This window comes from Cyanistes caeruleus, chromosome 2, assembly GCF_971803275.1.
Source record: "Cyanistes caeruleus chromosome 2, bCyaCae1.hap1.1, whole genome shotgun sequence".
Lineage (NCBI taxonomy): Eukaryota > Metazoa > Chordata > Aves > Passeriformes > Paridae > Cyanistes > Cyanistes caeruleus.
Window position 1 is genome coordinate 98,929,833 of NC_141702.1, and position 65,563 is coordinate 98,995,395.

Consider the following 65,563-nt stretch of genomic DNA (forward strand, 5'->3'; position numbering starts at 1 on the left):
TGGTAACCACCTATAATAAAGTAATAATAGCAATAATAATAGAGCTTTGCACTTTTACAGCATCTTCCACTGAAAGTTATCTGTGTGCTTCATAAATATTACTCTTGCATCCATTCCTTCAATTCCTTCACTTTCTCCTCATCTTTATCTGTAAAATCTACAGTAATATGATAACGTGGATGGCCTTAAAATAAACTAAGGCAAGCTGTTCCTTCAATAACATACAAAAAGAGCAAGGTAAAGTTATGTGAAAAATATGAGGGAAATTCAGCAGCCTAGAGATGGTATATATTCATTTTGCTAACATATGATGTGCTCAGTTAAGGATAAAAAAAATCCATACATTCTGCTAGGTTCACTGCTATTCTTGCATTAAAGGAACATAAATCAATGTGCAACACTCATCATGTCGTGTTTCTGAGACATAAAATGAAGACGAAGAAAAATATCACTGAAGAAAGTTTGGAGAGATGTGGGTTTTGTTTCTTTAGAACAGATAATATTTTCTAAAATCTCAGTCTTATGAACACATATTTCACATGTGAGTAAGTCACAGCATTGAAAGGTGGCAGGAGTTGTAGGCATGGGGTTGCAATTTGAAACTCCCTAAAATAGCAGGGTTCCCTTTGTCAAGGGTTATAGGGCAACTAGCTCACTAAGCACAGTTATGAGACAAATAAGAAATTCTAACAAATACTGACACAGTTATTGTATTCAGTGTCTTGAACTGACTTCAGAACAAGGAAAGAAGATGCTATTTTCTCCTGGAAATTCATCCCTGGAATCTTAGCCTGTCTCTGGTGGAAAACTTCTAGAGTGAAATTGCCTCCAAGTGGATAGCAGCACAAAGCCCATATAGCACTAAGCTTGTGGTAATGGCTTATTCTATTTCAGTGCTTTAATGTAAAGTGAAAGGTAAACGAAATTTAAAAGATGAGGACAGCACCTGAGAATGCATAAAATTATGCAAGCAGGCAGATTTGGGAGAAAAATGCACAGTGAAGAGGAGTTTTGTATATTTAAAGGGCTTCTAAGCAGGAAAATCCCAATGTTCCACCAGTTTCAGAGGCCTTTCTCCTCTTGCACTGTGTTAGGTTTGAAGATTCTCTCCACAAAGAAATTGGTCCATCCACTAAGTGGCCTTTTCCTTGGCTGGGCAAATCCAGGTTTTAATCAAGCACGATGAAATACTGGGAGAGGCATGGACAGCAGAGGGAAAGGGAACAGGCAGTGTGCTATTATTACTATGCCCCCTGCCTCTCTGCTACCACTGTCCACCCCGCAGCAGCCAGGGAGACAGGGGAGGTAGATTAGCTTGCCAGAGGAGACCCTAAAAATGAGGCTCTTTCCCTTTGCTGAGATGGCAGTCACAGCTTTATTTCTTGGGATCTTTTGGGGTAAAGTTGCAGGAGGGAAAGAGGAAGAGGTATTGATAAGCACTCCTTTTTCAGGACAGGGGAAAGGGGTGTGGGGGATTTACACAACCAATAAGGGGAACTGGAGAGAACGAGATAAGGGAAAGAACTTACAAGTCTGCATTTTCGGGGCTACATTCTTTGGGTCGTACCATTTTTCCTAACTGCATTACAACAGCAGTGGACTCCAAATGAAGGACCTGGACAAATAAGAGAACTGTGGTCTGTACCTCAAGTTCTCTATCCATAAAATACCAGCAGTAGGAAGCATGTGCCTGTGCTAAGTGTATTGAGATGGGCTCTGTGTGTAAACATCAAAACTACTTCCAGCTATTACCACCTCAGTAATTTCATTCTGCCCTCCTCCTTTTCTCAGCATGACAGTGACTGTAACACTAGCTCAATAATTGGATATTTTCATGCCTCAAATTCACTGGTATTTAATTTTTATATCATTCTCAGAACCTATCACATATTTGTTTTGATTTATTCAATATTGATCCTTTCTCTGACTTTCGAGCAGCTATCACCTTCCCCGCCCGTTCCCAGGGAATCTGCCAAGCCAGCAGTTTGTGATTTTGTCATAATACATGTGTTTCATTTGCCGAGTGGCTGTCACAAGCATCTCACAAATGTTACATCCCCTCTTTTTATTCACACATTCTGTATATTCAGTATTCCCAGAGATGGGCTTTTCTTGTGTGGAGAAGCAAGACTTTTTGTATCAGTTTGCAGGATACAAATCCAAACCTGTTTTAGCAGAGAAAGAGGAGCTTTATTTTTGCTGGATTTGAATAAATGCTCTTGTCTGGCTTTCCACAATACATGATGCACATGAGAGCAGAAAAAAGACAGCTGACTGAGGCGAACCTGGGGCCCCATTTTCTGAAGTGTCGAGGTGGCTTCAGCAGGTTTCACTTTGTTAGCAGTCACTTACATTTTTGCTTGCTCATGGTACACAAGCAAGTCCCCATTTCTGAAAATTAGTGTAAAATATTCTAAACTGCTTTCCCCAAATCTGTTCTTTGTTCTGTGTCTCACTGCTGGGAGTCTTCTACAGCATGGCCATGAGAAGAAAGCCAAGTATCACCAGTTTAAACATTTTACTTCTAGGACTTACTCTCTTCCAAGGAAACATCAAGCAAAGCCCATACCAAGCTATGTTTAGAGCACAGCCAGCAGACCAAGGGAAGTTTTCATTCCTTTCTATTTAGGCCCATCTGGAGTATCACCTCTCTCAGCTCTGGAAGTCAAAGAGGATATTGAGAAACTGGTAAGGTCCCAGTAGAAGGAGACCAGGATCATCAGCACATGAGTGTTGAAGAAAGATTGAAGCAACTGGTTTTATCTAAGAAGATCTGGGAAGAGAGGTGTCTAGTCAATACTTTAAGGGTAGTCACAAGGACAACTAAGCTGCTCTTCTTGGGAGTGACAGACAGTAAAACAAAGAGCAATAACTGATGCCTAAAATTTTCTTGCTTTTTATATATATATATATATATATATATATATATATATATATATATATATATATAATATTTGTAGCTTTGTATATATATATATATATATATATATAATATTTGTAGCTTTGTAGATTTTTAACATATAGATGCATAGTTTCTAGCATTTATTTACACTTTAGAATAGTAGATTACCCTTTCTAACACATTATGTCACATTCTTGAAATTCTATTTAGTCTTATTTCCAAGAAAAGAATTTCTAGCAAGGACATGTTGTTTTACACCAGCACTTGGAAGACATAACAAAATATAGGGCGAAGAACCCCTTGGAGTCTCTCCAATAGGGCAGGTCCTGGGGTGGGTTCCCAGGACAACTGGTCTCCTATTAGATGTACTTGATAGATATATTAATTAATTAAAATTATAAAATGGTGCTAATCTGATGCCACGAGTGCTAATAGCTATATTTTGTGCACCTGAAAAATTCATTAAAGAACTGCTCCTTTCATCAACCACTTTAATGTTGTTTGGAAAGCTTTTCTTTCAATTCTAGGCAATATAACCACAAGCTGTGGCTCAGAAGATTCAGAATAGACAATAAGGAACACTTACACACTAGAGGAGTAAGTTCCTAGTGCAGGAACAAGTTACCCAAGAGCTGGTATCTCAGTCCATGGAGGCTTTCAAGACTCATCAAGAAAAAAACCCCAAAAAAACAGATGTGACATTATCTGGCCAGTTAGTGATAGCTGTGCACTGAGCCGGAGGCTGAACAAGATGACCTTCAGGAGGTCCCTCACATTTCATATGTCTGTGGTCAAAAAGTGTTATAAGAGTTCAAAAGAACTTTTCAAGAAGCCCTCTGAGAGAATACACGTATACACACTAACAGAGGAAGAAATCAAACAGGGCTTCCAATACAAACAGCTTCTCAAGATACTCTGCCATCAAAGTTAAGCTCCTGTGATCTCCACAGGCATTTGAAACATGGTAAAAAGGGTGGAATATAGAAGTCTGAGAAAAATAGTCCCAGTGTTTTTTACACTCAAGTTTTTAGTCTTATCTCCCTATATAATTCTTGTGCCACTTGGGAAACCCCCAGCTTTCTGCAGAAGCAACTGCCAGCTTCCTCCTAGTTCTTCCCTATACCATTTCTTTTCTTTAAACTGTTTTCCCTCCTTGTGAGCTTGCATTCTTTCTAATTCCACATCCTGACGTTATTTGGGTTTTGTCTCTATTCTCTCAGGAGCATGCCATCTTGTGTAAACCCGAGATCTGGCTCCTTATCTCCAGTAATTTCCACTCTCAGCAGCCTCAGAAATAACTGGTTATTTAGAGGCATATGCTTGGGGGCTCTGTCCATTTCCACAGTTTATGCTGTATCACTCAGGGGGAGCAATGGTGGAAAAAATCTACCCTTTTCTATGAAGAAATACCTTTTTTTTGTTGTACCACCCCAGGCAGCTTAGAGAGTAAAAGACGGTTTTGCACAGGGAAATTCAGGGATGGGGCAGACTTTTGCATGGATTCTTTTCAGTAAGCATTTCGCTGCATTACCATTTCTGCTATCGCGTCCAGTGTCACCAGGGAACGGTTCAGCATAAACACCTCCTGAGGAACTGTTCCAGAGCCTAATGCCAACCTGAGACAGCTGCTGATGCTGAACAACATCATCAAGGGCCCACTGTCCCTTCCTGCCACTCCTCCTCCTTCACTACCAGTGAAAGAACTATGAAAAGACCAAGAGCTGGTGTACAGCCAACAAGAACTAAAGATCTTGCAGCTGGTTGTACCACCTGTGCCTTGTGAAATTCCAGCCAAAACAACGTCCCCTCCCTCCCCTCAGATAACCCCATTATTAGAGAGAAGGGCATCCCATTTGATAACTTTATAAGCGGGAGGGGCACATGCAAAGCAGCAGGTATGGAAAGCAGTCGCTCCTGCTGAGGCCAGTGGCTGTGGGCGACTGCTTGCCTGTCTTTTGTGGGTGTGCTGGGCCTCTCGGGGTGAGCTGCCGCGTACGTTCAAATCCACACGCAGTGTGCAAGCCGCATTGTGCCAGATATATATAGCTGTTCAATGCCACCCTGCTGAGCCAGTGCCAGGACAGATCACGTGGTGCCGGCTTTATTTGGGCTGGTTTGAGGGAGATGTACAGAATCCATGAGTGAAAGCGCTGATACATGCGACTCTGACACAAAAGGAAGAATCCTTCACTTAGGGCCATAGAGCAAATCCAGTGTTCTGGATTCCCCCATTAATATCAAAGGGCATTGTACGTGTGTAGCCAGAGTACATTGTCTCAGGGTGTGTTCTGCCACACAGCTCTGAGGGGAAAATTTCGCTTGAAGAATGCTAGAAATGGGTCTGTAGCCATTCTTTGATAACATTCTTCAAGCACCAAAAGTATTAGACTTATTTGGTCTTATATTTAATTAGTAACTAATGTTTTGATTAATAATGTTTATTAATCTAATGACTAGAAATGGCAGAGGAATGGCTAAGATGGAAATTATGCATTTTCAGTCCATCTCAGTCAGACATCTATTTCAATTTGTGTGTTTCCACATGTGGCATGGGCTTGCACTCTTGTCCTGCTAGTGTCCATGTCCTTGTTCAGGTTCAATACTGGTGGCTGCTAGAGAGAAAAAGACCCTAAATAAACATGTCTGGATACAACCAGAGGATTAGTTGCTGTGATTACAGTGCACACCCTGGTGACTAACAAGAGGTGAGACTTTGTGTGAGTGCTTGGTCTAAAGGGAGGCTCCTATGCCCTGCCTTCAAGCACATAACTGACCAGCTTTGACTCCATTCAGTGAAGGGCAGCAGCATTCATATACAGTGGCTCATGAGAAAATATCAGCATTTCAGCTTTTCTATCCAATTAAAAACATCTGGCACTAGGGTGATCCAGCTGGCAGCCCATGGCTCCGTACCTAAGTTGTGGAATGGCTGCACCCGTGGTTGCCTCAGCAGAGACCAAGAGCAGCTGCTGGAGCATTGCTGAAGGCTGAGCACCTCTGCTGCATCCCTCCATCCCTGCCCAGCTGAGGGTTTCTAAACATCCCCTGGAGATGGGACTGCTGCTCTGGGCACAGCTGGAGGCTTAGAGGGTGGGCATCTCTTCCTCTTGACCTACAGCAGGGAAATGTGGGCTAGGGGCAGAAGCACCAGCTCCTCTACTCAGAAGTTAGGCATTTGTCCTGTATGGATTAGCTGGAAATCTGTCTATTTGATGCTGATCTCCTGTTGAAGGTCACCTAACATTGTACTGGAAGCACTGGGAACATTTTATAACAATCTTTCAAGACAGAATCTGCTTGGCAGGAGGACTTCATTTTGTACACTTAGTTCTCTCTAGCAATTTCTTGCCACAGAATTTGTACTCTTCCCTATTGACTCCTCAGGGTGGTATTGAGAGGAAATACACCATGACCTTCATCAAAATAAGAAGTGCAATTAATACAAGTCCTATTCTTTCTCTGCTTTCCTCACAGAGTTAAGCGAGGCACAGGAATCATCAAATTAAATGGCTGGGTCAGCTTAATGTAATAAATCTATTAGTTCATATCATCATATATTTGATTTATACTACCCCAGACAATTACTAGCATGTCATTTCTTTGTTTAGGGATTTTTAATTTGAAAGTGTTCTAATCCTTAGTGTCAGCTGTTCCTGGTGGGTGATGACATATCTACTGTGAGTGAAACATTCTGATGACATATAGAGTGTAGGAATCAAATGTCATAAGCATAAATATTTAAGCAATAAGACATGACAGGTAGACCATTTCTTGGCGATTATCACACACCTCGGGTGGTGTTATGACGAGGCATTTGTCCAAAGGCCAACTGACTTTAACACTCTAAAAGTAGCATGATTGCCTGGAAACGCACTACTTGAAGTGTCTTATTGACATTTTTCCCTTCTCTTGATGATTTCTTCATTTCCCAGTGGGAGCCCCAAGGAATTACCATTTCCTTCCTTCAAGACAGGGAAAGATTACACCTTCAAAAGATCTGAGCACCCGAAGCAACCTGGAAAGGGAGCCTGAGAGAAGATGGACCTAAACCTTAGTAGATGACATTCACTGCCCACATTCACAGTCTGAATGTGGCTTTGAAACAGCAAGTCTGTCATTTCCAACCATAATAAGTGCTTTCTGAACCAAGAAGACACAGTCAGCATGGCAATGAGGAGCCAAGTAATTTCTTAAGCAACATTCAAGCTACAGACAACTTTTGAGGAGAAAATGCCACACCACCTTCACTTAGAAGATGCTTTCTGTAGTTCTGTGCTCTGGTTTAATAGCATTACCTTTTCTATTAGGGATATAAGGCTATGCTGTGAAAAACAGAGGGGTTAGTCTTGACTGAAAATGTATCAAATATATATTTAATACTCAAAGTTATAGCTTCAGTTCAATCATCCAATACTGCCAAAAGCCACACTGAGATAAACCAGCCTTGCGTCACTGCAAGCAACTAGACCATTCACACCTCTGGAGCTCAAGTCTCAGGACTTGTTTCATTTCTCTCTGATCTGGATTATGTTAAATAGAGCACTATACACAAAAATAAATGCTGTGAACATTCAATGCCTCTAGTAATTTTTTACCTATTTGCTTGCTGTGAAAGACAGGAAACATACAGAAGAATTTGTCAATTTGGCAAGATCTGCACCATCCATGGTGATTTCTGCTGTGATCACAATACCTCTCCTTTTTGCATAAATACTTGGCTAGGCTTAATACAAATAGGTGGAAGAATATATGTACACATCTAGTGCACCTTACTGAGGAAAACAATGGGCCACATTCATAGTATGAAATTAAGAGTTGCAATGCAAATTTTAGGCATAACTGATTCCCTCAGCAACTCAGTTCCCTGGAAATGTGTGAGCAGAGCCTGGTTTTAATTTCACAGACATCTAAATCATACTTAACTTCTTATTTTGGATTGGAAGGAAAATTCCACATCTTTTTATTTTACCTCTACCAACCACAGAGCTCACTGAAATAATAAAAAGTAATGGCAGCCATGACAGTATTTTCTTGCTCCAGATGAGACACTGAGGTTTCTGTGGATGACTTTCTGCCTAGTGCTAAGGCGCTAAGGTGAACCCCTGTTTTTGTGAAGAAAGAACCATTCTCCCTGATCTGGCTACAAATCTCCCACTCTTCCTTCCTCGGCTGTATATCCACAGCAGCTTCAGCACCAAGGTTCAGGTTTGTTCCTCAGCCTACAAAACCCAGAAGTAGCACTCAGCCTTACTAGTTTGTAACATTCAAATCACAGGAAAGCAAACCGGACCATCTCATGCAATAAAGTAACAGAAAAATTCAGAGATGGAAAAAACACCAGCAAAGTTTTCTTTGTGATCATTGTTTAACACTGTAAGTAATGAAATATTAATGAAAGTATGCTACTTTCATTTTGTGAGCAATTTAATTCAATTAAAAATAAATGTATCTCCTTGGCTCAGTGGATATACTGATATTCAGCACTGCCCTTAACTTAGTTTCAACAGCATTTAAACCCAGCACAGCACAAAGTACAGCGACTGAAACGTAGCCCCCAGCTAACATTGTTAACTCTTGAAGTCCCAGTGGCACGATTCTGTCACCCTGCTGAACCAACACAGCCTCTCCCAGGGAGTATTGGCTGTGCAGTTTAACTTGCAGGAGCAGTCATTTATACCCAGTGTGTTAGCAAAGATATCTTGCACTGGGGCACTGTTTTCTTGAAAGGAAGTAATTTCAGAAAGACTTAGCAGGCCTGCATGGGCCTGAATCTACTAGCATGCCGTGATCTGGTTAAGTAATATATCTGGGAACTTCATGTCACATAATGTAGAACCATTCTTTTATTGCTCTGAAAGAGCTGTTTTAGATTCCCTCTGAGCCCATAGGCCATGTCTTTCTGATAATAAGAGTGTTATCAATGCTTTAATATTGAACTCAAATCTCTGCGTGAGAGAGCATCTAAGAGCTATTACTCAGTGCTGAAAGCAAAACCCAACTGTTCTGAATGGGGAGGAAAATGCCAATCTGTTGACAAAAAGTTAAACAGAGGTGAAATCTCAACTCTGGCCAACATTTTACAGCCTTAGTGCATTGTTAACTTTTCAACTTATCTGTCAGGAATAGGAAACTAATGTTTAAAAACAATGTATTGCTTCTATGAGCAAGGTCAGCATTTGTTAGATTTCAGGGTTATGCTGAGCACAATCAGCCAGGGATACACAGAAAGAACTGCTTCAGCACCCATGGCCTGAGGTTTTCTAAAAGTTAAAATGTACAAACCGATTTAATTCCCCTTTTTTCAACGCAACCAACTCTGCTCTGACATTTTTGTTTAGCCTCTGTTTTCACGTGTGGTAGCACAAGCTACAAGAGGTTAACATCTTTCAGAAGGGGCTGAGGAACAAACCCTAGGTCAGAGAAATGGCTGCTGAATTTTGCTTTTGGGGGAGCTCGGGTTCAGGGTCACTCTGCTCTCTTCCAGGGGCGAGGTCCAGATTTGTGCGTCTGCCCCTCGGACAATGCCTGGCTTTGTTCGAGCAGCAAAGCATCCTTGCTCAGCCATGCAGTTCCCAAGGAGCTGTGTAGGTAAGATAATACAGGGGAAGTGGAACAGAGAGTCATTCTCTGTGAGAGAGAGACAGAGATCTTGTTCAGAAAACGTGGCTCAAGAGTGTTTTCCCTATATGCTTTTATATTAAATAATCCCACCCTGTACACCTAGAGAGGATTTGATCCATGAAGCAACTGTATGGACTAGCAGATCATGGTGTCATCACACACAATCTGTGTGCAACATCCACTGCACAGTAAACTGGCCAAGGAGAGAGAAAAAAATTAGCTTAATGCAAAACAAAGAGCTTCTAAAACATGTGCAGTGTGTGCTGCCACGTTCATGGATTTGCTTTCCTGACAGATACATCCCCTCTCTTTCCTCAGCAGTAAACAGGTGGGCAAGACTTACCCTTTCTTGCAAGCAGTAAAAAACACCATGAATGCCAATTTAGGTGAATTTGGATGAAAATCTCAGTAACAGAGGGGTATTTTTTATCATTCACATGGAAATTAAATTTATTTTTCATAGAATTAAGGGTATTTGTGGGTTATATGCAAATAGGCATAAATTGCTTCAGTGAAAAAACCCTACAACAGAGTATGATTTAGCTGAGCAATCCCATAAAAGAGCTGAGAAATTGCAAATACTCAAAAATTACCAGCTTTTGAACAGGTTGTAGACTCAGGTTTGCTTACAAAACGTAGTAGTTAAATACAAGTATAAAAGCCACACAAAAACAAAAAGGCACAACAGGTCTCATAGATAATCTGGGATGAATTATTTGACTGGTTCCAGTTAAAGTGTATTTTGTACCTTCTGCCCCATGTGCTTGGAGACTTCCCAGCTTGTTCTAATCTATCTAAGCAAATGAGAGTCCTCAAGGCTCGTTAGGGTTATTTACACAGTTCTTAATAGGAAAAAAAATAGATCTGAAAAAATGAATAAATAAGTAAATAAACTTTTGCGGGGTATGAATGGGAAGTTATGTTTAAAATCGGTTTCCAAGTCTGCTACCAGCATGGATTTCCCTGGGTCTACTTCAAAAAAATAGCCATGGGGAGAAAAATAGAGAAATGGTGAAAAGGAAAAGAAAAAGAAAAAAACCTGGGAAAAACTATGAGAGTTAGGGCTAGCACTCATGATAAATCAGAGATAGCAGAGTCTGTAAAAAAGCATAACTACAACTCAGAGAAGAAGGGAATCTCAAGGCCTGTGATTTAGTCTTGACTCTCCATGGGCAGCCATTTTTCTGATCATCTCACTATTTGTAAAATAAATGTAATGGCACCTTCTTTTTGCCCCAGGTTATTGGTTCTATTTCTCTAGGTATGGGATATCTCTTCCTGTGCATGTGCACTTCTGTGGTTATTAAGGGAGAGAGACAGGGACTCTTGTTACATGGGACTAGAGGAGCATTTACAATCATATTGATCTCCCAGACATGCAGGTGCAACTACTCATGGCCAGCCAGTTCCTGCCATCCATATACACATGTTCCTTTGAATGGCAGATTGTACCTACCCACCCACCCCAAAATAACATCTCTCTGATTAGCATAGCACCTGGGCTATCCACATTTTCCAGTGCTGAGCCGCTTCTTGGAAAGCAGGGCCTTGCTTCTAGAAAGGGGAGGGAAAAAAACTGGATATTGCAATAGAGGTTATAAATTGCCAAGTGGCCAATTCAAGTGATGCATGTGAAAGGAGAGGATCTTCTCATCACATTTCTTCCCAGACCCTGCAATTTTGTCAGCAGAAAATGGGGTCCTTCTCAGCCCAAAGTAGGTTTCAATCTGCCCTGTTGTACACTTCCTTATTAGCACGTTGCTCCAAAAAAAGAGAGCCCTGAACTGATCCCTTTCCATCTTGGAAGGCTGAACTGAAGGCTGGGCAGGAAGCATTTTGTGGTCAGTGACACCACAGCTGAGGTTCTCAGCTCTGGTGGTCTCAGATGCATGATCACCTTCAGCTAAATCAAGAGGAATTCTGCATGCAAACCTAAATGAAAAGTCAGCCTTGCATCCAAGGTGTGCACTCCGCACTGCAGCCAAGACACAAATTTCTGGGGCAAGACAAAAGTTAGAACAGACTTTGAAACTATAATCTCAACAAGTAGAGCTGACTAACTGAACAACATTTGCTTGGGGCATTCAAGATTATACACAAATACTCTTCAGAGCTGCAAAATGTAGGCTAAGCATCAGAAGCTCTATCTTGAGGTTACATCCAGTCTTCAACAGTGTATTTTTAAAAAATTCACAAATTTCCAATAACATGTGAATAACAGGATACAAATATAACATTGTTCAGCATTAACTATTAAACATGGCCTGCAGCTGTACCACCTGAGGCTCTGATCTTGACAGCTCTCACAAGTTACAGAAGACTTAACTCCGGCCAGAACTTGGACAAAAATCTGCCAAGGAAAATACAAATGCTACAGATTTTTGCAATTCAGTAGGAGTTTGTAGTGTTTGCAGTGTGTTGTACCTGATGGCTTTTAAAGGTTCTTTCACTTCTTGGGGCCAGGGTGTTACCTGCCACGTTCCTCCTCAGTTATGAAATGGCTTCCCACTTCTCTGAATTCCCCTCTATGATTTCCACAGGACACTTGAAATTTCCAAGGCCAAATTATCAGGTACTGTGGCTGTCTGGTCTCAAACAGTTGCTGCTTTTCACTCCAAAGGTAACTGCATTACCACAGAGGGTAAATCACTTCCCATGGATGTAAAGTCTCTAATAAATTGCTTGGGATCCTTTGAGATGACATATGCATGAAACACTGCTTTTAATATAGTACTAGAACTCAAATAACAATTATGTGAATCAAAGATGGCAATAAGAAAAATGTCTGCTTTTTGCTGTCTATTTCTCTGTCTTACCCCTTCCCACAGAAAAACACAATTTGAACTCATCTGCAGAGTTAGATACAAGGCTTCACCTTCATATTATCTGGCAGCTGAAAGTGGTTTTCCCTCCAAATAGCCCCTTCAAAAGCTTTTGGGCTTCACGTCTGTTTCCTCAAATAGTCTTCAGCGGGAGAAGCAACACTCAAACCCTTTCCTTCATTGCCCTGCTTCTCTTCCCTTGCCTGGCCTTGTGGTGAAAACTCCCTGGGACTGCTTGAAGGAAAAATTCCGATATGTGCTGACATTTACCAGGTGACAACAAGGTCGGGTCAGGTGTTTGATACCAAGGTCTTTGCATGTAATTCTCAGGTAGTATTACAGGTAGCTGAGGCTCAGCACATTTTGAAGGGTTATGACGAAGCAGCTCCTTTACTTGTCTAAGCTTTTTCTCAGTAAGATTTTTAAAGAGGCAGGTGGAATTTTATTCCTAATTCTATGCCGCTCATGGTCAAACTTGGAGGTTATTTTTTGAGCAGCTGGAAATTGTGAATAAGCAATGAGTGGGTTTGTCAGCCCAGAAAGGTGATAGTCAATAATATCTGTCAGTGGTAAAGTATTCTATGAAGTTTTGATATTTGCCACCAGATTTCTTCTCTGATGTCAGCAGATCAATCCCCGTTCTCTAAATCTTCTTAAAACCTCAAACGAGTGCTGCTTTCAACTCTTGAAAGAAAAAGCTATCCACTTTCTAGTTTTTTCTTCTATGTCCAGAAAACAGTCCAACAGAAGCTTCTTAAATCAACGAGAAGCTTCACTTGGGATTAGAGTATCAGCCGGTGGATCTGACCAGACCGGAGTTAAATTACATTTCAAAACAACATTTTAAATACTACAATCGTCATTTCTGAGTCTGTTTGCACGTATTTCGGTCTGTTTGGCTGTCTTTTAAGCTCAAAACCTTGTCGCGGCTGCAAAGTTGCCGTCTTAAGTGTAAATCTAATCTCAGTATTTCCCAACAGAGGGAGAAGAAGAAGAAGAAGAAGGGAAAGCGGAGGGGGAGAAATAACTTTCCGAGTGCGAGCGGCGGCTTTGGAAGCGGTCCCGCGGGCAGGATGCTAAACCAGAGGCTCACTGACACCCAGCGGCTGCGGCGGAGAGCGCAGCGCCCGCCGGCCCCGGCGCTGCGGGCGGGCGAGCGGCACGGCCCGGCTGCCTGCAGCCGTGCCCCGAGCCTTGAGGAAAGGCTTTGACTTCATCGCAGGCATCTGTACCCTGCGCTTATTGATTCTTTGCCACTGCAGGGTGAGCGGTTCTTGAAAGGCGCTGTCTCTAGCGGTGTGTCTAGCGCCCGTCTCTCCCTGCCCCAGAGGCTCTGGTTCCTCTCAGGTGCTTTCAGAGTCAGGAGTCCAAAAACTGGCCCTCCTTTCATGCCCAACAAGGAGAATGATATACATGCCTCACGGCAGTATTTTTCTTCCTAAAGTCTTTATTTTAAAAAGGTTTGATGCTCCAGAGAGCAGTTACCTTCTAATTCACATAAATACCAGTTACACACAGGCCAGAAAAATGGACCCTATAGCTGTAAAGCCGTAAAGCCCTGATGCTTCTGATCACCTGGGGGGTGGGCCCGTGGTTAGGAGGGCTAAGACATTTCAGGGAAACAGCTACTGGTCATCTGAGAAAAATGCAAGAGTAGGAATTGGCAATAGAGGTACAAAAACCAGAGAAGGTAGAGGCCAAGAGAAGAAAAAAATACTTAAATATTTGACCTCCATTTCTTTGAATACTATAGAAATGGAGCAACATAATTGCACGTAGAACAGTGGAAGCAGTAGCAGAAGACAAGTATCCAGAGCCTTAAAAGTAGCCCATATAAACTGACCTTAGCCTTTAGTGTACAACACCTGAGCTGCTCCACTGAACATCCTCTAACCCTGAGGATATTCCTGGCTGAAGGATTGTGTCTGTCTCAACCCCAGTTGTTTTAAAATAAATAAATGAATAAAAGGCTGCAGACTCCTGGAGCTGCAGGACTGGATGCCCAACCAAGCATTTGTTGGTACATCTCCAGCAAAGACAAAAGACATCTCCAGTGTGAAGATGGGTGTAACTGTGCTTATGTCCAAGATTAACAACCTCTCTTTACACAGTGCATGTAGTCCATAGCAGCAACAAAGCAAGACCTTTGCTTCTTTTGATATCAGGATTCTTGTCATGCTCAGCACCACAGTTTCTGGATGCTTGATGAACATTAAAGGGAAAGTGAAAAATCAGTCTTACCACACAGACTCTTAGTTCTCACCTCCAAATTTTGCAATCTGTATTCTTTTACTGGAGCAGTATGAAGAGGAATTTCCTACCTTATTTGAGGTTTGGGAGTGTTGTGTAGAAAAGATGCAGTTCTCATTTCCCCTGCAGTTTGTGTGTACAAGCCAAAACATTAGAAGTGCGAATATCTGTTTTAAAAACCAGTTGTATAATCCTGACCAGCAACAGGTTTGTGGCCATTTACATCTCTTCAGCTGCCCGTGTCCTGAGCACCCAGCAGCTGCTGGGCACTTCATGGCACACACTGGAGTATCCTTAGAATAAATGGAGATCCTCCATTAGCAGCTGGAGGTGGAAAGTGTCTTAGAACCTGGCTGGGCTGGCCCAAGGCAGCCCAAAAGACTGCAGAAATATGCACTGGTCACAGTGTGCATTTTATTTCCTTGCATGGGTTTTCTGGCTTCTCTTCAGATGCTATGTCAACTTTTGCAATCATCCAGGGAGGAGGTTTACTCCTCCCACAAGATCTGGAGTGACAGTCCCATGTGTGACACTAATCTTTTGACAGAAAATTCCTTCAGTCCCTCTTCAATAAGTGTCCCAGCAGGACAAGAGGATCTGGAGACAGTGCAATCTGGAAATTTTGACAGAAAAATAATCTGAAAAATGTGGGATGCAGCCCTAAATTTAAAAGAAGGAATTATTTTGTTGGGGTTTTGTTTGTTTTTGTAGAGAAAATAATTCCCTTGTTTTCTTCTTTAGCAATTTACATTTGAATAGGTGGATCTGTTCTTTACATTACTTTTGAGAGCCTGCATTTTCCAAATTCCTATCACACCACTGGGCTTTCAAGGACAGGAGGGAAGCCAAAACATTTCCATCTAATGCAAACATGGATTACTGGAAGGATGTTCTCATTTTATAAAAATGTACTAGGAGCAAGAGCCAGGTTTGCTAGCACCTTCCCTGCAAGCCATCGCTCCCTTGGCTTGCCGCATGTCGAGAAAGAAAACCTCACCAAAAGGAAAGGGCAGAAGTTCCTGGAACGCCACAGCATGCAAAGAGAGATGAGAAAAGTGCTACTGGGCAGGCAAGCACACCCACAGCAGCTGCAGGGAGACCAAGCACACTGATGGCTGCAGCCTTTTCCCATCAATCTCCACTGAGTCAGCATCCTATTTTATCTGGGGAAGACCACCTCCAAGGTAAAAGACACAGCGCAAGAAGAGAAGATATTTAATACCTCATATGGTAGCAGAGTTGAGATTTCAGCTGCGACTACCCCCCAAGCAAATCCAAGTTTCCAAATGTCCCAGGTGTGGTTCCAGGAGGCGTCTTCAGTTCCAGGAAGCAGACCTCTGTGTTAACAAAACCAGTGTCCAAGGCACATCTTGCTTAGAGTCTAGATGGAAACTTCATGTCAATTTGAACTATTCTTGCAGCCAATGGATACAACAAAGTCCTGAGAAATGATGGTGAGCTGAAAGTTGTCACTCTGTGTGTGTATATTTATTTATTTTAATGCATATATATATATGTATGTAAAGGTATTGCCTCCACTTGACTCTTCCTTTGCCCCCAAAAGTTTGGGGTATCTGGGGATCTAGTCAAGCACAAAGTGAGAAATCTCAGAGTGTGCTGCTGATACTCCATCCCTGCAGAACTCATTACATGCCAGTTGCTCTACTTAGGGTGGATTGGGAGGGGGATCTATTAGAGAGAAAAAGTACAGAGTAGACTTAAGAAGCATTTTTTTTCCTTCTAACTGCTGTCCTTTCATCTGCTCTCCTTCTCATGTTTCTGGGCTTTTTTTCCCCTTCTTCCTTCTCCTTCATCCTATGGAAGTGGCACTGAATGCTGATGAGATAATAAATGGTCCAACCCCAGGCAATCATTTGCTGGTAATTAGTTCAGCTACTGAACTTCTAAGAGTCATTTTTTTTCCACCTGCCCAGCCAGAAAACTTGGGTGGTTAGTTACCCCATCACTTCTCTTTGGGGAAGGGGAACTCAGATGCTCAAGTACCTGAGCTCCTGGATACTCTGCAATCCCTAATTAAGCCTAGCCCTAACCTAGTATTTTATTTACTTTTTATGACATTCCTTACTTAGGCCAAGGGCCAAGTGTTACATCCCAGTAGGACCAAATCTGAGGTTTGCTGTAAGCTTCTGTTCACAATCACACCCAAGATCACAGGTTCAAAACAATTGGAATAGCACCACTTTAGGGAGCTTGGGCGGGGGTGCCCTTTCTCTGTTTAAAAACAGACATTTCAAAATTAACACTAGAAGGGAGGTTTAGAGAGCAGAATCATGACATTTGGTTTAATGGGCCTGACAAGAGAGATTCCAGCTTTCCACTTTCCCAGGATACCCAGCCTCCTCACCCTGCTGCTGGCATCTGCAGCTCCCAGCCTTGTGATGAGGAGCCTCTAAGCCTTAGAGCTGTTCAACCTGAAGCAAGCACCCTGGAACTGAGGGTCAGGAGGGATCCAGCTCCAGAGTGGTTCAAGTGATGGAGAAGCCATGGCTCTATGGCCCCAGGTGAAGCAAGTGAAAGCATACTGGCATGCAGGAAGGCTTTCAGGGGAACTTTTGCCTGCCTTCTGCTGGCCGGGCCCCAAACCTCCCTGGTTCCAAGAAACACTCTGCTTTCAACAATTTGGTGTTTTCTGAGATCTTTTCCATCTGAGAATTCCTGTCTGACTCTGGTGTACTCTCAGAGCTTTAGGGGTGACCTCTGATGAACTGAGGGGATATTTGGGGGTGTGGGTGTATAATTAGCTCCTTCATGGTGTAACAATAAGATAACCAAGCCTGCAGGTGAGTTAAAGGACTTCTGCGTAGGCAAATTATGGGGGTTTGTGCCCTCCCTTCAGATGGTGATCATCATCAAACACAGAACATATGATTGAATAAACAAGCTGTTTGTCTGTTTCAGTACTGGCAATTCATGTTTGCTACTTCCTAGATTCAAAAATAAAGTACCCTGAAAACACACAGAATTTATCAGGCAACGCACTACACTTTCTCAATCACTGAAGGAAGGACATACACACATTTCTTCCTCCACACAGATCATCTCCACAAAGTTTTGGTTTAAATCTTAATTTTTTTTAGTCCCAGGTTGTTTGTTTATTTTAATTTCCCTTTTTCTCCTCTTAAAGTCACCTTGGGTGACAGATGTCACTAGACCTCAAAAGGGCCGCTTGGATAAACAGGTAAATAATATTCATTAAATAGGACGTGGCAGCATATCCTGCTCCTCTTTTCATCCGTTCTAACAATACCAAATTCCTCATCCTTGAGACTCACATAAAGCCCACGACAGAGGGTTCACATTCAAACTCCAATCAGCAATTCACAAACTAACAGAGAATGATCTAGCTGATTTCATTAGGGACCTCCATATGGTGATGAAATTTATTCTGAGCCATGTTTAGTTTTTGTAGTTGTGGGCGCCATACACAAACCCTGAGAGAAACGGAGATTTTTAAAGCTGAGATGGGAATTTACTAATAGAGTTCCCACTGAAATAAATGGATGCTATTTGCCCTCAGAATCTCAGTCATTCTAAGTCAAACAGAGTCCTCTATACTGCATGTTTGTTTCTCAATCAAAATTAGGATAATCTCTTTCAGCTTTTTAAGTCTACAACCATTTCCTAAGGTACACTTTTTAAGGCAGTACTTGTCCTGTTATATTCTGGAGGTGGATACATCTTCTCCAGTTTTAATATTTTTGACCTATAAATTGTTCAGTTGGATTCAATTTTCAGAAAGGTATTATAAGAAACATATATTCCCCAACTCTTTGGAGCGTGTAGCAAATATACAATTTTATAGTACGGTATAGGTCACAAGTTTGTGTAGCTAATTTTCAAAAGAAAGTAACATTCCAGGTATATTTTATTTTTCTCCCTACAGTTTGAAAAATTGATTGATTTTTTTTTTCCTTTAAATTTTGCCCATTTAAGTACAGGACTGGGGTTGTTTTGTTCTGTATTTTTCCCTTCAGACAGCATATTTTCCTGATGGAACTCCCCTCCCCCCAATACACAATGTGCTTTTCTGATTTACCAGCTCTAGCATTTTCTCAACAATCATGTGAGCAAGAGCAAGGACTGAATATTTTTAGACACTGGAACTAAGCAGATGGTGAAGGATGTAGAAGATCAATAACTAGTTTTTGTAAAGTTTGCATTTCTGCTTATTTCAGTGTATTTCAAAATGCAACAGGAAGAATATAAAACTCCATGGAATGAAATGTGAGGAAACTGCTCTGGCCTGTGTGCCTGGTATGGGATCATTTTTCCAGCCATTCTTTGAAAGCAAGCAATGCTCTTGCTCCAGTTTTAATTGTGAACTCCACTTTGGTTAATTTAATTGTACTCATGTTGCTGTTTGGTAAAAGGTCTTGGACAGATGTGTACTCATCTGACATTCTTCCAAGGATGTCTGCATGGTCAAACTTGAAAGGATTTTGGGAGCTGAAAGTCATCCCATCAGGAACCTGAAGCAACACCATCTGCTTTAGGTGACTAAGCACATGTCAAGAATAGCCATCTCCCTTCTTCTGGGCTCGAGCCTCTATGCTCCCTTGGGCTTTTGCTGTGGAGCAGCTGCCCTTCAGAGGTGCAGAGGAAGAGGAAATCATAAAACAAATCCTGGCCACAACACAGTTTTCACAGCTACTTCAGGAGACTGAGGGCTTAACTGGAAACAGGGTGGAATCAGGCAGATGCTCCAAAGCTGGCTGCACAATGCTGGACACGGGCACTCCTGGCCCAAAGTAGGGGCACTAAGCAGGAGAAACCAGTGTCTTGTTTTGTGACCTTGAGGAACTATCTCCACCCTTCTTCTCTGTCACTTCTCAGCTGCAGAATGGGGCAGCACAGCCTCATTTCTCTTCCTCCTTTCCCTTACAAACAGCAAGGCTCGTGGGGCCAGCTCTATGTCCCTGCAGTATTAGCCCTCAAGCACTAAGTAGAATAAGGAAGGCCAGCAGCTGACAAAGGTTGACAGAAGTCCCCCAGAGTCATTCAGGCAGACTTCACAACATTGAGAGTGTTCTCAGACACTGGCTGTGGGGCTGCAGAGCAGGCACAGCTCACCCTTCAGCAGGATCTGCTGCAAGCCTGGTGTGAGCAGCTAAATGCCAGAGACAAAAAGGCTGGGAGGCAAGCAGCTCCTGCTGCAGCTTTTCATCCCCAGCTGCTGACCTTTCCAGCCCCACAGCTTCTGTTCTTTAGTGGGACTACCTGCCCCATGCTGACAAGGAGGAACCGACTGGGAGCACTTCACGCATTTCCCTGGACTTGAGCCAGAGCTGTCCCTAAAACTGGGCAATGAGCATGGGGCCAAAGAAGGCAAAGACATATTTTGAAGCTTTGTTTTCAACAGAGAAAAGGTGGCTGAGGTTTATATGGCAGCTTGAAGGCTTGCAACATCCCCAAGCTCTTTGTTCTTGGTATGACAAGGCGAGTGTCCCACAGCTGCGGTATCCAGCGAGGGCCAGGGCACTTGGGCTGGATGGGCTGGGAGCAGCGAGGCTCCTCGTCTGCACGGGAGGTCAGGAGGAGCCACATGGGACAGGGTGGAGAAGCTTCCTCACACCAACTTAAAGGAGCTGCTGTGAGGTTTCCAACTTCCAGCCAGATCCTCACCACCCAAAGGGGGCCCCACTAAGTGTGTCGGTGTTGTGTCTAGCAGCTGTCCCTTCTAACCCGAGCAGTGTCAGCCTTGGAGCCAGGCCAGCAGCTACGTGTGGAAGCTGTTCCCTCCTCCAGCCTTCTGGACCTTAGGCAAAAGAGCTACTAAATGAGCCATACTGACACCAATACTGCAATCAATTTGTTAATAAGGATCAGAGACAGACTCTGCTGCTGGGAGGAGGAGGCGAGGGGAAAAGAGATCATTATTTTTAATTTAAATAAATCAATATGTTAATAGGGGAAAGGATGCGCCCTGAACAAGGATGGTGGAAGGGGGAAGGCAAATGAGTACAGCTATTCTCTTTTTTTCCTTTTTTTTTCTTTCTTTTTTTTTTTTTTTTTTTTTTTTTGTTTTGGAGGAGAGAGGGAAGGGGCAGGTAGTTTGTCATTAGGGTTTTTTTTTTTTTAAAAAAAAAGAAAATTATTTAATATAAGAGTGGGAATAGACAATTTTAAAAGTCCTGTAACAGCAAATAACTAATTATATCCGTCTGAGACTCAGAAGCATGCCTGGCTCTTTTCTTTCTCTAAAACAAATTAAAGAAAAAGGAATGCTTGATTCCCAGGAGGGCTTATCTAAGGCCTCTCATCTCTAATACACATCTAAAGGGACAGGGAAAATATCTTTTATCACTTAAATCTCCCTGAAATTTAAGACCAGCTGGGAATTTTTTTATGTGGATATGATTCATTAAATTCATATCATTCCAAAGAAACCTTCCTGCCGGTTTATCTTTGCCACTGCAGTCATCTCTCCAGAAAAGCACAGTATCCCAAATGTTGTCAACCCGGACAGCTCAGTTTTTGACTGAAGGTTATATTTGTTCGGAAACGATGGAACTGGCCCCACATTTTTCTTTTCAGGGAACAGCTATTTGCAAATCATTCTTGAAGTCAACTTTTTTCCCCCCTCTGCTGAGACAATAGGAAAATCCTGCACCACCACACCGTTTCCATTAGGCTTCTCAGTCCTGAGAGGTGGAGGGATTTTATTTTCCCCGCTCCATTTCAATATTTATGCATTGTACTTGTGGGTTTAGAGTCTTTGATCAAATATAGGTACAGGAGCTCTGAAGGCTGGGCTCTGAGAAGTGGCAAGGAGAGCAGCCGCATCCAGCTTCCGCTGGGATCAAATGAAGCAAGTTTGTATTTGAGCAATCCTTAGAGCCGCTCCACGGTGCTGCGATGTTCGAGCTGATAAATAGAGGGTTGCTGCGTATTTAATATTCCCGCATAACGCGCAGCCTCCGGAACGCTCCGTGGAGTTTTCGCAGGGAGGAAAATGTATGTTTTACATAATGAGCTCCTTCACATGTAGTGCCACAAAAGTTACTAGGGAGACGGTCTGTCTTGGGCGCACGGAAAAACAAAGGGAAGTTCACGTGGCAAGATCGCTCCTCGCCGGCTCCGTCTCGCAGCCAACGCGGAGGGTGGGGAGGCACTTCCAAGGGCGAGAGTTTGAAAAGCGGAGCCGAGCCAGGGCGCCCGGGCACGGGGAGCGAGAGGCTTTGGGAAGAGGTCAGGCGGAGGGCAGGGGGGATGGAGTTCAGGGGCGGCTGTGGAAGAAAGGACGGGCGGCCCCGGCAGATGCTGGCGGCGCGGCTCGGGGCTGCCATGGTGAGTGATGGGTGCGCTCCCGCAGCACGGACGGAGCATCCCCGCCGCGCCGGCATCCAGCCGGGCCACAGGGGCCGTGCCCCAGCCCTCCCAGCCAGACTGCACCCAGCGCTTGTGAAATGAAAAATAACTGCAAGCGAATGCACCCTGAATGCATCCCAGGGTACCAGAGGGAAACGCTTTCACCCTGGGATTTTTCTTTTCTCTCATTCACCAAGCAGACACAGATCTGCCTTTTGAAAACCTCTGTAGGACGTAGCTGAGAGTAGAAATCTGCCCCTGGATTCCCTGTTTTGAATTCTTCTTTCCCCCAGCAGGTACCCGGGCACGTCAAGCTTTGGTGTTTCCCTGGCTGAATGTATCATTTTTCCTGTTTTGCCCTGGAGGAGAACTCACTACTTCCCCGTACTTCAGTTGTACTTACTACTCTAAAATTTAGAGTTATATTTCTGAGGCTTGGAAGACTCAAGTAATACAAATACTCTCTGTTAGTACAGGCTGTATTATCTGCTTTAGATATAGACACAGCCCTTAGATTCGCATTAGGGCTTCTACCACATTTCCAAAATACTCACAGACGTCCACTACCTTGAGCACAGTGAATGTGATTAAAAGTATCATCTCTTCTCACCAGACTCCTGTGGGAGTATCAGATCTAAACTAGATTATTAGACTAAAACCCTGCTTTTCAATTCCATTCAACCCAAGTTAGCAGTTGGGATCCTCTGATTACAATTTGGAGCAATCATCAGCATTTAGAGACCAGACTCATACAGGAATCGCCAGCGAGAGCTCAAACCACAGGTTTACTTCGGTTTTGCAGCTCCTGCATGTGATACAGTTCTCTGTCGATCTCCAAATGCAGCCGGTAATATGAGCGAGAAACCTTCACTAAATATTCATAAATTACACATTTTTAAAACCCTAGAAAAACAAGAAAAATTTCCCTGGTAGAATAGTTCTCATATAAAAAAACATCTTTTTTTTTTTGTTCAATAATTGTTTTTGCTTTAACACTTCATGCCATCATCACACGAACAGTTTTACCAGGCAATATTTTGCTGCTGCCTTCAGACCAGCAATTAGAACAACTAACAGACAGTTCAGACAATAGCCAATTTATCTGCAGAAAGGGAATTTGCATTTCTCTTTATATACCTTATGTTAAACATACACAGTATCATACAATAATTATCACTGTATAAACAAATTGTAATTCTACGCTCTTCCGAGCAGTGACCTTTTGTTTTATTAGAGCACCTGCACAAAGGCTTTTAAGCTGTTTAAAATGTTTTGAGCCTCTTGTTCATAGCTTTTGAGTACTCCTATTAAATAATTATCAAATGGTTGCATATATAAAATATACAATGCATAATTAACCTGTATAATTAATTTATACAGTAATAACATATACATTAAAATATTGTTATTAAATATTAAATGATGTATTGTATATTATGCTTTATATATTATAATATCATCTTAAATTATGTGTCATATAGTGGATATTTCATGGGTTTTTTTGCATATATCTCTAAACCAGTATTTCACCTGTCTCCACACATGATCACACCCAATATAAGCACCTGTGTGCATTGTGCACACACACAACAGCACCATGTTATTAATCCATAGCTGTATTTGGGACTGCTGGTTTTTAAGCATACGGTTTAAAGGAATTTCCTTAAGATATATTCATTAATTACATAAATAAAATAGGTTATAAAAGTCTACATTGGTATCAGGTTCTTTCTGTTAAGAAAAGTACTATGAAGAAAAGTATTAATATCTAAGCCTAATTATTGGTGCTGAAAGTCATTTCATTTCAAACATCCTATTAACTAAAGTCCATACACAGAAATTATTGGCTGTTTGCACCAATCCCCATTATAAAACCCGGTGAAATCCCTTTGCAAAAAAAAAGGAAGACTACAGCTTAAACCTTAAGTACTTCGATAAAAATATAAGATCAGTTTCATCCCAAAGTACAAATCCCAATCTCCATCTAAAACTGCCTGACCCTAAAATATATTCAGAGCTTGTTCTAATCACAGGAGATGTATTCTGAATAGGACAACCCTCTATCATCTGCTAAGTCTCTTTAAGTCATCGTTTTCACTGTTTCTGAAAAATTAATTCCTTTTCAGAAATATTCTCATCTTCTACTAAAAGAAAAAAAAAAAAAGCTTTTTGATGTAGAGTGACAGGATTATGAAGTGACCCTTCAGGTCAGAAGGAGACTTTTCCTTTTCTCATCAAGGAAATCAATTTCTAAGTCCAAGTCTCTTAAAATAATATATTCTTGTGGCACGCATACAGCTTTTTTTGATCTGCTATGAAAAGAATAAGAGGTAAAGAGGATCAGGGGTGGCGATGGAATATTATAATCTGCCACACTCACACATCAGCCTTTCACTAAGTAATTCCAGATAAATTGAGGATTTACATATTTAAGATTAAATGGGGAAAGAGTAACGATGCATAAATAGAAGAATACAAAGATACAATTTAGGGAAGTTAACTCTTAAAAAAATTTTACCTGATGTTTGTACCCTTCCACTGTCCCAACCCATATTTTTTAAAGCATATAATGTTTATAAGGAAATAGCCAGGATAATCTCTTTGAGATCAACCGAGCACAAACACAGATGCCTTAGGGTTTCTCTCCTCCACCCCTCCCACCTTCACTACTGAAAAAAATACCAATTACCATGACAAGAAACAGTTAAATGCCTCCAAAGACACATACACACAGCAGATGGAAAACAGGAGGAAACCAGCTGGAAGTGTGTTTCCCTTAGAACTGTTTTTAACAGCCTGTGCACAAATAATGTCTCACTAATACGCAGATAAAAATAAAACATAAATATTTAAAAGGTGACTGGTCAAAGCAACAAGATGTCATTTGATATGGGAACTTTCCCTTTTTTACTCCTTTCCCTGTCCATATTTTGGGTAATTGTTCAGAGACATCCTGATCCAGGTCTCTGATTCAGGGAAGGTAACTTCAAGGCAAAAACTCCGGTGATGGGCCATAACCTCTTGTGTTGCTAATTGCAAGGCACATGGGCTTGCCTTGTTTTTTATTACTCACCTGTTCAGGCTTTGCCTTTATGGTGAGCTTCCTGCGTGGAGGGCATCCCAACACTGCCCATCTGAGCTCCAGGAGCAGTTGTTCACACCAGCACTACTAGATAAGGAGGCCAGCTCTTGACAGAATTCCTTCTGCTCTTGGGTGCATAAGCAGAAGCATTTTAAAGGAACTCCTTTTCCAGAAGCTACTAAGCGCTTTCTGATAATCTGGATATTTTTAAGATGTCTAGAGATCTCTGAAATCCATATTTACCACTAAACATCTTGACCTGACCCCTCAGTGTCCAGATAGCATCCAAACTCCCTTGTACTTGTGTAACTTTGCTGTTAGGGAGAGCAAAATCAGCGGAGGTAGACAGAGATGGAAATGTCCATGCCCCCTTCTAGCTGCAAAATGAAAGCAAGCACAGGAGCAAGCTTAGGCATTGCTTGTATGAAATAAGAGAGACTTCCAAAAATATAACTGGGGCAAAGACAGTACAGGGAAAATGGAGAAGGGAAGCCCACAGTTCTTCCCTAGAATTCCCCAAGCCAGAAGCAGTTGTGCTGCATCTTGCTTGTCCTGTCTTTGATCATAACTCTTATCATCAGGTAGAACAATTTTAAGTAGAGTGGATGGGTTGTCTGCCATTTATTTAGATCCCTTCCTTTTGCAGTTCCTTCTCCACTGATTCTCATTAGGCAGCCCTCTCACACTCACCGGGAATTCAGCAAAGCAGATCCTTAGCTGGTGTTAATTGGTCTAAGTTCATTTGCTTCAAAGAAGCTGCTCAAACTTACAGTGCCCAGAAATTTGACCCAGTTTCACTTCTCTGCATAATGTGGTCTCTTGATGGGGGAACAGATATATTCCTTCTGCTCTGTGTCTGAAGTGTTAATTCATTGCACACATTTTTGAGAATTTAAGAAATCTGGATTTTTTGGAGCAAATAAACCCTGAGCATGGTAACTTACTCAAGCTCTGGAACATAAGGCAGAAAAGTAACAGGATATCATGGTGGTCCACCCAAAGGCAGAAAGAACTAGAAAATGCTCTCATGACACATCCAGATGACACCAGAAGACAGGTGAACACGTGAACACCTGCAGAAACCTTGGCATGAATTATGTGGGACCATCAAACACACTTTTTAAACAACTGATTAAACAAGAAATCAAGAGGGATTTGGCACAAATAAGACTTTACTGATTTGGACCAATAACAGATGGATGCATGCAGTCTGATCATTCAAGGGAAAGAGATATTTAATTTATTTTTTTTTTGTTAATATATTTTTACAGCTTTTTTTACATGCCTTCAGAACCAAGAGAGGTGAATGAGTCCTTGGCAGAACCACTCTCTCTTTAGGAACAGCCCTGGCTTGATGGCAGAGGGTGGCTGTACCACAGAGCAGCAAAGGCAGTGGGGGGTAAGCAAGAAGGACAAGTAATTGTTGATCTGTGAGGCAAAGATGGGAAGAGAATGGTCTTACTCAGGTGGCCACAAAGTTCAGCAGTTAAGGAGCAGCACTTTTCAGAAGCTTTTCCTGTTAAAATTCTAGCAGCACATCCCTCGGCTTTACCAGAATATTAAACATGATTTTTAAAGTTGTTGTTTTTTACTGATCAGTTTCCTTGTTGAAAACCCACAGAAAAAGAAAGGTCTGTTTCCTCTGATGTTTCTTTTCCTCCATGAATTAAACTATGCCTTTGTCTGTTTTTATTTTTGTAATGCCATATTTATACCTAACACCTTCAAACACATATTATTTTAGAGATCTGATACCATCTAGTGTTATTGCTGGCTTTTCACATCTTACACTTATCGAGTAACCACAGTCAGCAACATGTCAGAGTTCATCACTACATCACGTCAGTAGCAAAACAAAACCTGCTTCCCACCCAATATCTATATTTACACACCCCGCAGGTGGGTGAAATTTGCAGTTCATCTAGGAAATTCACTCTCCTTTAATCTCTGGAAATTAGTTTGTCTGTGTGTATACGTATCATTATCATCTAGTGCTTTGCCACAGATATATTTCAGCCTCTGTAAAAAATAGGTTGGGATTACTAATAACAAAAACAAGTGTTTATAAGCAGCTTTTATACAATCTTGGGCAGGCCAAAGTCAAGGGTACATTTACTTCAATCCAACCAATGTTTTACTCCATTTTTCAGGGAATTAGATGAGGTTTTAGTTTGCAAGTACCAGTGACTGGTGCAAAGTCTTCCTAAATATTCATAGTTCCTGAAAGCTGGTGCTATCCAGGAGGGAGATGCTTATATGATTTCATCCTAAAAGAGGACAAGACCATCAAGAAAAGCCAATCTCTGCAGGCCAACAGAGTGGGTTCATCTGTTTCATCTGTTGTTTCAGTTCACAAAGAACTGGAAATATGCAGAAACACAGTATTCATAAAGGTAAAAAAGAAAGAAAAGAACAGTGTGGATAGTCTGATAGAAGATGGTGGATTAATATCCATGGAGACTCCTTTCTTCTCTGTATTCACCCAATATGTACAGGACGTTTGGTGATTTCTCCACAACATCCCACAAGAGCCTTGATCTGGACACACAGCAAACACCTCTCTAGCTAAAAGGGTAATTGGACTCCATGTCCCTCAGCTCAAGGCTTCTCTTCCTGTGTTATTGGGATGGATATCAGTTACAACAGTAATTTCTGCAGCAGGGCCACTTTGGAACTGCACTGGTAGCCATTGGTAGTTTTAAGTCACTCAGCAACCTATATGTTAAAGGTATTTATTGCTACCTCTTGCAAACAATTTCCTGCCTCTAACAGAAATTATTCTTTAATGATTACAGGCAATTAATTGGAATTCATTTAGAAGAAAGGGAGGGGAGCTTATAATTTTGTAGTTTTGTGAAACATATTTTTTGAAACAGTTTTCTCAGCGCTGGGTTTCACCTGCTCACTTGTGACTGTTGGCAGGGGGTACTAAATGCTTTTACACACTAAAGGTGTGGATTTCTGTGGTGTTTACACATGCTAAATGCCTGGGGCTAGGAAACAGATACCTGTCTTTTAGGAGCAATCTTCCAGGCAGACTTTTTCATTATAAAGGCCATGTGAATGAGACCAATTTAGAGGGAAATGCCCTTGTGTGTCTCCAATAAGAGGGCAAAGAGCAAAGAAAAAAGGGAGAAAGACATCTAGACAGGGCTGCCTCCAAAAAGAGAGATGATGGCATATGAATGTTATTATATGATGATAATGGAGAAACAATTCAGCAGGCAGAAATTCCCACATGCCTCCATTGTTTTAAGATGTATGGTTAATTTACAGAACAACCACTAAAAATTAGCACATTTCATACGCCACTGTCCACACCTGGAACAGAACTGTGTTGAGCACGGAGTTAGATGAAGGACACCCGCTACGCTCCTCGAAGCAGACCTGGCCACACCCTCCAGATAATTGCTGCACTGTCAATCACCAAAATGGAAATAATTGTCAGAGCACTACAACCCGCTCGGGGGTGGCCACACCCTTGTGGAAGGAGGAAAGAACTAAAATAACATGCTGCTAGTTTTAGGGAGCTCAGCTCCCAGGGGCTCCAAAGAGGCAGGGTCTGGCACACAGGTGGTTGCAAAGCAGGGGGAGAGACCCTTTTGGATTCATCTGTGCTTCGGAACTACTTATCCAGTAATCACTAAGGGTTTACTCAAGCCAATTAAACTACAGTGACAGAGAGGTTCCAAGGACAAGAACATGTTGATAACAGAGGGAGGACATGACAGCCTCAGGACCAGCTGCTAATGAGAATTAGCGATACACATCTCTACGCCCATTATCTAGCAACTGAATAACACTAGTAGGTATGATATGACCCCAAATGTGGTTTTCCATTCCTCAGCTTCATCTTCCATCTGATTTCCCTCTTCTATTCCAGTTACACCTTTTTAGTCTCTGAGTTGTGCATGTCTCTGTGGCTGTTCTCATTCTCTCTGGAGAATGAGAGAGTGAGAGAATGTTGCATGGGCAACAGCTCTGTTGGCAAGTTTTCAAGATGTAGGCTATGAAAATATTTTTTTTCTCTTTTCTATAGTAACATTTTTCAAGGGATGAGAACTGGATTTGATATCACCTTTTCTCATTTCTCATTAAAGGAAAGTGTTGACATGCCTTTATTTTGAAACAATGATTTATCAAAAAAAAAAAAGGAAAGAGCAGCTGTTTCTCACCCTTTGAAGCCAATCTGACTAAAGTATCTCATATTTCTCGTTCAACTTTAAATGCTTAATTTTCATCTATATGAGAAGAAGACTTGAGTAACACCTCTTCTTTGTCCTAGCATTAGGTACTTTAAAGTGTTATTTGTTCTGGCTGAAGTAGTGAGGAATTCCAAACCACAAAATTGTCTCATGTGAACACAAGACTTGGATGTCACCAGCACATACAGCAATAAACAAATGCACAGAAGTTTTGTGACTGAACAATCTACCTCAGCTGATGCCTGAAAGTTGATAACATATGTACATTTTATTCACTCTTGTAGGAATTTTCAGCCTCAACTACTTTCTGTATTTACACTAAATATATAACATAGCTGTATACTGAAATGTTTTCATTGTGAAAAGTTTATTGATGGACTGCAGTAATTAATTTGCTTTTACATAATTTCAGAAGGTAACTGTAAAAGCTCCCTCAATTTGACACTGATACAACCTGGGTGCCTTTTATTAACAAAACAAGTTCTTAAAGTATCCTTACCATTACTGCCGCTACTGTATTAGCAGCTGAAATGTGATTATACCCTAGAGATCCATCATATCACCTATAGTTATCTGAAATGCTGTTCTCAATTCATTATACACAGAAATAAAGATACAAATCCAGTCCTACAGTCTCATTTTATGTGACAGCTCTCAGTCATGTGGGAGATGTGTACCACAAAACTGCATTTATTATAAATCTATATTAAAAGCCTGTCCTATATGAGCATGTGGATTAGAAAACTTGTTTCCTGACTATGTCTACAAATGCACCGTCCAATCCATATTCCTTGCCCTAATACAGATCTAATAAAAACGTTCACAAAATTCTTAAGGGTTAGCTGCCTTTCAATTTCTCCCCCTCAGGTGCTTCCTTCCCAAGGGACTGGTTGTTTTAAAAACAAATTTACTTATGAGTCTTGTTTTTCCTAGAAAATCTCCAGATAAGCACAAGTTTAAATCACTTTTTTTTTTTTTTCATCAAAGCTATTTCTTTATATCTTTGACATTGGTTTTGCTCTTTTAAATTAAAGGGGGAATCTGTAAAGCTCTGGAACTGCAAAGCACTGAATTGCAGGTCTGTCTGGAAAAGGCCATGGTTTAAGGGAAAGCTTAAAGCTATGGAATTGAACAGGGGGGCTCCCAGCTCCATCACGTGTAAAGAGCTTTCCAGCCCCCTGCATCAACAGCTCTTTTGCCTGTGCACAGGTGTGGCCACCCCAGCCCTGGAACAGTCTGGTAATGTTAAGTCATATGTTGCATGGACAGGGTCAAGGGAGGAAAAGGGAAAATGTTCCATTTTCCATTGCTTCCCACCACTTCCAAATTTAGAAGTGAGGCTGGGTGTATGGAAAAAGGGCATTACATCCCACAACATGCCTTGACTCTCTTCTATCGTTAGACCATCCCAGTTCCAGCCATTTGAATGGTACAGGCTTAGAAGCAATGAGACTTTAATTACCTGGATATTCAGTGAGGGAATCTTCTGGGTTGTTGCAGTGCATTCAGAAAGAGCTGCTTTGAAATGATTTGAGCAATGCACAGCGTTCCCTGTGAGAGGCTCCCTGCTTTGCTGAACTGATGCAGACCCCTCTCTAAGGTAAGAAGCACATTTGCACGAGCTGGCAGAACCCACGTGAAAGCTCGGAGCTGCTCAGGGCTTTCTTGACATGTTTGCATAATTGTGGTTTTTCAGACCAAAAGAGGAAGGTAAACTTCATTCATGCCTGACCTACTGGCCTTCGCAGCTGGAACATGTTGGAATCACTTCTGGCACTGAAAAGGTTAATTGTCTCCTGCTGCGAGGTAGGAGTCTAGAAAAGGATACCACATTTGGTGGGAATTATAGTAAATGAGGTTTTCTTTATAGCACTGCTCATTCTCAACATGTTGAAAGGGCATTAGTTCACAGTCACTTTCTCTGGAATTATCAAATCTGCTCAGGAAGCCTTCATTAGGATATTAAACAAGACTTAATAAGTGAAAGTGATTTGCATCGCTGATAATCGTGCGCATTAATCAAGCAAGCTTCTGTCTCTCCCTCTGCAATATGTTTCATGTTCCATTGTAAAGCCTCTTTAATTCTGTAGGGCTTCTTAAAAGGGAAACGTTACATTTAGAAAGCCATTTTTAAAATTATTTACTTAGCAAAGAACACTATAAATAATGTTCAACTCACTCCTCAGCTTTAACCATCAATATAATTAATACTGAGGGGTTTGTATCAGGGATATGGACCAGATGTGTTCCCATTTATCAGATATAGATTGCACTTACTCTAATAAATGTGTTTTCATTCTGAGTAAGTTTTGAAACCAAATAACTACATGTGACACTTTAATCTGAAGTCACAATTTTAGGCTAAGGCATTTATTTCTCATGCCATGGTGGACCATGCAAGCTTTCACTACATCATCCCACACACCAGAGTCACCCTCACAGTTCTTAATGAAATTGTGTGGTAAATATCCCCTGCTCTTCAGTAATTCCAAGGTAACTTTGCATGATTTATTCTTAGGGGCTGATGCTGCTTTTGTAGAGCACAGCCAGCTAGCATGGTGTAAATAATTCTCACACTTCTGCAGCATCTCCTTCTCTCAGGATCCCACAAACAGATTCTAAACAGGTTGAATTTTCACAGCACAAGACTAGTATTTTGCACTAGGCAAAGTGACGCTGAGGGCACAGGTATTTTTGCCTATATCAGCAATTACTTGAGAAAACAGAATTAGACCCTTAAAAATTAGAATTGGACCCTCTGCTGCCCTTGCCACTAACCTGCACTGTGTCAGTGTTGGCTACTCCCTCTAACATGGCCCTACAAACACCATGAGGGCTCTGCACACTCATCAGTGCCACCTGCATATTGCACAGCCATGAGAATAAAAAAATCCCTAACAAACTTATCTAGGTATTACTGTTCTTCACCAAATGTCTCACCAAGGATAGCCTTAAGGAAAATTTTGTCACATGAATTAGAAGCCATTGTGAAAAATGTGTAGATGCTGTTTATAGTGCAACAGAAGTGAATATACAGAAGTGGCCAAAACCATAGTCTAAGTAAGGAACAGTGCTGATGTCAGGATGAAGCAGCACATCATCTAAACATCTCACCAATGGGGGTGACCTCTTATCCACCAAAATGAGCTAGAAACAAGGAGGTTTATACATTTTTTAAGGAGAGCCTGAGCTCTTGTCCATATGAGAGCCTAAGCAATTATGATCATGTTTGGCTGCTTCTGATACAACAATGATATTGTTTCTAAAGGACAGGTGGAAATAACTGGTGGAAGTCAAGTCATTCTTTATGCAGGTATGATGATTAAGCCCACTCTCTGGAAGAGGCTGCCATTGCTTACTTCCTTCATGGACTTCTTGCGTTGTCCTTACTGCATTTCATGCCATTTACATTCTCCCAAGACTCAAAAGCATCATTAAAGAAACCATCACTAAAATTACGACCATGAAAGCATTTATTGCACCTAAGAAAATGCTGTTTTCTGGAGCTCATGTTTGCATTCACTGAGGCTGAGCACATAGCTTAAATGGAGCTAAAGAGATGATGTTTCTATAAAGTTGTGGGGACTCAATTCATTCTAATGGCTTGAAACATGAATTATGTGCCCTGCTTCACTTACTTTGTGGTTCAGTAAGCTGCTATAGATCAGATGGAACCATTTATCTGAAGAGAGAAAGGTGTTATTCCCTGCTTACTACTGATTTCCTTTTATTTGTGTCTATATATGTGTTTATGTGTACTGTTTTCTAGCTAGCAGGTGTTAAACTTCATAGGTCTAACTGAACAGTTTTCTTTTTTCTTAGAGTATATTTGTGAAGATCAACATCCAGCAATTCTTTCCTGTTTTCAATACCAAGTTTTATGGTTGGACCATTCACATGGGTGAGAAATTATTCCTCTCAGCTTTGAAATCAGTTATGTGGATTCCCTCTCACTATAACCAAATGGAAAAAAATATTCCAATGTCCACAAATGCAACCATATTTTTTTTTCTTAACTGCTGCACAAAAGTTTCACATTTTCGAAGCAGGAGCATAAAGTTTAAGCTGCCAAATCAATGCTTTGGTGCTTAAATGGATTTGGCCATTTATTTTGCAAGTATGTTGGGAGCTGCACTGGGGGTCAGTGCAGCAGGCTTGCCTCAACATGGTCCATTACCCTCTGCAGCAGCAGCAAACATGGAACAAAGGGACCCCTTCATTATCCCACACAAGGAAAACTCTGGCAGAGGCTGAAAGAAGGTAATGAGTATATCTCCAGTGAACAAATAGAGTGCCACATGAAGATACCCAAACTAGCTCTAATTGACCAAAATGCAGTTTCTCTACATGACACTGCACTGTGCCATGCAAACATAGTTTAAACCTGTGTTTGTGGTGGTGCGTTCCTGGTAGTTCTGGGTAAAGTTAGCTTTAGGGCCAAGACCCCCTCCCTATAGTTCTGACAACTAGAAGATCAGAGATAATGCTAATGAGATTCCTCTATTCTGAATTTTTGCTGCCAACTGTATCAGTGTTAAAGCCCCTACTCCTGGGATCATATGATTTGCTGAGAATCTCTACTCTCATTTAATAATAAAAAGGTAATTTCCATCAATGATGCAGAGGAAAGCTTGGAAGCATGACCAGAATATGTCCTAAAACCTCTCCTCTCCTGCCAAAAAATCCCTCAGAGGTAATAAAAGGAGTCTAAAAGGTATTATTTTTAATCTTCCAATATTTAAGCCAATGACATAATTTTCTGTGCTGAAGCATCTTATGATTTTTGAGCACTCAGAAGTATTAATAATGCAGCCTAAAACAGATATTTGTGAAAATTCAACCCTAAATGGCATAGGGGAGAGGCACATGAGGCCTTCAAAATAGCAGAGCAGGGCTGGGAATGGAAGGAGGGCAAATGGCCACACAAGATGTATCAGAGTGACCAAATAAAACAGGCCCTGGATGTCTCTGTTTAGAGCCAAAGTGGAATGAAATGTCTTGTGCCCACATCCATCAATTTGCTTTTCCCAAAAACAGGGTGGCTATGTTCAAACTGCCCCCTGAAGCTAGGTGGTCACCTATAGATTGTTTTACTACCGTAGCTCCTGGGATAAAAAGAAGGGAGAGCTGCAGGCCCGGGAATGTGGGGAATGGGGTTCACACAGGGTCTCTGATGCAGTGGGAGGAGGGAGGCAGCATGCAGGGTGGAAAGGGCAAGAGTGGAGCACAAAGGGAGTGGGTGTCTGCCAGGTGGGAAAAGGAAAGTATGCAGAGCCAGAAGGCAGCAAAATATGCAACTCTCTGAACACTAAAATAGAATGACTTCCTGGACAGAAAGGCACAACTGCCCTTCTCTTTTTGCCATAAAATTTTACTATGCAGCTGCAGTTTGTTACCATGTCTCCCTCTTAGCACTTGTGGAAGTTTCTTGATAAATAAAAAGCTTCACTAATCTAGACTGGCATATGACCCGGAAAAAATTCCACACCAAGTTTTAATTTAATCTTTACATGGCACATTGAAAAATCAGGCAAGATGATATCAACCAAATGCTTTCAGGAAAAAAAAAGCCCACAAACACACAATAACTCATCTAGAATGAGATTGTTGATTTAGGCTTAATTGGAGCAAATGTTGCTATAAACGGCATATGAATACAATTTCTCAGACTGCTGAAATTTGTGAGTAATACTGATGTCAAATATGTATGATTTAATAATGTGTATGATATAATAAAGTATGACTTTGAAATAGGGGAATATGTACAAATATAGGGTCTGACTATCTTCATTGCCTCTGACTTATTTTCACACCCCGATATTACACATTAGAGACAAATATTTACAACAATTTGGAGGAAAAAATTTGGATGTGAAATTTTTGGGCAGGTTCATCTCATGACCTGAGGCCAAGTCTGCAAAAAAACATTTATAACCATAGGGCACAAACACATATGGTCACAAATATTTTTTTTAGTGGAAAAAGCAAAGCAGAAAACTCTGGTCTTTGAGAAAGAGGAGAAAGCAAGGAAGTTGATTGCCTAACATAATCAAAGCTCTCAGACTCTGCCAGAAGACTTGGACATCACCTGTTTTTAACTGTGAAGGCCAGAAGGTGAGATCTAAACAGCAATAATTGCTTTCAGAAATGATAACAAACATTAAGCTGTCCTTCTCATAGAACATCAGCCTGATTCTGGTGATCATGATGTGGAAATAATAAGAGGAAATCCCTTCAAGATTTTGTGCAAGCATCGCTGTGGATTCTCCCAGCCACCAGCTTTCTCACTGTTACGCATTAATCAATTGTTAATCTCTGTTTGATGGCCCAGTTGCAGTGGGATCTGCTCCCACAAACTCAGAGAGTTTGTGAGTCCTCTCAGAAACCCCACTCTTCTCCCCAGAGGCACCTTCCAAAACCTACAGTAGACAATAGCTCACTGGTAATTTCTATAATGATGCGCCAGTGGTACTAAGATTCTTGCCTTCTTGCTGGAAGCACTTGGATAACCTGTCAGTGTCTGTTATGTTACCATGTCATATCACATTTTATGTGACACTGCCTACAGGGCTGCATATATGGAGTTTCATGAGCCCCTTCCCAGTGGTCATGGGGCACGTTTGGAGCAATATTATTTTTTACAACTTCTGGAGTAACACAAAACATTTTCGGAATGAAAATAATAAAACTGACCTCAAACTGAGACTTTGCTCTTGGCCTGATGTATGGTGCACCATGAAAAAAAAATAAAACCCAAAAGGAATATGCCTTCTGTCCTTCACAGTAGACTATCACAAGGATCCAGCAGCCACATAAAATTGGATTCTGGCAGAGTGATCAACTCATTTGTACTCATATTTCCTGTCATTTGCCTTGTGATCTGCTTAGCAATGTCCTCTTGGTGAACCTGACATTGCATCCTAAATCTACAGGTCTTTTTTTTCCCCAGCAGTATTACCCTCCTCACATGCTGCAAACTCAGCATTGTTAGTGGAAAGTACTCAAGTAAGAGAAAAAGACAGGTTAAGCAATCAATAAAAATTGGTTGCAATTGCACACAACCAAAGTAACTTAGTTAATAGCAATGAGGCTTTTTCATAAAGAGAGTAAAATCAAGGAAAACCATTATAATCAGTTCTTCAAAGTAGGTTTTATAGTGTCCTAGTATAGTAGCAACTGCATCTTCCTGTTAGAGATGGACTAAGTGCAGAGGGAGGGAGGGAGGGAGGGAGGGAGGGAGGGAGGGAGGGAGGGAGGGAGGGAGGGAGGGAGGGAGGGAGGGAGGGAGGGAGGGAGGGAGGGAGGGAGGGAGGGAGGGAGGGAGGGAGGGAGGGAGGAAGGAAGGAAGGAAGGAAGGAAGGAAGGAAGGAAGGAAGGAAGGAAGGAAGGAAGGAAGGAAGGAAGGAAGGAAGGAAGGAAGGAAGGAAGGAAGGAAGGAAGGAAGGAAGGAAGGAAGGAAGGAAGGAAGGAAGGAAGGAAGGAAGGAAGGAAGGAAGGAAGGAAGGAAGGAAGGAAGGAAGGAAGGAAGGAAGGAAGGAAGGAAGGAAGGAAGGAAGGAAGGAAGGAAGGAAGGAAGGAAGGAAGGAAGGAAGGAAGGAAGGAAGGAAGGAAGGAAGGAAGGAAGGAAGGAAGGAAGGAAGGAAGGAAGGAAGGAAGGAAGGAAGGAAGGAAGGAAGGAAGGAAGGAAGGAAGGAAGGAAGGAAGGAAGGAAGGAAGGAAGGAAGGAAGGAAGGAAGGAAGGAAGGAAGGAAGGAAGGAAGGAAGGAAGGAAGGAAGGAAGGAAGGAAGGAAGGAAGGAAGGAAGGAAGGAAGGAAGGAAGGAAGGAAGGAAGGAAGGAAGGAAGGAAGGAAGGAAGGAAGGAAGGAAGGAAGGAAGGAAGGAAGGAAGGAAGGAAGGAAGGAAGGAAGGAAGGAAGGAAGGAAGGAAGGAAGGAAGGAAGGAAGGAAGGAAGGAAGGAAGGAAGGACAACTGATGTGGTTTGTTTTCTGTTTTGCTACATCTGGGTGGCACATCTTCTTCAAGGAAAACTGAAATACCAGGAAAGACTCAGCAGGAATTGTGGGTAGCCAGGAGTTGAACTTGTTTCACGCCTTAAAAAAATATAGGTATTAAGACCTTTCACAGATTGGTATTATTTTATCCACATGTCTAAGAAAGCTGCTCACCATTGTACCTTTGAAGAGGTGAGGATAACCTAGAGTACACAACGGGTGTGTGTGTGTTTGAGTGACAGGGTCAAGGATGGAACCAAGGGTTTATAAATCCCAAATCCTTGCTCTCACAAATAGTTAATACTTCCCCTCAAATGTGAAGAACAAAGATTTTTCTGGGTTATGTTACTTTTGGGGGCTATATAATCTCTTATTGGCCAAGAAATTAGTTGTTTAAGATCCAAGCAAAGTAAACACACTACAGTGAAAGGTGAAGATCCCGTATTAATTTGTCTGTGATAGTCTCCACTTCTGAAGCAAAATGCTCATTTCAAATGTGATTTTATGACAAGAGCAATAGAAAACACTCTTTTCTTAAATGAAGTTATAAAATGATTTTTACCACATCCTTCCTCATCTCCTTTTTCTGTGGATCAGAATGACAGGAACCAGATGCTGAGCCAGAAAGGACATTGTTCCACCTGTAACATCTGGCTCTTTGGCAAGCCATACGGGAAGCTTCAAAGTTGCATCTCTGCCTCTCACATGGTAAGGCTGCTAGTTGATTGCTTTATCTTTCTGGATGTAATTTTCCTTTGATTCACCTATAATTCTGAGGAACTGATGCATTTGTATCCATTTTGAATAGGGTTCTGTACAAACGCCACATTTGATCTACAGGCAGATCCTTTTATTTTCATTTAAGTGTTCTTTATTTCATGCACTAGCTCTACTGCTGCTCAGCTACATTGTGGTTGATACTTGCACACATGCCACAGCCTTTTTTTCCTACACCAAGTTAAATAGTCAGGCTCTCAGCCATGCAAAACCAAGTAGAAATTGAAATAATTTTCTTAGTATTACTCCCTGCTGCAGAGGCATTTTTTAAGAAGAAGCAGCTGCCTGTTACTTATAAACATTCCTTGCTCACTCCTGTCCTCAATTCCTTAGTCCTCCTCTACCAGATTTTTTCCATTTCTCTGTTTCTTGTGAGCATTAGATCAAGTAAATTAAACATTAAAGGAACTTTCAGATGAACCAGAGAAACAAGATGACTGCAAGTTAAGACTGAGTACCGGTCTCCTCAGAACCAGCTGGCCTACTGAAGTAACAAATAATTTCAGCTGTTTCCAAGCACTTTGATGTCAAATTGTGAAAAAGCCCCTGTCCCTACAAAAAGATAATCAAGATAGCAGAGAGCTGTATGAAGCATGCATAGCACAACAATGTTCTGGCCAGGCTCTCTAGAGGGTGCTGTGAAACACTCTGTTAATTAGTAGGAAAGGAGCAATGAATTATTAGCATCCATCCATTCAGGATTTAAATCCTGATTAGAAATGTATCCTGCCCTACAGCTATCAGTACCTTTTCTACTTTGTGTTGTAATCTGTGAAAGAGAGCATGGTTCCCACCTTCATTCTGCTATTCCCTTCCTCCACCTGCACCAGCCATCAGACTGAAATCTATTTTTCTAATTACTCTATCCCTGCTCTGAGGTAGGTAACATGTAGGTCCATCTGAAAGAGGATAAGGTGAAGCCTAGGAGAATTATTTTTCACTTAAAGAAGCACCTTTCTTCAGGTTCTCTACCTGAGGCCAACCAGAACTCAGCAGCCTCTTCAAAGCAGCATAACCCATGACAGCAGGTCCACTCATCTGTCAACAGAAGGCAATGGGTATGTTCCATGATGTGGCCCAGCAGTACTTGCTCCATCTATTCACTTTAAATACACTGGGTCAGGCTGTGTTTCATGATGGGTGGATTCTGACCTAAATCCCAAGGCAGAGGGAACTGCAGCTTTGCCTCTGTCTAATTATCAAGCCCAAGGATAGATGCCTTGCAACCAGCAGACATAAAGAGTAAAATCAGTGGAGGTGAAATGGATGTAGGTTACACCAGTGGAATTGGAATTGACAAAATATGACCCATTTGGTTCCAGCTTCACAAAAATCAGTAAAGGTTTAGGAGTAAATAAAGCCTATTTTCATCTAAATTTAAACTTGTTTGAAAATATGAAAAGAATACCCAAAAGTTGTTTTGCTTTTCTGAGTTTTAAGAATAGTTCCACTCTGAGTCAGAAAAACTGGATTTTCTCCAACCTTCAGAAATTTGTTGTCATGAAAGTTTCTAGCAACAGAGGAAGCTGCAAGTGAGGTTACAGCCCAGCTCTCCTAGCTACTGTACCAACTCAAGGAAATGGATGGTCTCTCCTGCCGAGGACTCCCAATAAAAATAAAAAATAGATATGGAAAGTGGCAATGGAAAGAGAAGCATAGAGGTGAAGTGACTTAATAAGGTTACATAGCAGAGCTAAGAGTACAATTCTATCTGTGCCTTCTCCAAGAACCCACTAGAAGAGACCACAGACATCCCTCAGTTTTTCCAGGCAGTCCTCCTGGACTTTGTTTCCCTGCATAGGGTGCCTTCATTTGGTCTTTCTGGAAAAAAAAGCAATAATAAAAAATAATAATAAAAATCAATCAGTCAATCAATCAAATCCTTGGGCTATACTTCAAAGTGTTGACAAAATAGTTTACAATTATGAACAGTTATGAATTAGCTTGAGCTAATTTGTTATATTTATTACACCCATTTTGCACATTTATGTAGCTGGTATTATAGGAATATAAGTGTATCTGGGATTTGACTCATTTCTCCTGCAATTTGTGCAGATTCCTTCAGCCATCTGACGAAAAAGCAGCTATAGTTGATAATCTCTGGGGCAGCCACAGGCAGTTTGTGGAGAACTTTGACAGTATTGTTTTCTTGACCCAAAAAGAAAGTAAGAACTAAGTAAGATCTGAGAGTGATAGCTCCCATGGAAGTCTACACATCCTTTTCCCTCCCAAAAGCAGAGAAACCAACCAGAAGTGAAGCACCTCGAGCCTTCTCAGACCAAGAATAAAGAGGAACTTCTATCTCCTCACTCACTCTGTGCTTACAGGCATGGATGTATCCACTTATTGAACCCTCATGGAAGAGTTAAAGTCATGCTGCTTGCAAGCCTGAGACTGAGTAAGTGAATATATTGACATGTACTTTTGTGAAAGGGAAGGGAGCAGGAGCACTCGTAGCTGCAGTGGACACTGGCAGTCACAGATGCACTGGGTAGGTGTTGGCTGATCACTGCTAAGGTGACACCCAGCCCTTACTGGCCCAGCTGCAGTAGCTGCCAGTCTCCAGCCCTCCCAGTGTTCTTTCTGAACCGAATGACTCCTTTGCCTGCTCCAGAGGCAGCAGTCACTCTTTTCTCTTAAATTGCCTGGCTGACCAGTGTAGCTCAGTAGAGCTCAGAGAGACTATTCCCAGCCTTTGCTTAGCTTGCTGACACTTCTGCTCTAGAGTGTCATTTTTTTATACCAAAACCCACACTTGATTTTCTAGCCTGACCTGGAAGTAGATACTTTTCTTCCAAACCTTTCCTCTCTCCTGCTGGGCTCTGCGCACTTCTGTTTTTGCTAAAACTTTGCCTTGAAGAAGGCTGTTTTCAGGGAAATTGAGGGATCATGGAGGATCACTGTGTGCAGGAGATCCCCTTCACTGCTATGACCATTATCTGAAAGATTCATTAACTCTGCCAAGAATGTCACCTACCACACAGTGCTCTCCAATATCTTGACGGAAGGTCACAAAAACCAACCAAGGAGCTGGGAATCTGCTGGGTACCTGTAAGATTACACAGGATAAAAGATGTGGCCAACAGAGATTGGAGAGAAATGGAAGACAGACATCCAAAAAAGGTACATACAGACTTCCTTTGAGTCAAAAATCTGATATGCCAGTGAAGACTTTGCTTCCAAGACCTCCCCTAATGCTGGCAAATGATACAGAAATACAGATTTATCGTCCAACCAACACTGTTTTGACAGCTCTACAGATGTGCCTTTCCTCTTCTGCATTTTTAAGTTGTGCAGCTACCAAGATAATTCTACAGTGCTGAGCTTTTTCTTCTGTATAAAAGGTCTCGTCTCTAAAAGGACTTAATGTTCTTCTCCATAGATAAGATTTTATAAGCTGTCCTTCCTCATTTACAGTAACATTGTAGTTTCTTAAGGGTCAGAAACCAAGGGCCTAATATTTGAGTGTTGAGGACCACAAAAAAAAATTCCCTGTGAAGTGAACAAGATCTGTGTGTGTGTGCTCAGCACCTTTGAAAATCGGGCTCTCTTGTGCTTAGCTATCAAAATGATTGGCACCAGTCATATCCCTAGACAGTGTGATCTATATGAAAGTATTCCTCTTTCAAAATCTTGTCACTAATTCCAAATCACGTTGCTTCAAGACCCTGTCAAAAATATATTAAATTTCTACATAATCCAGTCCAGTTTCTCTGTAGCAGAACAGTTTAATTTACCCTGTTCAACCTGGTTAGGCTATTCATTTTCTCCATTCGATTCGGCCAGCTCTACTTTTGATCACATCATCACAAACATCATTTCCCAGATATGGTCTCAGGACATTCACCTTTTAATATCTCCAGTCAAACTGCTGTTTTGATGCTTTTCCTTCTGTTCCCCAGTCCTCTTCCTACATTTCATACAGTCTTCAAAGGATCTCTTTCTGTGGTGCCCTGTGAGACTTTCCTCCACCATCTCATGGAGTGCCCCCAAAGTGGGTGGTGATTCACCTTCTCTTCAGTCATTATTCTTTATGTGCACCTTTGCAAAATCAACAACAGTCTCTTTATGAATGCAGTGAAACTGTTCATTCATAAACCAATATTAGTATTTCACCTGTGGCCTTTCCTTGGAAAAATTGAATGACAGAGGGTGTCACAACAGTGGTTAGGGAATTCTCCCTGTTTTTGTTGACTGCGCTTACATGAGACCAGCTCCAATGTGCACACCCACCCACAAGCACATATATTTTTATAGCAAATTCTGTCCAGCTAGTGAATGAAAATCAAAAGGGCTGCACTGCCTTGTGTCTCATCTAACAAATGCCCAGGAGAAAAACTTAGCATTAACCTTCAATAAATGAATGGATTACATTGCAAATAATAAGATGGCTAAATATAGGCATGATCTATGAATTAAACATTGCCTAACTTTGCATGATGTTAATTTATTTTGGCATATCTTGATGATTGCACCGTGGCTGTGTCCTTCTGAATGATTTTTAATTGTCCAGTGGTTGGTTGTCCTTTGCAATCCAGCTGCTGGCTACAGTAAAATATACAGTAATCCATGTCAACACAATATACACAGCTGCACACACACATTGTGTACCAGACACGGGTGACACTTTGGGAAGTACATAGATGGACAGTATATATGCCTACATGGCCTCAGTCATAAACAAAAAAAACCAAAAACAAAATTCAGTTATTGAACTGATTGGGAATATTGTGTGTAATAACTGCAGACTAAAGTATTCTGTGCCTTTCCAAACAACAGATTATTAGCATTCCCCATGCAGTGACATATTAACCTATTCTTAGCAGTAAATCTCTTGCATTTGGTCTTCCGTAAAAACTACAGAGAGGCCTCTGCCAAGAAAAAGGCAGCCTTTTTACTGGGTGCTGTACAACCACAGAAGAGCCACTGCTCCAAAGGCACTCTAAGGTACAGGAGAGATAAAAACAGGTTTAAATTAAATACACAGAGAAGGGACTTACCCAAAGTCCCGGGGGCATGGCAGCTCCTGTAAGATTCTGTCTGAGCACAGGATGGGTCTAACCCCAGACAAGAGATAGGAGAGCCATGGGGGGAAGGCAGCTTTAGGAATAACTAAAGATGTGAGAGGCATATGGAAGACAGGGAATTTGCAGAGGAGCAATGAAGAGCTGAGAAGCCCCACTGCAGGGTGCAGAAGGCACTATGCTGAGTCAGGGTGAGCTGAACCTGCCCTGGCCGGGGTGCCATGAAAGGGCACTCACACCATGGCAGAGACACCCCCATGTGTAAGCAGGGTGCCCATTCACCTGAAGGATGCTCAGCATTGTGACCACTTTGCTTTTACACGGCACAGTCACTCAGAGCACGGCCAGTTCTCTGTGGCACATGACTTTGTCCTTACATGTTCATTTCAAACACAGGGGCACTGCAAGTGCCATGCTCCTTTCAGCCAGAAAGGTTGTTTGATCCATAAACATGCTTTTTACTCTTTTGGTCCTCTTGGATGCCCACCTGTGCCTTAGAACTATTTCTTGAGTAAGACTTTCAAATGCTCCAAGGGTGCTTGTAACCCTCTCCAGTCCCAGAGTTTTACCGTATCTGTTCTTCTCCCAGTCAGAAAATGCATCTGAGTACAATGTGCCAATGCTTTCATACAAGGCATTGTGCATATCCCTGACATGGTGCTGACCGATAGACACATAAATTCAGTGTCTACCACCTTCCACAAGTTCCAAATGGTCACTTGGAAGGAATGTGCAAAAAAGGAAAAAAAATATATTTACCATTGGCCACTATTAGAGGATGCACAGTATCCTGTAAAACCTCCTGGGTCAAACCAGGCACAACATACCCTTCTTCCTAAATTAATTTATGTGGATCCTGCTCAAGTTTTTCAGGTACCAATATCAATGATTTGGTTCATGTAAGGAGGGGTTGGAGAGGGAGATTGTCCCTTTAAAATGTGCTAACACTTTTTCTGTCTTTTTTCCTCTTTTTTTCTTTCAAACTCAAAATATGGAATATTGTGTGACTTTAGATCTGCAGGGAAGAAGATTAGCCACCTTTGGAATATGGCAATGTGCTTCTAAGCAAGTGGCAAGCACCATCTCAAACATACAGCCCTAGAAGATGTGGTCAGTAAACTAGTATGATTTTTTTTCTTTAATGAAGAGATGAGCTTCCCATTGCTCTCTGTCATGTACAGCTCATTATGGAGGCCAGTTCCACCAGATGATCCCAGTGTTTACCAAAACTGTATACTGAGACCTCAGAGAAATAAAAAAAAAAGCCAAAATATATAAAATAATAAATATTGGAAATTATATGTGTAATTCATAGAGCAAATTAACAGAGATTCCTTGTACAAGTAGCCTGCAATGTCCTTAAAAATATTCTTTAACTGAGGAAAAGTTTTCTGACCTTTGGAGGAAATGCTTGCTTCTAGCTATGACTAAAAAGAGATTTCCTTCTTTCTCTGTTGTGTTAAGAATCTTTTCTTCTTATAAAGAAGGCACCACAGTGGTTTATAACTGTCATAAAAGCCTGCAATCCTTTTGAGGTTAAGCTACTCAGCTATTCAACTTTTACTACAGAAACTTTGAAATTCAAAAAGAAAAAATAATGTAAGTTTTTGAAGGACATGTGTTGCTGTAGGTGATCCTGTTAATTAAAAGTGATTGCCTGCTAGGAAATCATACTTTAAAAAGTTTCATGAATTTATTAGAACCCTGAAGGTATCTTTGTATGCACAGGGCTTTACATGCCATTTATGCAATTTTGTTTCAGATCTGTTTAAAGCTTCACTGACGCTCCCTGAGCAGGGAACAGCACTGCCAGCATTTGTATGTATTTTGGCTAATTGAATTATGTGAAAATACATACTAATGAAGCTTTACCAGTGATATTTGCTGAGGATAGTTTAAGTCTCATTTTCTTCTATATTAGCAATATCTTTCTGTTGCAGATTTACCTTTTTGAACAGCACACACTCCTATAGGGTTTTGTACAGAAACTAAGTCTTTTTTTTTGCAGTGTTATTCAGTAAGTAGTCATGTGAATGTATATGTGAATGCATGTCAATTGGCATACAGCTTTCAACAGAGATGAAAAGATAAAGAGTAAACTATGATTTGAGATTAAAATATACTAGTTTTTTTACTAGGACAGAACAATTATAAATGGAAAACTAATTAAGATCTATCTTAACAATTTATTTTTCCTGCTACTAGATTTGCAGATTGTATTTTAATTGGTCATTACTTAATTATCCATTTCTGCACAAATCCATCTGGCAATATTCTTACATAGACCTTTACTCAGCAATGCTTTACGGCCCCTTGACAATGGTATTTGAGGGATAAATGATTGAGACAGAGCAGTTGTTTACCATGTGTGGGTTTTGTAAGCTGAAACATGGGAAATATCAAAGCTGAGGTGTATGAATCTATTGCACTTGAGATGTGTGGGGATCCAAGTCCCTGCACTCACCAACTGACTGCAGGTAATTCAAGTTTGAGGCCAGTTCACAAAAGCAATCAGCTTAATTGCCTAATAAAAATTGCGGCCGGGTTTGCTGCTCACATTTTCTTTTTCAGGTTAGACATTAGGAAACTCTTTTTTTCCTTTCTGTCATGTCATTTTTGTACTTTATAGTGTATTGCATAAACTAACCCAATGTGCAGGCAGCACCCTGCCTTGGTGTAATATCAAATACTGAAATGTTGAAAGGAAAAAAATCCTCTGTGACTCTTACGGGCCAAGAAAAAAAGAGCTGAGGAAAAGTAACAGGAGATTTATGAAAGTTCACTGTACACTTTGATGAATGTGTGGGCAGGTAATTTTGCACATGCTTTGGAGTATGTTGTCTGTTACAGAGAAATTTATGCATCCCAGAATTGCTTTGGAATGATCAGTGTAGGGAGTTGCTCGGACTTGACTGGGCAGTTGGTAACATTAACATTCATCTGGAGCTGCTGCACTCTCCTTTGCTGAGCTTTTCCAGATTCACACTATTTTAAATAATATCCCAGTACAGCTCTAAACAGTGTGCAAAATTAATTCTTTTTTAAAAGCATATTAATAGCAGACAGGGAAAACTGTTATTTGGTACAATTTTCTTTCTTTTCTTTTTTCTTTTCTTTTCTTTTCTTTTCTTTTCTTTTCTTTTCTTTTCTTTTCTTTTCTTTTCTTTTCTTTTCTTTTCTTTTCTTTTCTTTTCTTTTCTTTTCTTTTCTTTTCTTTTCTTTTCTTTTCTTTTTTTTTCATTAATATAGAGTCCTTTTTGTGCTTATTGTGCTTTGTATCAGAAAGACTGGAATTTATTTTTTCCAAGGTGGGCTTCCCCTGATATTTATAAAATTTAATAATGGCATCTTTAGAAATGTAAATATTTAGGGTTTTCATGTGCCCATGCATTTCAGAGTAAAAGAGTTCTGCCTAAATTTTACCTTTTTAAAGTCAGAATCTGCATTTATCTATATACCTGCTGTGGCATGAGCAGTTTGTTGTGTAATGCATGAATAAGGCTTGTGAATAATAAAGCCAAGAGTTAATACTTTAGAGGATGGTATGAAGTACTGTAAGAAAAACAAATATTCGATTTTTTCAGTCTCCCACTAATACTAGTACTGTCGATCTGGACTATAATGTCTTTTAGGATTAAATAAAAGTGTCAGTTCATCTGAATGACTGAGTGAATAATGTATTAATGTGCATTTGATGTGCCCAGTTACAAATATGTATCTGCCAAGCCCAGTAAAAAAATTCCTTTTACAGAGAGTCCTTCTTTCAGAAATTATACCTCTTGAGGCATTAGAAACAAACAGGGTTTTTCCCTCAAGCTCTTATAGTCCCTCTTCACCATCCAAAGTAATCAGATAGACATTATTGACATGTCAGTGAATTCATCATTAAATAATGATGAATTCCCACTTCTATCACTATAATAGCAAGGTGTTTCAGAAAACTTAAATGAAAGAAGGCTGCAGGTTAAGGGGAAGACTTTTGTTCAGTCATGTAAGAGATGTACATAATGTGGAAGAAAGCATCTGTAAAGACCCTGAGCCTTTTGAAAAAATTGTAACTCCTGATCAACAGAAAAGAAGCATATTTTGCATTTTGTCTTATTTATCTGTCATGCCTCTTTGCTCAGTGCTAGTGTCTTGAAACTGCTTCTGCAGCAGGATTCACAGCCAGTTCTACTGCAAGTTCTCTGCCACCAGCACACACTCAAATACTCACCAGCTGTTTTGCTCTGAAAAGAAAAAAAAAGACAACCTGGTGCTGTTACCAAATGCCAAGACCCTAGTTGAGATGCAGACAATGTCTCCAGGCTCCCATTATGTTGCCTCAGCTCTGAGCTCTGAAGAGTATCGATAAGGGGCACAAAATAAAACAGGGAAATCAAGAGACACTGAGTAATAGACCTTTGAATCTTTGTTATTGTTAGATTTACAAATAACACAAACTGGTTTGGGTAGGGAAGGGAAAGCAGTTTGCAGTTCAGCTTTGGCCTTGATACAATATCATTTCTCATATGTGGAAAAAAGCATATTTGAACACTGAGAGTCATCGCGGTACAATGAAAGTGAATAAATCATGGCTTCTGTGCTAAAGGGTCAGCCCCTCCAAACTCCTGTAAAACGGGTGACAGTGTAGTGCTAACATAAAGCTTATCCACCTGAATGCATAGGGCATTGTATGTGCAGAGAGAGAGAGAAGAGTTTTGTGTCCTGAGTATTTTCCTTCTTGCAAGATCATCTTTCCTCTTTACCAGGCATTTTTTCATCTCACTTTGTATTTTGCCTGTGGCCAGCAAAACCTTATGGTTTTCAACTCAAATGAAGATTTACATTGAGATTCTGGATTTTGAATGAAAATAAACTCTCGATGCTGAAAGGCTTTTCTTGTGTGGATGTCAGCTTGCGTGTGCAATTGTTCAGCCTTCTAGAAAGAATTTATAGTTACTTGCTCTTAAAAGTGGCACCAAACCCAGAGCATTTTAAGCATTACATACTATGCTTTACTAAAAAACAAAAATATTGCACCTTAAATGCTCGTAATTGAAGTCCTTTCCTGGAAGATGTGCCTGGCATTCATGCAGTCACAAGGCTTGCTAGTCTTTATCCCTGAGTGCTGTCTGGTACTGCTGTGCCTTTGCCTAAGTCCTTGCTACATCATTTCCCTTTATCCATTCCAACAAAACTGTGGTGGCATGGTAGTCCCACTTCCCTGTCCCACTGGTGCTACTTGCTGCTATCCCCAGAGCAACAGACTTCAAAATGCAACATAACTGGGACGATCAAAAAGTCAGTTTAGGGCAATTGTTTTAGTTGGGCTGTAGACTCAGGTGGACAAAACTGTTGCTTAATTCAGATCAAATTTTTGCCATGTCTGAACAAAAACAAAAGCTAAAAATGATGTATTCAAGGGAAAACTGGGTTTGCCATCTTTGCATGTCTCTGTAAACACATGGGTTTATTGTGACACTACTGAACCTGGAACTCAGTCCTCCAAACTTGGCTTCAGGTAGGGCTGTTATCTGACTGCTTTCCAATCACACTGCCCAGTTTGGCCCACACATAGACTGATCTGTGCCTGCACAGCAGGCCTTTGTCTGAAGTGACTTGGGTTTTGTATTTCCAAGGTAGCAACCCTAGATGGAGCAATAAATACTCTTTTCTGGCAACGTTTTTCTCCTTAAGATGGCAGCTTGCATCCCATTATTTTTAAGGTAGCCCACTGAAGCTGACTGTTGAGACGAAACCACAAGGAAGTGCTGAAAACAGTTCCTAGGTAAAACACACCAGGATTTCCCACCAGGCTTGTATAACAGTAGAGGTTTAATCCTTCCCCAAAAGATATGTCTTTCTACATCTTTCTTGAGACTCTGTTCCAACCAGTAAAAGATGGGTCATTCAGAATTAAAAAAAAAAAAAAAAAAAAAAAAAAAAAAAAAAAAAAAAAAAAAAAAAGAGAGAGAGAGAAAACAGACATGGCTCTTTGCAGTTTGCAGTCCTGATAGAACAGCCTCCTCAGCCTCTGGGGGATCAGGTAACAATGGGGTTTGATAATACTGCCGGAGTTTATTTGAGGGATGTTGACAAGCCTAATTGCTTGGCAGCTCTGAGCAGCTGTAGGGCCCCTGGCTGGTCTGGGGGGGGAGGAACATTAACTCCTGGTTTGCCTGTGGGGTTCTTCATCACAGCCAGAACACTGCCTGAGAGGGCTACTGTGACACCAGGCTGTGAGAAACACTCTGAGAAAGCATTTGAGTTGTGGGAAGTGACTGAGAAAGATACTGAGAGCATGTAAGAGTAGTAGAAGAATGGATAATGTATTTTAAGTGGATAGCAGGTCCAGAAGTGGCCTTTCTGCATCTGTCCCCTGCACATTTAAAGTAATGTGCAGCAGTGCCAGTTCTTGCAATGGAGGCTTTTTCCTGTGTTATCCAGATAGTTGCCTGAAAAAAAAAAAAGGCCAACAAAGGCAAAAACCAAATCATTTTTCTAACAGAGACAATGAGTGAACTCCCCTCAGCCGTCTCTCCATCATTTATTTCTACTTTTCACTGAACTTTGACTTTTAAAGCAATTTCTACTGAGAAACAGAAGTGAATGGGGAAACATAACCAACATCATCATTGCTGACTGTGATACAAAACACTGCAGATGTGAGAATTTGCATCATTTCCACTCTGTGTTCTACCCTACTGAAAATGGGTCATTTGCAAGTCTAGCAGCAGGTATATAGCTGTAACATAGCAGGGTAAAGTTGTTTTGGGAGTTTCAATCATGTATTTCCAGATTATTTTAGTGAAAGTGAAGTCCCCATTTTGCATTATAGCAGTGGTTTTGCAAACAATGTCGTTATCTGATGTGGAAAATAAAACACACAATTGTGCAATTGTTTTGGAACACAATAAAACTGCCATTCCCATTAGGCAGTGACCATTTGATACAGAAATCCCTGAATTATGTCTTAAAATTCTGGATTAGTTCTTGGCATTCCACCCTTTCATGGCTTGTGCTAGCAGAAGACTGAATAGCCAGAATTTTAGCAGAAACCAAGAAGTCTGCATCTCTTCACCATCACTGCCAAAAGGTCTGCATGGTGCTAGCCACAATACCTTCTTCGTAAAAATTTGGCATGCAAGGGCTGCTCTAAGTCAGCCCACTTGGCACAACCACCCCAGGCCCAAAGGATTTCTGGGATTACTGTCTTTCAGAGAGACCCCAGCTGTGGCATACAGTGTTATGACTTCTCCCTGCCATGTACATAAGCTGTCCACATATCTACCTGGTCCAAAACATGCGTGCCATATCTTAGGTAAGTGCCAAAAGGAAGCATATTCTTTCTCTTCATTATTAATCGATTCTCCTCCTTGATTTCATATTTATTTAAGCATTTAAAGTAGTTCTGAACACATGCCTACAACATTTCTTCATCAAATCAGGAATTTCAAGTCTGTATCATCTGTATGCTTTGCACATAAGAAAGATTTTATTTTTACTGATACTTGGGCTTTAGTGCAAGTGTTTCTAAACATGAGATAGAACCCCTAGGAGATCTCTGAGTTATTTCTAAGGAATGCCTAAGAAAAGTGTACTGCAAATAGTTATATTTTCTTTTGTAAGCACCTAACATTCAGCAGCAACATTCCCAGTGGTTACAAATCAGAAAGCTGTTGAGAGCTCCTGCTTCAGTGTATCCTTTCTGGGAATGTTAACTCAGACACGCCAGTCGAAAAGATGACTCCCTGAGCTCTGAGAACACTGAAAGCTTCCTTTGCACAACTCATGTGACTTCTTTGTGTTTGTCATTTGGCTTGGATCAGTGAATCCCACACAGTGCATCGTTTCTGATAGGAATGGCCAGAAATGCTTATATATCAATCCACACCGTCCGCTATTCAGGGAATATTTTGGCCACACCTCTCTTCGGTGCAGACCTTTGGATTTTTCCTTTGGTTATTTGCAATGTTGACTTTCATTTTCTTGGCAATGTGTAAACTCTGAATAGGAGAAAGCTATTTTTAGCTGTACATCAACACATTAAAAGCAAATAATTCCCAGTATCCATAAATGAGCTAAAGTATAGGAAGATTTTACATAGCTAGTAAAGTCAAGTTGCTTTTACAGGCTTTAATGGCTAGCAAACTGTTCATTTAGCATTGTAAAGTAAAAAATACCCTCCTATCCCTTTTAAATAGTCTCTCCTTTCATCACTTCTATCACAGAAGAATACTTTGTCTTTGTTTACTAGGTGCCTCGTCCTCTTAGAGTGCTCAGAGGATTGATAAAAGCTAATCAGTTCCAGCATTTAAGATACAGTAAATGACACAGTTACCATCTGTGTATTAATGTACATCAAGGTGATTAATTTGATTTTCTTCCAGCTCAGTGAAAAAGAGCACAGTAAGGTAAAAGGGGCCCTGGATTCCCAATGAGTATTTTCTCCTGCATATTTTTTCCACCTGAGATGGTTTTACCTTTTTATTTTTATTTTTTTTTTAATGCAGCTCTTAATTCCAGGCCACCCCAGAGCATGGCATGAGCCACCCAAAATGGCATTTATACCAAGATATCAGAGAGCCACAGCACTCTACCCGCAGTGTCCATGTGATTTCCAGGGCACAGTAAAAGCCTGCAGTGCTGTGTAGTGCCTTGAGGACTCTGACATGAGCTCTACATTAAAAGTAATGCTTACTTCTAGTCCCTTAGGCCACAAACAGCTTTGTTCCTAAGTGGCATGTTAAGGACAAATAACTGCTTGAAACATTTCCAGGTAAATACTTAGAGACAGCACTAATTTGAAAGACCAGAGATTTGCTCAAAAATAACCTGAACACCTGTGTAGAGATCCTTTACCTGGCCTTTTTTCCTAATGCAATTTGGAGTAAGTTGTGGATGCCCCATCCTTGGGAGGGATCAAGGCCAGGATGGATGGAGCTCTGAGCAACCTGATCTAGTGGGAGGTGACCCTGCCCATGTCAGGGGGGTTGGAACTGGATGGTCTTTAAGGTGCCTTCAAACTCAGTCCATTCTGTGGTTCTATGATTTGCAATTCTTCATTTCAGTTGATTCATCCAGACAATGGGGACCACCATAACAACTCCTGCAACAGCCAGGGACCACTCCAGCCTTCATTTTCTGGTGCTTAAGAAGGCCCTTAAAGGTATGTGGTTGAATAACAACTGGAGTTTTATTCTGTCATTAATTCACCCTTTGGCCTTGAGCATGTTATTTACATTCCTGATATCTTGAGTGAAATTGTTAAAGGCAAAGGGGGATGGATGGATGGATGGATGGATGGATGGATGGATGGATGGATGGATGGATGGACAGGCCACACACTCCTTCCTAAGCAGGACAGCCCATTACAGTTTCCCTCTGCAAACATAGGAAAGGGATAGCTTTAAATGGACCCAGCAGGGCCAAGCGAGCATCACAGTCTGCCTGCAATCCCCCCATTTCCCGGCTCTCCCAAAGTCGCTTAAACGCTTCGGAGCAAGGAGCTTGCTCCAAATGACGCTCGTGTCCCTCCGAACTAGTTCGTGTCGCTGCCAGCAGATGTCAGCAAGCGATAATAAAACGCAGCCCCGAGCCTCGCAGCAGAGCGTGAATTTGGGGTTGCCTGCACCCAACCTGCCCTGGGACCCCGAGGCATCCGAGCCATCCCATCGCCCATGGCATCCCCACCCAGCGCAGGAGCCACGACCACCTGCAGCCACCTTCCAGCTGCTTTCTGTTGACGTGATCCCCTCCTAAAACCATCCAGGAATGAGGGAAAATGCCGTGATGCCAAAACCCGGCAACCTGGCGAAAGAAAAACAAACCCAACAGGACACGGGAGCATCAGGCCACCCGGGCCGGGGGAAGACAGCAGGGCTGGTACTTTCCCACTAATAAATGAAATGTGCCCAAAGCACCAGTGCTGGGAAGCCCTCGCTGGCACCTCTTGTTTTGCCACGTACAAATAGCCAGTATGTCACTGGATCTGCTGACAAGCCGCTGCTAAGAGCAGACAAAATAACAACAAAACCAAACCGTAAAGCTCCATCCCCAAACTCTCACTGTACAGGTTTAAGAATCGCCTCAAGTGGTGAAAATAGCACCACAGCAATCCCCATTAATGGTGCTTATATAACTGTGACATGCTTTTATATAGGTAAAGGTTTAGGTTTTAGTATGGCCAGAGCCAGAAGTGGAAATGGAATGCCTTCAACTCAATACTGATCCTCTTCACAACCTCAAATAGATCTGCTGACACTTCTCACAAACACTATTTAATGTAAGGAGGAAGTTTCATTTCAGGACTTTTTATCAGCTGTTGGGTATAAGAGCAGTTTAGTTCTTACTGTGGTTTTAGTGCTCCAGGCAGAAAAACAGATCCCAGAAAAACATCCTGCAAGTTATTTGCTGTCTACTGACTCAATCCTGGCCTCACAGCAATTTGCTGACTACTGCCTCAATCCTGGCCTCACTAGCAGGAATAAGGGTGAGGCAGAAAATTCTAATTCTTTGTGCACTTCTTGATGAACAACTCATCCCCTCATCAAGGAAACTGGAGCTCTGTGAGTGTTGTAAATTGCTGTCCATTTGCTACAGGAGGTTGAAGCAAAGTATCACAATTAAGCTTGGAGAAATCTGTGTTTGCACCGAGCCCTGGAGGCTTTCAGGAAAGCAGAATGAAATCAATGTCCTGCAGCTGAAGTTTTGAGTGAACCACCGAGCCCTGGAAGCAGACAGGTCAGCACAGACCAAGAGGCAGTGCTGGGTTTAAATCTTCTTTGTGGCTCCTTGGAGAAATATATACTTTTCTCACTCAGGGCCACACATCAAGTTGTTACTCAGATTTCCAGCCTTTACAGGAAGACTGGGAGGCATCTGATAAAAGCAAACAGATTACAGGAGCATTTGGTTAAAAAGCAATTAAGGAAACTTTTTAATAGAATTAAAAGACATTCAAGTAACATCATCTGGCTTGGTACCTTTTGCGTAACTCTTTCCTTGTTATTGGACTTTCTTTTCAAGTCTTAACTATCCACAAAGAAATCTTTCTCACATAGTTCAACCCTCATACTTCACTGAATGTGTCTGCCTGCACTGGATAATTTACATTTTTTGGCCCTGGTTTGAAACCCATTTCAGGTGGTTTGGAATTATCTGAGCCTGAAAATGGATTGGAACCTATGCAGAAAAATATGAGTATGCAAAGGCTTTGCCAGTTCTGTCCCAGCTGTCTGAATTGTCACCAAGCACAGAAAATACTGTCCCCAAAGGAACTGCTCCTTGATATTTATAGGCTGCTAAAGTGAAGCAAGAACAAACTCCTCTACCCTGGTCCTCTCAGGGAATTCTCCAGGCAGGCAGTACTTCATCTATGCTCAAACTAATGAAGAAGATGAATAAGAAGATGTAGATTCACTAGTGCAAATTCTAGGTGATGTTAGCAAGTTGTAAGAAATTCCCTACTCATAACCTATGTATGGAAGGAATACAGGGGAAATAAACAATGTAGAGATGGGGCTGGAGATCATCTAGAGATACCTGTGCACTGGATTTAAGTCCCTTTGAATGGACCAGAAAGTCTAAAGCACAGGTTACAGAAGCTCCAGAAAGACCTAGAGTTTCAAGACTAAAGGATGTAAGAACACTGCTGAATAAGATTTATAATATAAAAGTTGGAAATCAAGAAAATTAGGTTTCAAGATCACTTTATGCTATCTTACTTCTTATTAATTTCAGCAGCTGATTCTTCAGGTTCCTATGGTACAGTAATAAAAATTCACCCAAAGCCAAAAGATATCACTACCATTAATGTTTACCTCACTGAAACCCGGCAGAACATGCTCCCACGGAGCTTAGCTTGGTATTTTCTTTTATGCTACATTGCTATTGCTACAGTAACCCCAAGAAGACATGAGACCAAGGGTGTTTGCACAGGTGTATTTGTTATTGCAGGGTTTCTCCCAAGGGCTGCAGCTCGGAGGAGTGAATACAGGTGTGGGAGGCCAGCAGGACCTGACACGGCTTCCTGTCATCCCACCCTCTCCCCCCTGCGCTTTACTTTCCTACAAAAATACACTTGGACTATTTACTGCAAAACTCAGCAAGGGAGGCTCTAATCTGAGAGGTTTACTGGTGCCAGTGTGAGATTTTCCACTGGGTTTCCACAGGGTTCAGATCCAGTCCTGAGGTTGTTATTCACCTATCCATCTTGTTTGCTGTAAACTTAAGCATGTACTTACAGGATGAAAACAGGTGTTTCAATTCTGTGCCTAAACAAAGAAGCATTTAAATGAGTACTTAAATGATTTGTGGAACTAAGGCTTGGAAACCCCCAATTTCTCCTCTCCTCAGCATAAAGAAAGAATTGACAAATCACATGAGAAGCTAGTCATGAGGACTACCTGGAAGGAAATTCAGGGAGGACAAAAGTAAAAAAAAAAAAAAAAAAAAATTAAAAAAATAAAATTAAAAAATAATAAAAAAGAGAAACAAATCCAAACCTCTTTTCCAGCACTTCATTCTTACAGAAAATATCTACAGCTTCCAGAAGAATTTAATCTATTTTCCAGCATCCACCAGAATAACAGTCCTTCTCAAAACACCAGCACAGATGCAACATCAGATGCGATGTTCTGACAGTGCAGGAAACAACCTTTGCAGTCCAGCAGGAAAAAGGTCAGATCCTCTTTTCCCTCTTTCTGCTCAGAGAACCCTCAGAAAATGCTGCTGTAAGAACTCTGCTCAGGTGTGAACACTTACCCTGTCCCATGGCTGTTTTTCTCTCAGCATGAGGAGATGGACCTACCTCAGCTAGTAAAGCTCTGAGCCCAGTCAATGCCTGGAATCATAGTGCAGAATGTTCAATATATTCTTTTCTAAATATCTGATTCTTAGCTTAAATGTCATATTCCTTCTTCTTTAATTACAGATATAACCTGGAACTATGAGTTATTTCTCCAGTGCAGAATCATAAATTTTAATTTTTTTAGTGGGATGTTTGTTACCAAGAGGAAGAATTTCAGCATTTCACACAGTTCCCTAACTTTTTACCCTCTCTTCACACTATTCAGGCCTCTCACTGTTCCTTTCTTTGTCTTGCCAGATTTCTTGTTCAATGACTCCATTAACTCTGATGGAAAGTTCTTTCAGCTGTTTTCCTCACTGCTGCTCTATTTTTTTTTCCAGACAAAACAAGGGTACATCTCAGCTGCTGAAGCACTGTTCCCAGCAGCCACTATATCCAGGAAGGCAGGCATTTAGGAGGCATTTATGCAATGCCCCCTCTCCTGTGGAAAAGGAGGCACCCCTGTGTTTCTTCATTTTTTCCCAAGGGTTACCAGAAGTCTGTCATGACTTCTGTCCCCACCTCTCTGTGACCACTCTGGTGTCATCCTGAGCCCCAGCCCCAGCTCAGGAAGGGTGAGCACAGGTCTTTTGGGAATCCCAATGCCCTGTTTGTGTGCTGAGGGGAAATAACTCCATGTGCCATAAGACGTGGAATTTTATGATTGTAAGCAATTTTAGAGGGAATCCAACAGAACCATGAATGGCAAACTTGGGTACATGAATGGCTGCTTTGGGTACAGTAATATTTTCCATCAAGAAGTTATTATCAAATGGATGGAGGTACTGGTATTGCTGTCTTGATCCTGATACTGCACACTCCTCTTAGATTTTATTTGTGCTAAGCAACAATCCAAACACCTTTTTGGCTGTGTTTTAGGAGGCAGTACAGATTCAACATGCACTTTTGAATCTAAAGCAATAAGGAAAAATATTACTTGTGATAACTGTAACCCCACTGCAAAGGAATGCTTGAGAGATTGTAATATTTACCAGAAAGGTGGGTTTTTTGAGAAAACTGTGGCCTGAACTGAAGCAGGATCAAAGAGGGAAGACATCAACACTCATTGAGGCATTGAGATTTATATCATAAATCTGACATAAACTGGAATTTACCTAAGGGTCTGAAGAAAAAACAAATAACTCCTTAGAGCAAAGCTGCTCTTTCATCCCATCCTCTCTTCATCCCATGTCATAGTCAGTTCTGTGATCCCTGAACAGATATTTTTAAAAATATGTTCTTCAAACTGTTTATATAAAAATTAACATTTAAAACTTGGAAGAAAATGCAATTTTCTATGATTATACTCCTTGTAGAATCTTAGACAGCTTTAAAATTATCAAAGGTGTAGTGAAATATAAACAGCTACATCAGTGCCATGACTGTGCGTCTGTCTAAAGATTACAAATGAAGGTAGAACGTATCCATAAAAATATGGATTATGGACTCATTCTTCTAGAGGACACCCAGCTTCTTCAAATTTCATTAAGTGTTAGACTGTGGTACTCTTACCAGTTTCAAGTGATGTCTTAATTATTCATTCCAATGGGCTAATTCAAAGAACTGGTTATTATGCAGCTTGAAAAAAGGTATCACAATCTAACCTTAAAAGCTGAGTGCTCTCAATGCACACTAGTACCAGGCTCATTGCCAAGAAAATTAATGTTGGACTTTTGAGGCAAATAATATTCATTGTTTTACACAAATTATATTTTCTACCAAAATCATATGAGAAATTTCTTAACTTATAGACTGAATCCTCTGAGAGGAGGGGAAAATATCTCCCGTTTCACTGCCTAAGTGTCTGTTCCATTTAAAGGATATTAGCTAGCCAAATGAAAAATGCATGAATCAATCAGCAACAAGGACCTTGATCTCCAAATGAGACAATGCTGAGCTTTGAGATTTATGGTCTTGCTTCCAGAATTCCATTATTTGGAGGAACAACAACAATAACAATGGGAGATGACATCAGAATAATGCGTGTTCTTCTTTTCTTTTCCTTTCCTGTTGATCACAAGATGCTGACTTTGTGTCATTCACCCCTGTCAAATGAGTAAATGTGCAGTGCTTTAAAACCTCACCAGATGCACGCTGGGTTCAAAATAAAATGAGAATATCTTGAATGGAAGAACATTACTTCCACTTACATTTTGCACTGCTAATTAGTTTTTCCACAGAGCAATTAGCTTTTTCTTCCCTTTTGCCTTTATTTCTTCTGCAAACAGAACTTCTTTTGATTTTTGAACAGAGAAAACATATCATTGGGAGTCATACTGCACTGGTGTAAGGCAGACAAGGCTTTAATTCTAACCCCTTGTGATTCTTGTTTTCTTTTCCCTATAAAACTGCAGTTGCCCCTTGATTAGATAATATCTGCAGTGGGTGAACTTCCTTCAGACAGTGCCTGGCAAGACCTGCCATAAGAGGCTTAAATGCTTCTGCCATAATACCAAAAGTGAGAGAAGGAAAGGAGGGGTTTATTTACTTGAGGAAGCAAGAGGTAGTCTCATTAGCACAATCTGGACACAAGAACATTCACAGCTTATTGTATCTTATAATGAAAACATGCACGCATTTGAAATTTGATGCATACATATGAAAGTAACTGTAAAGATCAGACTAAAACTCAGCCCTAAACTCTCTTTAGATGAGGGGATTTAGAATTTGTTCAGTGCCTTATCTTGCATGAGCTCCTTTCTGGGGTTGTCTCCCTTCTGCAATTATCATGGCACAGTTCAGCCAGCAAGGCAGGAAGGAAAGGTAAAGGATATATCAGAGATAGGAATGCCCTTTCTACCTTACTTCAGTAACTTACAGGTTATCCAAATCCTTGATATAATTTTAGGACACATCAAGCTAACCAGGTAAACCTCTTCCCCTGATGACATGATCCTCATTTGGGATGACAGTGAGTTTAATACAGAATACAGTTAGGGAGGTAAAGAATTGAATCACTCGAAATTTCTTCACCTTTCAGGAGTAACATCTGCAATGAAAATGGCATCCACGATGAAATCACAGCCCTGTATACCAACCTTTGTATAGAAAAAGGTAAATTCCGGTGTTTAACTTCAAAACCAACAACTTCATGGTTGACATGGAATCTCTTCTCAGCAACTTTGTGCATTCCCTTACAAATAAATCAGCACAGAACATTATTCAACTCATTTAACTAGCAGAGAGAAAACCCCTCCAAAGAAATTGTAGGTGCTCTCCAACAGAAAACAATGCCTACTGGGGTGCCATCTCCAGTAACACGAGCAAAAAAATACACCTAAAACATGGACCTGAGGTAAATGTAGTAATGGAACTACTAGTAAATCACTACTATATTACTGTGAAAAAGGGAAAGTGCTCATCACTGAACTGCAGAAGTGGTGTTGTTTGTAGCCATGAATGTATTGTGTGATCTTGTTCTTAGGAGAGAGATCCAGTGTGCCACAGTCAGAACAGCCTTCCATTCTTGGTAAGGAATCCACACTTCCTAGCAGGAACATGAATTAAACCAAGAACCATTTCTTCTTCAGATTATTTAAACTAATATTTTAATTCCCTTTCAGCCTCTATATGCTTATCACTTACTACTGTTACGTTTGCTTTCCCAGAGGAACATCTGTTCACCACCTCAGGATACATTTTACAAAATGTATGATGAAGACTATGAGGAGAAAGCAACTGCTTTCTGTACTTCTGACATGATACAAAAGCTGCCAACACAGGAATTCCTCACTGGCTTGGGTAAGTTTAGAACTAGACAATTTTTCACACAAGATTTATGTTTAAAAAAGACAATGGAAAACAGCCAGGGGAAAATTTGGAAAATATGGTGGCTAAGAAACCATCTGGCATGGAAAATATTCATTTTAATATTAAAAATATCAGATTTTTATTTTTTTTTTAAAGGCAGGCATCCATTTTGTATACTTTGAGTAAGTTGTTATGATTATTCATATATCATCATTACTGGGGGTGCTTGCTTAACAAGAAATTCTTATGTTTTCAGAGTTCAGTTGCTCCTGCTGTTTTATAGGATCAGTTTGCTGAGACCAGCAGTCCTCAGGTCATTTATTTCAGACAAACCAACCTCTCCCTGTCTGGCCACTGCTGCTGTCCTGAGTGATGTGGCCATATAGAAGGCACTTCAATGTAGGACATCATGGCATTGTCTGGAGCTGCTTAGTTGATGACTCAGTCCCATTTCCAGGGAAATTAGTGACAGAAAAAAACCCTTCTTTGTACCTCGTACATACCCTGGTGAATCATGTTTTGGAGAGAGGATAAGGGAATGGACTGTACTTAAGCTCAAAATTAACCTGTAACCTTAAAAAAGAAGATCCCCGGGCTTTATGGCCTGGAGGAATTAGAAAGTTTGTACATCTTTGAGAAGAAAAACACAACTCAGTGTGAGGGGAAACAGTAAATGCAAGCAGATACTAGTTCCCATTTTGTGGGAGAGTCTACCTTTTTGACATTGTCCCTGTTCAGAAGCAGAATAAAATTCCTTCACAATTTTTCCTTGAAGTTAAGTGCTAACAGAGAAAAGTATTTAAGATTAACCCAAATGCTTTGCTTTGACTTTGAAAATTTTAAAGTGTCTGAATTAAAATAAATTTTGAAATTAAAATAAAAATCTAACATCTTTAATTTGATCAGGTATTTTTTTTACGTTTTTCTTGTAATCAGATTTCAAGGAGGTAACATTTTCCATATAAAGTTTTCCTGAAAAGTTCCTGACAGGCAAGGAAAATAACTGGGCACAGGTACCACAGAGTTTTTAAAATACACCCCATTGCAGCAGATAACTGTATGTACAATAAGGCTTTGACTGTGCTGTTATAACTTGCTCTCAGCACAGTTTCTTTACCTGCCTTTGTTGCTCCAAATTAGACTGCTAATCTGAAGGAAGGGTCCTTGTGGTCCTGTGATGACACTCCTTTATTTATCAAGAGATGCCCACTGAAAGAAAAAAAAAAAAAAAAGGTGACCTCAGTGGCCTCCTGCAGATGGAGGAATCTGGAGATCTGAAGTTAGGTTTCCCATTTCAGCAACATACTGTGCTAACTTACAGTGGCTCTTCTGTTAGCTAAGAGCATCACCCAGCTTCCAGCACGGCTACAGCTGCAGGGAAGGACTGGCAGCTAACACACTGATGAGTAAGTATCTATTGAGATTCACTCATTACTATTAATTTCCCCACTGCTTCCAACTGATTCAGGAACTACTTATGGAAATTCTTCTTCTTCTGTCTCGCTGAAATCCAGCGCTGTTGCTGTCAAACCTGCCAACAGGCGCAGCAATGCTACTGTGATAAAATAAGTCCAATTCCATCCCAATCTTGCTTTCCTAGGGAAGAACAGAACTCATTAAATAATTATCAACTGTGACAAGAAAGTAGCTGGCCAAACACTTGCTGCTAATCTAGGCATGACAGCAGGACTATACCTTTCAAAGCAGTAATTAGTTAGATGAACAACAACATAAGTACCAGACAATGACACGGAAAGGACTGTCCCTAAAGGACAGATCCATTATTCGTAGGGTTCAGTGTTTGTTTGACTTATGAATGTTATTTTGCAGTATAAAATTACATTTCTCCTCTGCTGCCTTTCTCATTGTTTTCTGCACAGTCTATGGAAGAAGGCAGAGAGAAAATCTGGAGCTGAAGCCATGAGAGAGCAGGTGGCAGAAGCTCTGCAAGTCCTTCCTTACATTCATGAAATGAGGGTGGGTGGATAGATCTCACAGTAGGGCACCACCATCAGCCTGCACCCCCTGTCTTGTGTGGATAAGAAATCTGGTACTTGCACTCTGCCCATGTTTTATGCTTGGACTGCTACTCACCCAGTACAGATTTATAGATTAGGTCTGGTAGTCCTCATGACTTTCCTTTCTCAACAGGGCAGGCTCTTTGGTGGTGTAAATTGGTGTAGCACAATAGAAGCCATTGTAATAATACAGATTTATCCACAACACACACCAAAGCAGCAGTAAGTGCCAGAGGTGTTGTCCTACCAGCAAAAAGAGAGCACAAGCCCAAACTGCTACCATTGAATGTGGAAAGCAGGATTACAATCACACGTAGAGTCAAAGCTGAAATTACACCCAGCCAAACTTGTTTTCAACTGGACTGTTCCAGTGCTTAAAGTTAAGTATACACATAAGTGTTTGCAGGATTAAAGCCTTGGTTTGTAATGACAGAGCAAATCCAAATAGAGATGGATTAGCTGGCAAGGGGCAGGTGAGGTGGTCAAAGGCACATGCAGTTCATCATATGGCTCTGTAATTTACTACGCGATTATCACAACTACATATTTGGTGTGGGGATATAGATATACATGCACACATGTATACACAGAGCCAAACTTTATTGGCACAGAGGCCCCACAGTCGTTTCAAATTTAGACTCTGGGCTGCACTTGTTCCAGGACTGTGTGTCTATTGCCAACACACTGAAGCGCCTCAGGCTTCAGTCTGATTCTTTGTTTGCTTGCCCATTAAAGTTCTTATCCCACACTCCCTTTTGGCAGAAAATTTTGTTATTTCTGCTTTATGCTGGCCTAGGCCCTTCTCTTGCCTCTGTTCCTATTAACCTATAGCAGTGACAGCCAGGAGCAAACTGAAGCAGCTGGTTGGAGATGCTACTATCAGACTAAGAAACAGCTGCTGTGCAGAGGGGCCACCCTGAAAAACTTCTATTGCAGCATTGCTGGGCTGTACTTTGGCCATTGCAGTTGGGGAATTGGGGAAAGAGAGCACTTTCATTTTCAGATATTTAATTGCTGAAAAATGTAGGGGTGTGTGCAGCATCTTTATTGGATGTCACACAGAAGTAATGCTTTCCAGGTATTTTTTGGCACTTCACATCATTATCCTCTTACTGCCAGCATGGAATGGCCCCATGTTGCAACTCAGTGTGCAACTGACTTCCAATTTTTCTGTTTAAATTAATATTTACCAGTTGGTTATTTTTGGCAGAATTTTTTTGATAGCACTGATTCAAAACAAATAGCCAAATTCTGTCCTTGGTTACAGCCTATGACATTTGGAGTTAACTCCACTTTTACCAATGCCACCAAGGACAGCCACCGTCCTTTTCCTGCCTTTTTATAGCATGACCTTTGCTCTGTACTTACCTTTAGATAAGAGTTGGGCTGCAGTTTTAACTTTGAATAAGTTGGGATACAGCATTGAGTAGAGCTCCAAAATGTATTGATTTGGCACTCCTCTAAGATATTTAATAGTCCCTGCACCTTACCCTTCAGCAACCGGTCACTTCAGAATACCATTGTGTATGTGCAGAAGAAGCTCTTGCAAAAGCACTACTAATTAGACCTTTGCTATCAGCCAAAAAAAATAATGACTGGAGTACTTTTGTATCCATCAAAAATTGTGTGGATTAATCAATTCAGTCTTATTTTAGTTATTTCTAAACTACAGCTGTAGCAGAGTCACTGACCAGGACAAAGGACCTACACCATAATTTGAATAGACTCAGAGCAAGTGAGGTACTCGAGGAAGCTGCACAGAATTTTCTGCATGTCCTGCTGCATGTTTGCCTCCACACCTCTGTAAATGTGCAGCATGCCTGAGTCTGGGATATTGATATGAATAAAAACCTCGGCTATGTGTACAGAAAAGCTATAAAATGGCATGGCAGTGCCTGTGTAATTGGCATGTGGGCCTAAGAACTGTTGCATTTGACTCACATTAAGAGCTATACTTCGAACCACATTCCTGTTTGTCATCTTAGGGGTGGGAAAATGTCGAAAGAACAAAGTCAGCCACCAAGGCTGCCAAGCTAAGTTTGCTGTGACATTGATAAATATTCAAGCCAATGTCTTTCAAATGTTATTGTGAATCACCTTTCCCTCCTTCCTTCCCCTGCTTCAGTCATCTTGCTGGCTCAGAATATTCACCTTTGTCTCAGACCTCAGCTGCCTTCACTTTATTGCATATGATTGCTATTGTCTTTGTCTCTTTTATCCGCTTCACTGTGTCTCATTTTCCTAAAGTATCTGGCACCCACTTTTCCATAACACTGTTCCTTTGTTTCAGGAAAACATAATTTCAGGAGGCAGCAGAAATACAGTTCCAAAGGCCACAGGGTGACATCCTCTCTCACCTGATCTTTATTCATATCGGGGTTTAATGGTACTTTTTTTTTTCCATTTCTCAAGCACCCTGCAACACCCTTCCTCCCTGACAGGAAGGCACATTTTATTTCTCATAAAAATGCTTTCCTACCAATCTTCTGTTCTTCAGAAGTTTCAGAGACCTGTCTGTTAAATGCTGGTTTTCTCATGTGGATGGACCTGTTGACCTGGTTGTGGTTTATTACTGTTTTGACACTTTTTTCTCCTTCCTAGATTTGGAATAACTTAGACCCTTTTGTCATTTCCAATTCCTGTCATATTGGCTTCAGCAGCAATCTTCCCAAATTCTGTTTTGAACACTGTGGTAGGAACAATTGAGAATTCTAAATATCTGAGCTGATTGTCTTTCTAAAAGTAATATTTTTAACATAATACCATTAATCTTGTGTTTGGGGCTCATATATAATCAACCTGCCCCGGATATCATCAACACCAAAAAAAAAAAAAAAAAAAAAAAAAAAAAGGTACTTTCTCTCATTTCTACCAACTCAGGAACTCAGGCAAGGATGCCTGATGCTGTTATGCTGTCCTTTTTGTACACTTTCTTAGCTCCCTGGTGCACTAAAAAAGGGCCCTCAGTCCATTGAAATAATACAAAACCTCAGTTGCTGATGGTAGTGGTATGTGATTTCCTGTGTACGTTTTACACCAGAAGGTACAGTGCCTATTGTACGTCCCCATTTAGAACTCAAACACAATGGCTCATGCAGCTGCATGGTGACCTGCCAATAAAGTTTAAGACAGCATAGACTTCCACATGAATCTGCAGATTAATGAGAGAGAGAACTATCTTCTTTTTTCCCCACAAAAGGCTACTCGTGCATTCAGAATGTGCTGCAGACTAAAACCAAAGTTCAGCTCGCCACAGGAGTAGAGAGAGAAGAAACACGCACAGGATACACTCGGAAACAGCCCAGCCCTTATGGAAAACTCCTGTGGAATTTAACACAAAACGATACGCTTTCTACAGCCTTTTTTTTTTTTTTTCCCTACCATCCTATATCTCAGATACCTCTTCTATTAAATTCTATACAATGGCTCAAAAAACTTCATATAAAAGATATAATGCTCCATAGGTTTTAGAGTAATTTTATAGTGTTCTGTTACATTTCTATAGGACCCCCTTGTTTCTATTCCAATTATGCTATCCAGAACTTTTCATAAAAGGCCTATCTTATAACAGGCCCTTTCCCTCTCTTTCTGTTTTCCTTTAACAAAATGTGTAGAGAGATATACATCACAAGGAGTGTTTCTTACAACTCCATGATTTTAGGCATATTAAATTCCCATATGTGGAAAAGCATTATCTGTCTTTTGGCTAGGAAGCATAGTAAATTAGTGAGAAAACTGTCAAAGCCAGACAAATATTAATTTACAACTGCCTTCTCATTCTGATTAGGCCAATGAAACAACACTAGTGTGGAAGAGGGAGGAAAAAAATGAGCTTTCAGTCTTTTTCTCTTATAATTTTGAAGCAAAGCCCAAAATACAAACATTTATAGAACTGTTTCTTGGCAAATGTCCTCTCAGGACTTTATGTTAAAAGGTGAAGTAAGTAGTGCAAGGGTTTA

General features: G+C 41.0%; 2 long non-coding RNA genes across 2 annotated transcripts; one reads left to right on the plus strand and one right to left on the minus strand.

Annotated features, from left to right (window-relative positions):
* Nucleotides 1–50,373: 50,373 nt before the first annotated feature.
* On the minus strand, nt 50,374–55,741 carry LOC147655034 (uncharacterized). Its single transcript, XR_015283713.1, has 3 exons — nt 55,518–55,741; nt 55,290–55,393; nt 50,374–53,867 (listed from the first exon to the last, which is right to left on the minus strand). It is a non-coding gene; the product is annotated as an uncharacterized LOC147655034 (long non-coding RNA).
* LOC111926659 (uncharacterized) lies at nt 55,362–60,488 on the plus strand. Its single transcript, XR_015283712.1, has 5 exons — nt 55,362–55,420; nt 55,504–55,667; nt 58,817–58,890; nt 59,445–59,577; nt 59,843–60,488. It is a non-coding gene; the product is annotated as an uncharacterized LOC111926659 (long non-coding RNA).
* The last annotated feature ends 5,075 nt before the right edge of the window (nt 60,489–65,563 follow it).